General features: G+C 37.5%; 1 protein-coding gene and 1 non-coding gene across 7 annotated transcripts; both read right to left on the bottom strand.

Annotated features, from left to right (window-relative positions):
* Positions 1–4300: 4300 nt before the first annotated feature.
* Positions 4301–4374, bottom strand: TRNAV-AAC (transfer RNA valine (anticodon AAC)). The gene has a single exon. It is a non-coding gene; the product is annotated as a tRNA-Val (tRNA).
* Positions 4375–27196: 22822 nt separating this feature from the next.
* LOC149836090 (zinc finger CCCH domain-containing protein 17-like) lies at positions 27197–57300 on the bottom strand. 6 transcript variants are annotated; one of them, XM_090008968.1, is made up of 10 exons: positions 57090–57300; positions 56269–56990; positions 56096–56194; positions 55874–55963; positions 55605–55706; positions 55271–55411; positions 44411–44530; positions 44263–44322; positions 27961–28058; positions 27197–27513 (listed from the first exon to the last, which is right to left on the bottom strand). In XM_090008968.1, exons 2-10 carry the CDS (start codon positions 56737–56739, stop codon positions 27375–27377), a joined length of 1320 nt encoding a protein of 439 aa, XP_089865094.1. In that variant the 5' UTR covers positions 56740–56990; positions 57090–57300; the 3' UTR covers positions 27197–27374. The 6 variants fall into 6 exon arrangements, 4 of the variants coding, with proteins under 4 accessions (XP_089865094.1, XP_089865097.1, XP_089865095.1 ...); XM_090008971.1 differs by having other exon boundaries at positions 56096–56191; XM_090008969.1 differs by having other exon boundaries at positions 56269–56741.
* Between the last annotated feature and the right edge of the window lie 14789 nt (positions 57301–72089).

Here is a 72089-nt window from a genome sequence, read left to right as displayed (position 1 = left end):
AAGATAGAACTCGTCTTGAAGGAAACTTCAGATCCACGCGTCCAATCCCTAACACCTTTGCAGCCGTTGAATTGCCCATAGTCACGGATCCGCCTGCAGCAGCCTGGTATGAGACAAAGATAGACTTATCAGCACAAACGTGCACATTAGCCCCAGTGTCAACCAGCCACTCTGTTGTCTCATAGACGTGATAGATTTGCGGGTTAACAGAAACATACCCAGTACTGGTCCCAACGACCTCAGTCACCATGTTGACTTGAGGCGTTCCGTCTGTGGTCCCATGAGCTTTGGCCTTATTGGAAGGACATTCCTTAGCCCAGTGCCCAACCTGCCCACAGTTCCAGCACAGTTTGTTCTTTGCCTTTTTCTGGATTTTGACCTTAGGTTTAAACTGATTTTTTATTGCAGATTTGGGTTTTTGTCCTTTGCTCTTAAAAGCTCTGGTTATCATGTTCACCTTAGGCGGTTCAGTTGACATCACGATCTGTTTCTGGCTCCTATGCTCCTCTTCAATGGCAATGACTACCATAAGATCATCTAGGGAAATCTTCCCTCTACGGTGCTTGAGTGACATACCGAAGTCTACCCAAGACTTAGGAAATTTCTCTACGATGGTCATAACTTGAAACTTCTCAGGAAGTTTCATTTCAGCCTCAGCCAAACTATGGAGCAGTAGCAGAAACTCGTGTGCCTGCTCAGTGACCGACTTGCCTTCTACCATCTGATATTTCAGAAACTTGGCAACAGAGTACTTTTCAAGACCTTGGTCTTCGGTATTGTACTTCTTGTCAAGTTGATCCCATAAACCCTTAGCAGTGGTAGACGAAGAACAGTACACATCAAACAATGTGTTGGACAGAGCCAACAGTATGCAACCACGGCATATACTGTCCTTTTTTTTCCACTCTACAGCCGCAGTGACTGCAGAAGGGTCAGGGTTAGTATCAGACACTGAAGGGCAGTCGATTTCCAGAACATTCAACAGCCTTATCGTAGTGAACCAGATCTTCATGCGTTGCTGCCAACGCTTGAAGTTCTGACCGGCAAACTTTTTCGGCATACCAGACATGTCCACTTTTGGTACAAACGGAAAAGAAGCCGACATCTTAGAATCTTCTCTAAGACTGTTGGATCATTTTTCGGATCACACAGTTTGACAATCGTCATCACGATATATAACATGATATGAATCAGGAAATATAACAGTGTAAATAGCATGATAAACAGACGACAGAAACAATAACAGGGTGCAGGCATGTCGGTTTCCGCAAACAACCAAAATCCAGACGACAGCATAAGAGCAAACAGATGCAAAGAACATAAAGAAAACAACAGACACATGTTTAGATTATGTAACAGGCTAAGGCGTACGAAAGTACTCCCCTTAGAGAAGATTCGCCCCCACATACAGTGCAAATCAGGGTCCGGCATCCTTCTCCCAGGATACAATAGCCATGACGAACCGAACAGTGCACTCCGGCGGGTCGTCCTTCGAAAACAACCTCTACGAACCAAATGTTGCAGAACACCCTTTCGAGAAAACTCAGGAAAGAGATGAAGAGAGAGAGCAACAGAGGAGATAGGAAATCGCAGAACTCTTCTTCAGAACCTAGAGAGTCTGTCTCAGCATATGCGTAACCCCAGCCCTCACCACGCTTTTATAACCCACGAACAGTTATGAAACGTGGAAGGACCCGTTACGGATTCTGAGGAGACGTGATCCGTTAACGGTCTTCGAAAGATCGAGACCCGTTACGGAATCCGAAGAGCCATAACGGGCATGGAATCCGAGGAGTCGTGACCCGTTATCCATTCCCGTAACCCGTTACCGAATCCAAATGACCAAAGAAACTTTGGGTAAAAAGGTACTTTGTGTGGTGGTCATCCCACTCTCTTGTTCTCAAGAACAAGTGTATGAGTTCTCAAGTGGCTTATAAAGCCCTTAGAAAACTCAAGCACAAGCAATGTGGGACTATTCCACCTCATCAAGACCACCTTCTTCAAAACAACCGAGTTTCTCCTTTGAATTCTCTCTCCCTTCCTTCTTACACCTAACATTTTTTCCTTCCAAACTAGGATTTTCTGAAAGAGTAGGCTTCACGCTATGCAAGCCGTATAGGGTTTTGTCATGGATCATAAGACAATCCATCTTGCGTTGCCACATCCCGAAATTGGTGCCATTGAGTTTTTCTATCTTAGAAAGTTCAGCCATAATGACACAATTCACCATTTTTTCACCCAGATTGTGCTCCTGATTTGAGTGTAAGTGCAGTCACGATGAGAGCAGCACCCACGTGCAACAGCAATACACAGGAGTAGCCCAAGCTGGAGAAATACTGACACACGAGGTTGATGTCGAACGTGTGACACAGGTGCAACAATCACAAACACGAGCAGTGCTACGAGCATGAGCAACACCAATCATGTAGTGATAAGCAGGAAGGAGATACCAGAACTGAAAATAACCTCTGATACCAATGTAAGATTCGAAGGTGTTGGGTGGATGAGAGTAGGGGAACACACTGTTATGCTAATGATCTCCAAGTTCTGCATTTTCACAGCCTCTTCTTGGTTCACACATGTTTTCCTTTCTTTTCTCAATCGTGTCTGTGTAGCAAGAACAAATCGAAGGGGAGCACATTGTTATGCTGTTGATCTTCAAGTTTTGAATTTTCACAGCCTCTTCTCAGTTCACACAAGTTTTCTTTTTCTTCTCTCAATCGTATGTCTGTGTGTGACATGGAACCTGTATATCCATATATACAACTAAGGGTTGGAGTTCAAAGACATGGTGAAATGCCTCTCTTAGATTTTACAATCATTCAATCAATTATGCATGTTAATGGATTGATTCTTGTTATTATATTTGATATTCTTTTGTAATTGTTTTTGTATTTAAACTCATTCTGAACATTTGAGATCATGTGCATGAGAGGTGGGCCAACCATCTTGCTGGGCCATATGAATTCTAGGCTGTTGAGATGGCTCTCTCTCAACGGTCTTGAATTCTTACCATAGTTGATGTGACCCTTTTCGTAGACTGAAAATCACCTTGAGTATGAAAAATCTAGATAGTAGATAGTTAATGTTTTGTCTTTCAAAAAAGTTACAGTTGAATATGAATTGCTCGTATACAGGATTTCTTGTCTCTCTCTCTTCCCTAACAAAGACATAAATGACACTCACTTTTTGGCACCATTCTGTGTTTTGGCTGAGACCAAAAGAATATAACATGGCCAATTCACGACTCAAAATGTGACAAATATGTTCAATTGATTTTTTCATAGACCATTTTACTTTCTTGTCACCTGAAAATTTAAGCAGCTTGGTCAAACCACTTGTTTAAGTTGTCACCTGAAAAAATCAAGTGCCATGAAAGTTGTCACCTGAAAAAATCAAGCGCCATGATTTCGATCAAACAAAAAAAACAAAACTAACAGAAAAACAGAACAGTCAAGAAAACGGTAAATAGGCCATGTTTGTTATATTTTCCAGTTCACGGTCAGCTATGATATCATGCTAAAAATTAGTGTCATTTACGTTATTGTTCATTTTTTCCAACTTTTTTCTTTGGCAATGAGAGAGAGAGAGAGAGAGAGAGAGAGAGAGAGAGAGATGAAAACATAAGAGCATGGCCTGTTGTGGTGACTAAAGGGGGGCTCCACTTGTCTGGTAGGAGCAATTAGTATATGTTATCATGTGTTGAGACGTTGCAAGTTCGAACCACCATGATATTGTAAAATGAGGGAGCCTTAATTCCCTTACCTCTGTCATAAAAAAAAAGTTCCAACCCCTGAAGCCCTCACCGGTTGGTAACGTACGAATCAATGTTGTTAGATTCGTATCGGCTTTCCATTGGGCGAACGATTCGGGTGATTCGTCCGATTCAGATTCACCTCGGAATCGGTCAACTTTTAACCAGTGGTTGACAACGTGTCACAAAAAAATTTAAAACTATTTAAAAGCTTTTCATGATTTATTTGATAGAAATCTGAATTAGGTCATTTTGTATGAATTTTCTGCCGATCCTTATTAGCCGATTCAGGCCGATACTGAAAACACTAGATCCGAATGCTCTTCAGTCCTTTGAAGGCAAGCACATCATGTGAACTACCAAATCACGGATCTTTGGTGCTCTGAGATCGTCACCGTCTATTCAAGAGAAAGATCAACATCTGAAGCCTGATGATGATGTCATGTGGCTTACAGCGTAGCCGCGTGGATGGCTTTTTCCAGCTTTTCTTGGGTTTTTGGTAAACCGAAAAAAAAAACAGGAACAGGAAAACATCGCAATAAGGGTTGGCGTCGCCCGGACTTGAACCGGAGACCTTCAGTGTGTTAGACTGACGTGATAACCAACTACACCACGACACCCCTCATGACATCAGTTGGAATTAAATAAAGACATTTTTAGAAGCCAGTATATGACAGGGCATCAGGTGCAATCACATGGCTCACGAGTGTGCCGCTGAGATACAGCTTGTCAGCTGTGGGCCCAATAAAAGATGGACGACAGATCAGGTGCAGCGGCACAATATAGTGTGCAATTGCACCTGATCTGCCGCCAATACGTGGCACTTATGATTTGCTATGATATCGCCTGTACATTGGCTATACATAGCAAAATTATCGGTAATTTCATCATTTAATCGAAATGCATATAAAATTTATACTTGAAAAAATATGTACTTGTTGAAATAAAAAGGAATATGCAATTATTTTTAGCTACTTTTAATATTGTAATAAATAAAACATAGTTCCCTACTAAGATCTAGACTCGAATTAAATACATAAATGTGAACCAATATCCTAATAAAAATCCAGTATATATATCAAATGTTTAGAGCCATTATATCAAATACATATATGTCTATTTAATCATTAAATTAAGGCTTAATACCACTTAATAAAACAAACTAATAGGACCAAAAACTATATGTTTAAAATTAATACAAAAAAAGTTCAACAAAAAATTTAAGCAACTTAAAAGGTAAGAAAGAAAGAAAAAATCTAACCTCTACTTGTTTGGTAGGAGGTAGTTAGTGTTACACCCAAAATTTTTAAAAGTAAGGTATTAGACTCTAAATTGGATCTTATTGCGTGCATAAACAACGCTAACCACATATAATCATATATTCATATAATAACATGCAACACATGATAACAGGCATGTAACTGAATCTAATTATCATAACATGTCATCGTATCATCACAAGCATACTTTCAACATAAACAATAAATTTAACATAATTGCATAATATAAAGTAATCATAATCATCTAATTAATTAATTTTCTTGCTTAATCATATAAGTGCCCTAGGCATCTAATTAAATATGTAGGACTTTTAATAATTAAGTATTTAATTAATAAAATAAAAAAGTGTCACTTGACATCCACACATGAAATTCTATATGAAGTTTGGTGACAGGGTGACCTTTTGGAAGTCCTATAGACACGAATACTTAACTAAATTTGATGTTTAAATAGTCTATTAGATAACCCTTAAAATGTAGATAATCGTGGTGATCTTAAATTTAATCATACGTGCACGGATCAACCAAAAAATTTAGTCAATTTAAAAAATGTTAACTTTTGTTCTGTAATTTGGCATAAACTTTGATTGATGATAAAACATTCAAATCAACATCAAATTGAGTGTGTAGATAGTTAATTTCAATTCCCTTGAAATGAGAAATGTCAAGTTCAATTCTGATTTAATTGATGAGCTATCCATCGGCCAAAATTTCTGTCAGAACAATAATGGCGTTGTTTGGGGCATCTCACACTTGGGTCTTCACTATGTCCAAATACCATATTAGACCCAATTAAGTTTCAAATAAGTATTTAAATATAAATTAAAATTAAATATTAATTTAAATATCTAAAATAATTTTAAACCTTCATTAAGACCAAATTTTATTTTTATTTATTTAATAATCATGAAAAGTTTTATAAAAAAATCTCGAGTATTGCACGTTACCTTGTGTTGGGATGTTGCAAGTTCGAATCCCAATGGTATCGTTGTGTAACTGGTAGGTGTTTGCCTAACCGCAGATTGCCTATAAAAAAAATCTAGAAGAAATAAGAAAAAGTAAAACAAGTAGGGTTTTCTAAAAAAAATCCTAATCTTTTCAAATCATCCACGCAATCAAAATCCATAGAAACTAGTTAAGTTAATTTGATAGCTGAATCATACAAAGAAAGAGCAGACGATATAGAGCTTGATTTCGACAATGGGCAGCTGGAAAAGGGTACCTGATGGTCAATCCTCAAAAAAAAAAAAAAATAGCTCAATCTTACAAAGTGGAGATTTGCTTTAAATATCGTGATGTATCGTGGCAAAAAATTTTGTCTATATTTTTTTTTTTTTGTATTGGTTAGGTTTTCACCTGTATTGCTATATATCGAATTTTTTTCTATATATAGGGGATGTAATTAGTATATTTGCAACAACTTTTCCTTTTTATAATTCAAATTCATACGTATGTAAAAAGCTTACTAACTCAACAACATACTGCCGACTTGAAACTCTACAAAGTTTACTTTTGAAATTCTTGATAAGTAAGAATTCTACCCTTCCAGTTAACAATTTCCTTTGTGGTAATATTTTGATGGATTTAACATGGTCCAAATGCTAGGAATTGGCTCTTATATCATGTTTTTTTTTATGAATAAACATGATTTTATGAGCCAAAAAATACCAGTAAACTGTTGAATTTTCAAGTCTCGTAAAATCATGTGTCATAATTGGATCCAAGAGCCTATTCTTACAAACCAAATCATGTAGATCACATATGTAAGGTTAGTTTTATAAAAAAAGAAAAAAAGTTCATTCAGACACCATGGCAACCTGGCCAACTATTAGCCCGTTTTCTTTTGGGTTTATTTATACACTTGCAAACCCATGCCCCTTTTGCACAACCATTTATCCTTGCCCACTCCACTGCACCCGGGTTGGGCTCTTGGGCTCATCAAGATAAACAAGGCTGAGAGAGAGAGAGAGAGGGTAAAAACAAAAAAAATTAATGAGGGTAAATGGAGTAATTTTTAAATTAACTAATCATAAACCATGGTTAAGTGAAGGAAGGTAGGGTGGGCATGCATTTGGATTAAAGAGAACAAAACCAGTCATGCTTTTGAATTATTAACCTTCTTAGATAACAATTTGAATTATAGAAGCACTGAGTATTTTCTTGCAAATAACCCTGTTAAAGTTTGTGGGTTCTTGTCTAAGGTCCAATCCACTGAAGACAAAAGCAAAGATTGTTCTTAGATTGGTCCTTAGCCACAGACAGAGAAGATTAACACATTCTAAATCTGCATTGAGTATTACTTGGGGACTTGCTGTTTTTGCTTATTATCGATAAATTATTACCTCTTTTCCAAATACAAAATATAATACATGGTCACTTTATATCTACATTTCAATAGCATCTGGGTATGTTAGAATATCAGATCAAGATCCAGTTTCAGTAGAGGATCTGATGTGAAACTCTTAGAAACGTTTCAAACTGCCTAGGGATAAGAGCAAGAGTCCTAATATTGTTCAGAGTTATCTTTGCAAGCAGAATCCTATTGAAAATAAAGGTTGCATAAAGAAGACAAGTTTCTTATTGAAACTGCCAAAACTAAAAGGAATCAGTAGGTCATGTAATGAATCCTTTTATAAAAGAAACCCATCTCTTGTTTTATGCCCGGAAGATCAACTATGGAAGCTATACATCTTCTTAGACAACTTATTCAGAGATATAGAGAGGGGAACAAAGATTTGCATATGGTTTTTAATGATTTGGAGAAGGCATACGATAGAGTACCTAGGGATGTTCTCTGGTGGACAATGATGAAGAAAAATATCTCTCTCAAGTACATTAGTATAATTAAAGATATGTACGAAGGAGTAATAACCAATGTCCGCACTTGTGGAGGGGTGACAACCAATTTTTCTATAACGGTTGGGTTACATCAAGGATCTGCATTAAGCCCTTTCCTTTTTGCAATAGTGATAGATGAACTTACGAGATCAATTCAAGAAAATGTGTCGTGGTGTATGTTGTTTGATGATGATATTGTTTTGATTGATGAGTCTAGAGTTGGGGTTAATGCTAAGTTAGAATTATAGAGACAAACTTTGGAAGCAAGAGGTTTTACGTTGAGTAAGAGTAAGACAGAATATATGGAATGTCGGTTTAGTAAGCAACGAAGTAGTGATGAGAGTGTAGTGAAGCTTGGTGAGCAACAAATAGCGGTGGATGACTGTTTCAAATATTTGGGATCTATCATTCAAAAGAATGGAGAAATTGATGGTGATGTAAATCATAAGATTAAGGTTGGGTGGATGAAATGGAAAAGTGCAACTGGAGTGTTGTGCAATCATAGAATGTCATTGTGGTTGAAGGAAAAGTTTTATAGGATGACAATTAGACCCGCTTTACTATATGGTACGAAATGTTGGGCGGCCAAGAGACATCATTTGCAAAAAATGAGTGTAATTGAGATGTGTATGCTTCGATGGATGTGTGGAAATACACTAAAAGATAAGATTCGAAACGAGGAAATACGTAAGAAGGTAGGCGTTGCATCCATTGAAAATAAGATGAGTGAGAATCATTTACGATGGTTTGGGCATATTCGGCAAAGGCCTAATGATGCTTCGGTTAGAAGAATGGAGAAATGGGAAAATCTATTAGCTAAAAGAGGTCGGGGTAGGCCTAAGAAGACTTGGATGGAAATGATAAGAAAGGATATGAATGCTTTGAACCTCACCGTGGACATGACATTGGATAGAAATGATTGGAGGAGAATGATTCATGTGGAGGACCCAAAATGATTTCCTTTTTGGTTCATATCGCCGACCCCAATTGTTTGGGATGAAGGCGTTGTTGTTGTTGTTGTTGCATCTTTTGTTATTGTGTGAGAGAGATTGGGATATTGCAGACGTATGTAGCAGTTTACCGAACCACGTAAAAAAATTTGATGTGTTCTTTGCTTTGCTTCTTCATCATGTGTGAGTGAGAGAGATCTTGAATCTGTTGGGATAAGCCACCATGAGTGGCAGCACGTTGTGGATAACCTCCCGCAGAAGGTGTTCCTTTCTATATATATGCGCAGAATCAGGGAAAACGGTTGCGCAAAACGTTCCTTTTTTATTCCTTTAAAAGGGGGTATCACGGGCGACCCCAAGATATAGAGAAATACAGAAAATCAAAGGGAAAAATAGGAAAGAGAGAGGATTCAGAGAGAACGATGTTCTTGCTAATCGATTGCATTTAGTATCCTGCGCTCATGGAGGGCAGCAATCTAACTGAGGAGTGAAGCTTTTCCCTGCTCCAGCCACCACCTGCAGCTTCCCCTGCTCCAGCCACCGCCAGCCATCGATCCCAGCTCTCTGATGGCAGCCTCAGGTATACCCTGCAACTGCATGCTTGTTTTTGCATTTGTTGTTTGTTGTCTTTGTGTGCAGGCTGTCGATCCCAACATTGGGTTATGGGTTCACGCCTTAGCCGTTACGCCTATGCCCATCAGACAGAAAATTTTTCCGGCAATCCTTTTTTTCTTCCTTTTTTTTTTGTCGACCTTGATAGGGTTGATTTTTAAGGGCTGAAAGGAGGCAATGGCTTCAGATGGGTCCAAGTCGGCGATTTGTCACCTTTCTCTTCGGTGAAACCGGTTGTTCCTTCTTCCTTCTTTTCTTCGTCAGGGCACTGCAGAGATGTCGGGGCGGTCGCCAGCAACTGTCGAGTCGCCGAACCTCTGCAGCGGGACGGTCGCGGTTGCTGTCACCCCACCGTCAAAAGCAGGTGAACATTGGGCCACTGACGATGGTGGTTGCCACCTCCTTGCCGTCGGGGTCGTCGGTGACCATCTGATTGTCGAACCACCAGAGCGAGCGGCGACGATCTGCATCAGGGGAGAAAACGAGAAGAGGAGAAATAGGGTTTCTAAAAAGCCTATTTCGCTATTTGGGTTCTTTTAAACTGATTTGGGTCGGGTCCAAGTTTAGATCTGAACCCACCCACCCGAACCGATCCGTAAAGATATCTGGATTGGATCTAGGATTCAGGTAGAGGACCCAGTTTGTAAGAATCCATGACCCACAGTGATTTGGGTTCGAATCGAGTCCATAACTGGATCCGATGCATATTACTTGTTTCAATCCATAAAAGTCATTTTGGATCAGATTCAGCTCTCAGGTAATGGATCCAAAATTCTTATGACTCTGACCCGCTTTGTTTTTGGAATCGGGTCGGGTCTATGAAATCCCTTTTGGATTTCTGGAACCATACCCGATCCACTAAGTTCTTTTGGATCGGGTTACAGTTCAGACCCAGATTTGTTGACCTGTACCGACCCATGATATCGATCCGGGTTGGATCCGGATACAGGTCTTCGGGTCTTAGATTTTTAATCTGAATATCATTCTCTGCGAGTCGGACCCAGTTTCTTCAATGGCAAATCCAGATTTTGGTTAAAACTGGATTATACGGTTCTGGATCTGTCAGCCTGACAAAACCAGATCTAAATGGTCTGTAACATAGCCCGAACCGGCTCAGTCGGTTTGGCCTATTTCTGAACCAATCCGGGTCTCTCTAGAACCGGTTCTCAGACAACTAAGACCAGTTCAGAGTTTTACAGACCCGGTTCAGTGTATTCTGAACCGATTCAGAGCTTGTTTTGACTAGTTCATCCAGTTTTAGAACCGGTTTGGGGGTCATTTGACTGGTTCATTCAGTTTTGAGACTGGTTCGGGGGTCCTTTTGACCGGTTCTTTGTGTTTTGAGACCGGTTCAAGGAATTATGTCACCGGTTCAGATGTTTTATAGCGGGTTCATAAGGATTGAGAACTGATTCAATAAATTGGTGATTGGTTCAAGCTTTCATTTCATCGGTTTATTAATTTTTTGATATGGGTATTGTTTTTTTCTTCGGTCTATGGGCATAAGCATTAAGTTACAACATGTTTAAAGTGTTATTTCATTATTTTATGAGTATTCAATATTGGCATTAAGGATAGTTAGATGATTTAGTGTATTCACATCACCAAAGTGACTGAATACATGTATGTTGTAAAAAAAATTCTAGTACTATCATACAATTTTAGCCAATATAAATATTATACTTAGATTTATGAAACGATAAATAACTCAAAGAAATTTTTATTGTGATTAGAATTTAAGTAGGGTAAAATAAGGTAAATGTATCAAGATACATCACACATGTGTATCCAAAGGTACCTTGTGTTGATGGTCTAACTTTACAAGAATATTAGTTTTATCAAATATGGTCAGTAGGCGAAGTGGTTTCGCATGTTAGAACTCTTATCAAAGTAAGGCTTCAATGACCCCTACACTCGCCTGAAAATAAGCATATTAAGGGACTTTATTCATTTGCTTTTTTCATTGAGTTTTGTCTCGTTCGAATGCCTTTTGATACATGCTTTTTGTCATGCAATTTCTAGTTCTCTGATTTTAGATGGCTCTAGTTGTATTCCTTTTCTAGATGTATCAAACTTTAGTGATTGGAAAGAGACTGTTCTCTTTACATTAGGGTATATAGATTTAGATCTGACTTTGAGGATAGATGAACCCACTGCCTTGACTAATCAAAGCACTGCAGAACAAAAGAGTGCTTTTGAGAAGTGAGAGCGCTCAAATAGACTTAGCATGCTGCTTCTGCAATCTAAGATGACTAAGAATATTCACAGTGTTATCCCGCAATGCAGGACAGTGAGAGAATTCCTGACTGCTATTGAAGCATAATTCATGAGTTCAAACAAGGCCAGAGCCAATGCCCTGATGTCAAAGCTCATATCTATGAAATATAATGGAGGGAGAAATATTCGTCAGCACATTTTGGAAATGAAAAACATAGTGTCTCAGCTGAATGACATGAAGCTGACCATTTCTGATTCTTTCATAGTGCATTTAGTTCTAGTGTCCTTACCCTTAGAGTATAGGCCTTTCAAAATCTCTTATAACACACATAATAATGAATGAACGTTCAATGAACTTATGCCCAAGTGTGTTGAGGAAGAAGAGAGATTGAAAGAAGAGAATGTGCAAAGTGTACATATGGCTTTTTATGGACCCAAGATAGGACCGAAGAATAATGCATTCAAGAAAAATGTTATGAAGAAGCCAACAAGGGATAAGACATCCCAAGGCAAACAATCCGACTCTGCTTCCATAAAGTGTTTCTTTTGCAAGAAGAAGAGATACAGGAAGGCAAATTGCATAAAGTACAAGAAGTGGTTGGAAAAGAAAGGTAATTTGTCATTTGTTTCTCATGAATGTAATTTATTATAAATTCCAGAAAATAGCTGGTGGATTGATTCTAGTGCTATTGTTCATATTTTCAACTGTCAATAGTTATTCCTAAATAGAAAGGAACCAACAATGCATGAGAAGAGCATATATTCAAAAAATAAGATGCGTTCGCATGTGAAGGGTATTGGAACTTGCATGACCACTTTAGATACATACATAGATTTAGATCTTCATGATGTCTTTTATGTTCCATCATATAGTAGAAACTTAATTTCAATTTCAAAATTAGATAAATTTAGATATTGTTTTAAGTTTGAAAATTCCAAATTGTTCATTTACGGAAATTCAATTGAAATTGGTTCTGCATCAATTTATGATGATTTGTATAAATTGAACATAAAGATTCAAACTCAAGAGTCTCTGACTTCTGAATACACATTTGTTAAAAATAAATATAGCTTGATAAATGATAAATCCTACATGATTTGGCATCGAAGGTTGGGTCATATCTTTGAAAAGAGAATAAAGAGACTTGTAAATGAAGGGATCTTGAAATCTCTAAATTTTATCGACAATGATCCGTGTGTTGATTGCATAAAGGCTAAGCAAACAAACATATATAAAAAGGGTGCCAAGCGTAGTAGTGAGATATTGAAGATAGTCCATACGAATGTATGTGGACCTTTTACCCCCTATTACATAGGTAAAAAATATTGTCACCTTTATTGATGACTATTCACGGTATATGTATCTCTACCTGATCTTTGAAAAATCTGATATTTTTTAGATGTTCAAGGAATTTAAAAAAGAAGTAGAGAAACAAACTGATAAAGTTATTAAAATAATCAGGTCTGATAGAGGTGACAAATATTATGGTAGGTTTACTGAGATGGGGCAAAGGGAAGAACCATTAGCGCAATTTCTAAAAGAAGAAGGCATTGTACCTCAGTATATCATGTCTGGTAGTGCCTATCAGAATGGTGTAGCTGAAAGGAGAAATCGTACGCTTAAAGAAATGGTTAGGGCCATGTTGAATTATTCAACACTTCCCATGAAGTTGTGGGGTGAAGCCTTAAGGACTGTTGTGCATATTTTGAATAAGGTTCATACAAAATTTTTGCCTAAAACTCTTTACGAGTTTTAGACAGGTAGAAAACCATCACTTTCTTATATGCACATATAGGGATGTCCTACAGAGGTTAAGTTGTATAACCCCCACATTAAAGCTTTTGATCCAATAACAACCAGTGGATATTTCATTCGTTATCTAGAAAGATCAAAATGATACAAGTTTTATTGTCCATCTCGTTCAACACAGATTGTTGAAACATATAAGGCAAAATTCCTTGAAGACGCTTTAGTAGGATTAAGTGCACTTCAAAACCTTGATTTTGAAGTACATGATCCGGTTTCACCACCTGTTAAAGAAAACACCGAACGAAACCACATTATTATTCATAATAATAATGTGGTTGATCACCCGGTTGTTGATGCACAAATACAAAATGAACCTATTGTGGACAATGCAGAAGAGCACGAACAGGATGATCAGATTCAATCTGAGCTTGAAGAACGATCTGTTTAGATATCCACAAGAATTAGGAGATCTGTCATACATCTTGATTATGTGATGTACCTTTAAGAGCCTGACGATTTCATAGATATAGATGATGACCCGTTGACCTTTATAGAAGTTGTGGAAAGCAAACAATCTTCACACTGAATAGAAGTCATGAAAGAAGAGTTAGACTCTATGACTAAGAATCAAGTGTGAGATCTTATCGAGTTACCTAAGGGAGTAAAACCCGTAGGGTGTAAATGGGTCTTTAGACAAAAAAAGACTCCAAAGGTAACATAGAGAGACATAAGACAAGATTGATTGCTAAAGGGTTCACCCAGATGAAGGACACTGACTATAATGAGACATTTTCTCCTGTCTCAACTAAAGAGTCAATGAGAATAATTTTGGCCCTCGTAGCTCATTATGACTTGGAGCTACATCTGATGGATGTGAAAACAACGTTCCTCAACGGGGATCTGAATGAAGAGGGATACATGGATCAACCTCTTGTTTTTTCTGAAAATGATTGTCTGGTTTGCAAGCTCAACAAATCTATATATGGACTTAAACAGGCCTCCCGACAGTGATATATTAAATTTTCCAAAGTCATTGTGATTTTTGGGTTTACGAAAAACATTATTGATCTATGTATATACCTTAAGGCAAGTGAGAGCAAGTTTATTATATTGATGTTATATATGGATGACATTTTGCTTGCAACCAACGATATAAAGTTACTTTTAGAGACAATAATTTCTTACATCACATTTTGATATGAAAGATATGGGTGAGGTTGCTTATGTACTTGACATAGAGATCCGTCGAGACAGAGCAAAAGATTTTCTAGGCTTCTCCCAAAGATCCTATATAAATAAGGTGTTAAAGCGATATGGGATGAAGAATTATTCTTCTAGTTCAACACCCATATCAAAAGGAGACAAGCTGAGCCTAAAGAATTGTCCACAGGACGATATTGACAAAGCACAAATGAGTGTTTATCTATATGCATCAGTTGTTGGTAGCTTGCAATACGCGCAGACTTGTTCTCGTTCATATATCTCTTTAGTAATAGGGGTGCTTGGTGGATTTCAGTCTAACCCAGACATACCCCATTGGAAGGTTGTCAAGAAAGTCTTACGGTATTTGCAAGGGACAAAAGACTATATGTTGACGTATCATAAAGTTGATCACCTCGAGGTCATTGGCTACTCAGATGCGGACTTAGGAGAATGCCTTGATAGTAGAAAGTCTATTTCTGGGTACGTCTTCTTACTTGCTGGGGGTGCGATCTCTTAGAAGAGTGAGAAACAGACGACCACTGCTTTTCATACCATGGAGGCAAAATTCATAGCATTGTACGAGACTACCTCGTAGGCCATATGATTCAAGAACTTCATATCATAATTAAAGGTGGTTGATTCCATTGAGAAGCCACTGAAGGTCTACTGTGATAATGAAGCTGCGGTGTCCTTTTCAAACAACGAAAAAAGTATTATGTCATGCAAGCATATGGAGCTAAAGTATTTTGTTGTTAAATAAAAAACACAGAATCATCTACTGTATATTGTTAATATTGGTACCAAAGAGATGATTGTTGATGCTCTTACTAAAGGGCTAGCACCGGGATTATATTCCGAACATGTATTGAGGATGAGCTTGTTAAACTCTTTTTGACATATGCATATAAAGATAAAGTGATCACATTCAGTTCATTGATTCCCGTTATTACTTATTTGTTGTTAATCTTATAAGGATTAGAGATTCAACTAAGGATCTATAGAATACATTATAAAGGCCAATCTATTCATCAAGTCATTCACATAAAGTTTTTTGGTTAAGGGTTTATCGTCGAAACAAGTAGAAGAATATTGGGATAAGCCACCATGAGTGGCAGTTACCCACGTTGTGGATAACCTCCCGCAGAAGGTGTTCCTTCTGATATACATACGCAGAATCAGAGGGAACGGTTACACAAAATGTTCCTTTTCTGTGCCTTTAAAAGGGGGTATCATGGGCGACCCCAAGATATAGAGAAATACAGAAAATCAAAGGGAAAATAGGAAAGAGAGAGGATTGTGATCCTTACCTTTCCATCCAACATTTTTTCCATTCAGAGGGAACAATGATCTTGTTCACCGACTGCGTTTAGTAGCCTGCGCTCGTGGAGGGCAGCAGTTCGGCTGAGGAGTGAAGCTTTCCCCTGCTCCAACCACCACCTGCAGCCATCGCCAGCCATCGATCCCAACTCTCCGATGGCGGCCTCAGGTATACCCTGCAACTGCATGCTTGTTTTTGCATTTGCTGTTTGTTGTCTTTGTGTGCAAGCTGCAGATCGCAACAGAATCATGTTTTTCATTATTATGGTACCAGAGCCAAGGGCTCTTTGCAAGTGATCACTGCGTTATTTTCGACTTTGTTGAGTCACGATTCTCATCTGTGTGATGGCTGATTCATCATCGCCTAGTATCTCTACTTTGATTGAAGTTATTCCACATGTTGTCCAGTGAATGCCTTTTCGAGTCTAGTTTTGATAAAACTAGATAGAAAGAACTATCTGCTATGGCGCTCACAGATAGAATATGTCATGTTCAGACAAGATTTGATTAAGTTCGTAAACGGTTCTCATTCGCCACCTATTCAATACACCAAAGAAAATGACCCCACCAGCGTGAATCCTGAATACCTGTCATGAAAAAGATGATGCTTGAATTAAGCTAGATTAAAGCTACTGTTATTGAACCCGTATTGAGCTAAATTATTCGTGTTCAATCTGCTCATAAAGCCTGGATCAGGCTTGAGAAATCATATGCTTCACAATAAGTCTGAGGACCCTTCAACTTAAGAAGGATCTACAGGATGTGAAGGAGGAAGACAAGCCCGTGCTAGAATATCTAAACAATATCAAATTCATAGCCGATTATTTATGTGTCGTTGGAGCGCAAGTTGCCGATAGTGACCTTAATGGACTCACTGGTGAGTACAGAAACTTTATCACCACCGTCACAACTCTTAACAAGCTGCCTTCATTTGTGGAGATTTATGATTTGCTATTAAATCAAGAAAAGTGTTTGCATATGTGAACACAAAATTGACTAGTCAAGTTGAGTCAACGGAGATTGCTTTCTACTCTCATAGAGCCAGAGGCCAGGGAAGGAAATCTTATGGGTTCCAAAATAATTTTCAGAATCTCAAAGATGGTCCTTAACAAGGGCAATCGACCTAAGCAAAACTTAGGTCAGCCTGGTAGGTCTTATCAAGATATATAATCATGTGGCATGCCAGTTTTGTGGGAGGAAAAACTACACAAGGCACTGCTTAGACATACCAAAGGCATTTGTGGCGATGGCCATGAACTATGTGCACGACCCGAATTGGTACCTTGACACGAGCTACCCATCACATGACATTGGACGAGCAGAATATGACCAACAAATTGGAGTATCATGGATCCGATTCTATCATGGTAGGGAATGGTCCAACGTACCTATTGCTAAGAAAGGTAAGATATCTTTACTTGATAATGGGTATTCGTTTATGTTGAATAATGTGCTTCATGTTTCCCTTATCAAGAAAAATCTACTATCGATTGCAAAATTCTAAAGGGATAACAAGTATTATTTTGAATTTTATCCTCATAAATTTTATGTTAAGGATATGTAAAACAAGGAAATAATCAAAAGAGGACCGAGTAAGGATAGGCTATATGTTTGGTTGGTGCACAAGGCTGAAAGGATAAAGGAGGTAAACATTGCCTATCAACAAGAGGGTGCTAGCATCGAGACCTGGCATTGCTGATTAGGTCATCTTAGTCGTAGGATTTTTTATTGGCTTAGAGAAGGCAAATTTAAAGTTTGTAGTGATGGAAAAATAATTAATTTTTGTTCTTCCTATGTTTCGAGTAAGATGCATAGATTTCCTTTTGATTGATAAAAAAACTCTACTAAAGCTCCCTTGGAAATTATACATGTTGAAGTTTGGTGTCCAACTACATGTTTATCTAGAGAAGGGTTCAGATATTTTTTTGATCTTTCCATTGATGAGAAAATAAGACGTGTTCCAATGTTTCGAGAATTTCAAAAATATAGTTGAGAAACAATTGGATAAACACATCAAGATATTTCATAGTGACAATGGTGGTGAGTTCCTGAGTTATGACTTTTCTAATTTCTTTGATCAAAATGGTATAAAATGGTGGCTGACCTGTCCTCACACTTCTCAGCAAAATGTAGTTGTAGTTGAAACGGGTTTCAGCAATAGTCTGTTTTGGGTGGATGCTTTTATAAATAGTATATATGTTATAAATCGACTTTCTAGTCCCAATCTCATGAAGAAATCTCCTTATGAGATCTTGTTAAATAATCCTCTTGAATATGACCACTTTTAGGTTTTTGGCTGCACTTGTTATCCCTATTGGGGTTCTATATAGAAAGTCTAAACTCGAACCCAAGTCAAAGGTTGTTGGATATGGTAGGGATCAACTCTTGAAGTGTTATATTCTGACACATGGGTGGGTTTTTATAAGGTTTGAAAAATCAACAGTCCAAAATCTTTGTAAAATTTTGAGGCTCCAAACATCATTTTTTTCATTGAAAACACATGATCCAGGTATGTATTCTTAGTAATCGACCATGCTCAACACATTTATAGGGCCAGAACCGCATAAAAAGCACTGGAGAATCCAAAAAACCCATTGAGCACGTTCATTGAGCACCTAACGTTTGAGTAGCTACCAATTTCTCTCTGATAGCAATACGAGAAATTGGTTGCAAAAGCATGAAGTTTTTGGCCAGCCTCAAAATATCTTACCTATCACCGTTATAGACATGTCCATAATGGTGACATTTGTTCGAGGCCAAGATATTTATGGGGATATCTAAAATCATCGTTATTGCTTAGTCAATAGCGGCAACTTTTTATGACATTGTTAAAGAGTCACTGATATTGACCCTCATCCTTGTAGTGCTAAGTTCTTCCCTATGATGAATCTGAATCAGCAGCGTACACAATCCAATTCAAGTGTCAATAATGATAGTGATGGCACTAGTGCTGAAGAGAATGTTGACATTGAACCAGAGTTGTCCCAGTTCAGCCCTGAACCGATTGTCAATAATGAACCAAAAGTACCAATTGTTGAGAATCAATCAGGAGTTGATCTTGTCATTGACATCTCTGACCAGTTTCCTATCAGGATGCACCACATAGTCACCGGGTCTCAGGATAGGACTCTAAAATCTAGGTTGTTCTCTACCGTTAAACACCTTGTTATTTTGGGTATGTTAAGTAAAATATTTGAAGAAGAGGAATTGCGTTAATTTAACTAGGCTAACACCGAGCACAAATGGGTTCAAGCTATGCACACTACAAGAATTTTGTGGATTAGCGACGGATGTTATCCGTCGCTAAAATTGTTAGCGACGGATAGCATCCATCGTAATTTCTTGGTCGCTAATTAGTGACAGAAAAGATCTGTCGCTAACTTCGTCGCTAAATTGTGGGGGATTAGCAAATTCCACAATTCGTTGCTAAATAACAGCTGATTTTGTGTTTGTGACAGATATAAATCCATAGCTAAAATTTATCGATGAATAATATCCATCGCTAAATTGCATCACTATTTTGTGCTTGAATTTTTGCTGAATTTTAGCGATGGATACATATCCGCTAATCCATGGCAAAATTTAAAAAAAAAAATATAAAAAAAAATTGTGATCGACTGGGGTATGTGTTTGTCAATGAAATGTGTTTGGACCAACAGGAGAAAATGTGTTTGTCAATGAAATGCATTCTTAGAATAGCTTTTAACTGAAAATAGAACCACTAATGACAAAAAGAATAGTGATCGACTGGGGTAACTTTATTGATAACACCACCTCACAAAAAACAAAGTAACTAGCATAAAGAAGTGATTTTACTTGTTCTTATGTTTTAAGGCATCATTACAAGGTTTTGTTAAGCCCTTAGATGCTGCTTGAATATTGTCCTGACTTTCAACTTTAATCCGACATTTTTCCCATGAAACATTTCTTTTGTGAATCTTAAAATGAAAGGCATCTTCTCTCTCGCATGCAGTTCTATCAAATACCCGAACACTAAACTGCATGTCACCATCATATCTGAAAACTAGAAAATCACCAAGTTCTAAACAATGATCAATACAAAACCATTTCCAGCCCTTCCGAAATGTCATGCCATGATTATTATTTTTTACTTTTACACGCCAAGTATTATTACTAGGCCCCTTCAATATGGCATATCTAGAAGAGTCTTCAATATGTTTTAAAAAATATTTCTCAACTAGTTGAGAATCAGAAATTAACTGTTTATTAAAAAAAATTGCATCATAACTTCAAAGTCCAATATGAAATCTCAAAGAGCAGTAGACACTTGCTAAGGTAAAATACTTTTGGTCTTTGGTTGAGAAATTGAAGTTTTAAATATCTTGTAAGGAGGTTGAGTAAATACTCTGGACACCATTTCAACATCCAATGTTATCAGTGAAAATCCACTAAAAGTTTAAACAAATGAAAAACCTCCACTAGAAGAGATACACAGAGAATAATTGTAGATGAAAGTACGCCATATGTGATAAGCACAAACTAAGTTGGGTAACAAATTCCATAAGTTCACACAAATGCCAGACAGCAACAACCCATTTTATCCATGCTAACCGCTACCATATTGATCAAAACCAAAATAACAACAACTCAGCTTTTTCAAAATAACAACAACCCATTTCACCAACTTGATGCTGTTCAAAATAACATAGACCAAATTCTCAACCTTCTTGATCTAGAATGCATCCTAAAATATCCACAAATTTCTTTTAGACATTCATAGTTCAGCATCCTGACAGAGCAAGAAATTAACTACAAAAGTATTTTGGAGGTACCCAAAGTAGAACTTCACATGGAATGCCCAAAGCATATAAAGTATGCAAGATACCAGAGAGAGATAGATCTTCCAAAAGTACAAGTTTCCAACAAAAATTATCCAATAGAAACCTATGTGTATTTGTTACTTGTCCTTATATTTTAATTTTTAGTCATACATCTAATGAAAAAAATAAACCATTTTTTTTTCACCATCCATCATCTTATGTAAAATTTCTTTCAAAGTTGCTAGGAAACCATAAAGTTTACTTACAGCCATATCTCCCAAAGATTTGCAGCAAATCAGACACGTATAATGAGAGAAAGTGTAAGCCTAAACAGAAGAAAACAAAGACGTTCTTGTTTATCAATCAAATTAACGAAACAAAAGGGTCATGAGTGGCAAAAGTTAACATATCAGTGCTTGGTAGTTATTCCAGAATAAAAATCAACCCAATAGCCTAATACCTGAAAGCATGTTGAATGCATGAAATGACCACAAGGAAGAGCCTTCACTGATGCACTTGAGGTGAAGAGGAAATCGCAGCAAATTGGACAATTTGCCTCCAGACCTTTTTCCAGGCATTTGTGCTCTACCAATTGCATTCTCAGGCAACAATTGCAAGTCATGCAATGGAAGAAGTCAATACCTAGCCCCTTACCGACACGACATAGATTACAAAACGGGCAATGATACATTGTTCTGCAGCAAGTAAAAAACTGTTTTAGACCATCCAAATAGAGTTCAGCAGCATAGTTAATCCTTTACATATTCTCCCTGTACAAATGCTTCAACATCTATATCTTGTTACAGGAAACCTAAAGAAGCCTACTCAGGAGAGGTCAAAACTTGCATTTAGGATGCATCAGAATCCCTTCAAGGAGAAGAAGAAAGGCCATAACCCTAACCCTAACCCTAACTGAGAAGAGAAAGGGGGATCGGGGGACAATCCTCCTCTGCGTCTCAGATGCCGGTGAGCCAGGGCTTGGGCTCGGGGACGGCGATGACCATACCTTGGAGGCCGTGGTCGAGGAGGACCTGGCAGCCGAGCCTGGCGTGCTTGCTGAGGATGCTGCGGTGGGCATTCTTGCGGAGGGTGTAGCTCTCGTTGTAGCTGGGCTGTGGCAGCCGATCGAACCACTCCTGGGCGACATGCACCTCACACTCGTCGGAGCACTCCAGGTCAATGAGGTCGAAGTTGGAGAGCGCCTTCAGAAGGCTCTGCCCCGACAGCCCCATCACCTCGTGCTTTCGCCCCTCCGGATCGATCACGAAGATCTTCACGATCTGATCGGCCACCTTCCGCTACGACGATGGGGACGACGAAGGCAACGACGAGAAGGATTTGAAGAGGAGAAAGGAGGGGGAGGAGGAAAGATTAACGATGGATTATCGTTAATTAGCGACAGATTAGAGGCAGAAAATTTTTATCGCTAATTTATGATAGATTAGTAAAAGATTTTTTTTATCGCTAATATGTGCCTAATTTGAAACAGATTTTGAGACAGAAAATTTCTGTTGCGAATCCGTCACTAAGTAGCGATGGATTTTAAGATAAAAAAAATTCGTCACTAATTCCGTAACCAATTTCAATTTTACGAACAACTAGTTTTCTCTAGGTAATTCATCGCAAATTTACGACAGAAATTTCTGTCGCTAATTAGCATTTTTCTTGTACTGGCAAGTTTGCACAAAAATAAGACATGAAAACTTATTCCCTATAATCTAAGTCAAAACATAGTAAGTTGTAAATATATTTATGGTAATAAGAGACATGTATATGAGTCAATTGCTAGGTATAAGGCTTATCTTGTAGCTAAGGGCTATAGTCAACAATAAAATACTGATTATTTTGAGACTTATAGTCCAATTGTTAAGCATACCACTCTCATAACTATTATGTAAATAATTATCAACTCAGAATAATATATTTATAAACTTGATGTGAATAATGCATTCCTTCGTGGTCATTTAAAAGAGAAAGTTTACATGTCTCAACCATCGGGGTTTAAAAGTGCTAAGTTTTCAAATCATGTGTGTAAGCTAAACGAGCTCTTTGCGTGTTGAAACAAGAACCCCAGATTGAAAAATTATTTAGAAAGACTGAGATTTTTAAACTCAAAGGCAGACACATCATTGATAAGGTTATATTCATGTTGATATATGGTGATGACATAATTATTATTGAAAACCCTCAACTTGAAGTTCATAACCTATGTAATACGAACTCTTCTAACATAGCACCGCATCATACCCGCACCCAGGCGGGTGCAACACTTGGACACAACTTCTTTTGTGTTAGGTGAAATCAACCATAAAAAGGTCCATTTCTATCCAAAAGAAAATTCAGTATTTTTGTCTATATTATATATATAAATACATAAATGTATACACATACACACAGTGTTAACTTAAAACTGTTTAAAATATATATATATATACCCTCTCTGCACCCTAAACCTAGGGATGGCAGTGGAATGGGGGAAAGCGGGGCCTCGCCCCACCCCGCCTCGCCCTGTTTGGACCAGGGATGAAGGGTATGAAACGGGGATGGAGGTGGGGACGAAGGTTAAAATTCATCCCCACCGAGGATGGAGGCGGGGATGGAGGTTCTAATCTTGAGGCGGGGCGGGGGTGGAGACCTTGTCCCCCTTCCCTCCCTGCCCCACTGCCATCCCTACCTGAACCCAAGTTTTTTTAAAGTATCACATTGCCGCACCCGCACCTATGTGACATAGTTCATAACTCGATTGACAAGTTCGGCCAAGAGTTTTCTATCAAAGATCTTGATTCTCTACACTATTTTCTAGGTGTAGAAGTTGCCAAAACTGGAAGCGGGACAATTTTTTTCCAAAGGAAATATGTTTTTGACTTGTCCAAACAAATATGATTGATTCAAAGGCATGTTTTACGCCAGCTGCTGCAAATATAAATTTGTCAAAATTCAGTGATGCCGAATTAGAAGATGCCACTTTGTATCAAATTGTTGTAGGAGCGGTACAATATGCCATATTCACTCGTCCTCACATTGCATATTCTGTGGATAAAGTCTGTCAATTTGTGCATCAACCTACACCTTCACAATGGGCTCATGTTAAGAAGATTCTCAGATATTTGAAGGAAACAATAAACTTTGGTTTACATATACAAAAGACTAATTTTGTTTTGGCAGCCTTCTCAGATTGGATGGGGTGCCTTGATGATAGAAGGTCCATAAGTGGCTATCTAACTTATTTAAGTTCAAACCTATTATCATGGAGCCATTTGAAAGAGCACAATGCAGCCCATTCAAACACTGAAGCTATCTATTGCAGGAGTTGTCTCTCAATTAGTGTGGACCAAACAGCTCTCAAGGAGTTAGGTGTGCATTAAACTTCACTTCCAAAGTTGTAGTGTGACAATCTTGGAGCAACAAACTTGACTGAGTGTTCCACGCAAGGACAAAGCATATCAAAATAGACTTCCACTTTATGCAGAAAAACGTTGCTTTAAAGGTGATTCAAGTCAAATCATCAAGTGGCAGATATCCTAACTAAAGCTTTACCGGGATCCGGATATTGACATTTTTGAGAGAAGCTTAATCTCATAGCCGTGATTGGCTTGAGGGGGTGACCTATATGACAAGGATACCGGGAAATGACCTAGCAAAGGGTCCAAGTAAAATTTAAAATTAAAATATATTAATGTTGGTTCTACCTTGACCAACCCGCCACCTGACTAGAGAGTCACTGGGGCAGCCAAGTAGGGGTTCGTCCACACTCATCCCACACACGATTAGGGAATCAAAATGGGTTCCTAATGTGTTGTTTTTCTATGGTCAAATCAATATTTGTAAACAGCAAATAAGCAGTCAAACACCCTATCCACTATCCAAGGTTGCAAACTACAATTTCATCTCATTGGGGCATTTCATAGAACAGTCACCAATACTATCATCTCCAACTTTCATATCGTAATTGTTGATCTTCCGGGTGAAGGGTTGAGATGCCCTAACACAAACATGAGTTTTGGCATATCACTTGATCCAAAGAGAGGATCAGGTCACGGCCTCGAAAAAATCAACTACACCCACCAATCAGTGAATAGGGCTCACTGTGAGCCGTTCCATTCAGATGATGTCCATCCGAAACGCGAATTACACCGGGGGAAAACATGGGAATCATCCAAGTGATGGGCATCTCATTCGTACAGGTTTGGATGCTGTTCATCGTGAGATCAACTGCATCCAAAGGAGATTTGATGGTATTTAGGGGTGGCAATTTCTGACACGACCCGCCAACCCGCCTCTTAGGCGGGTTCGGGTTGGGCTTAAGCCAACCCGTTTAATAAACGGGTCGACCCGCGTAACCCGTTTATTAAACAGGTTGGGTTTGGGTTGGGGGTATGCCAACCCGCCAACCCGGCTGACCCGTTTAATAAACGGGTTAGGGGGGTGGGTCAACCCGCCAACCCGTCTGCCCGACCCGTCAACCCGCCAACCCGACCCGTCAACCCGACCCGTCAACCCGCCAACCTGACCCGCGAACCTGAAAACCCGTTTACCCGACCCAACCCATTTATTAAATGGGTTGGCGGGTCGTGTCGGGTTACCCGTTTATTAAACGGGTCGGGTTCGTGTTTGCCACAGCCGACCCGTTTAATAAACGGGTCGGGTTCGGGTTGAGGTATGCTGACACGCCAACCCGACCCGCCAACCCGACCCGATTGCCACCCCTAATGGTATTATCGTCAGCCCTCCCTCCAAACTGATCCCATCTCCTTGATCCATCCTCCCCCTTCCCCGTGTAACTCAGTGGAACTTTAAGATGTTCATCTCAAGCCAAACAACATTCAAACCACCGTGGGTGAGATCAATGTTGTCAGTATCAGTGAGTATCGGTCTGTATTGAATGCTACATATCGTATCGGCAGAAAATTGATATGCTTCACCCCTGGATCGGCTATTTTTTAATAAATATAAAAAATACTTAAATTTATTATTTTAATGGCTTTAACATGTTCTGATTGATGCATAATATTTTTTAATTATTTTTTGACTGATTCAGAACGATTCGCTTGAGTATCGGTATCGGCGATTCACCTGAACGTTGGCCAAACTATACAGGCAACATTGGGTGAGATGACCATCTCTTGATGCAAGATACCTTAGCCCTCCCTTTTTTTTCGTTATAGGCAATGTAGGGAATAACCACCATTGGATTGGAATCTAAGACTCTTAGGTCATGATATTGCCATCGCACGGTCCAGTTATCCCATTCAACTCCTTTTAACCCCATCGCCTATAACAACTGAGAAGTCTGAATACCTTTCCAATGTTTGACAATTATTTTATGCCATAATAACTCGCAAAGCGTGAGCTGCACTCATATTTAGCGGTGTGAATGAGTCTGGTTTGACCTAGACCCGACCTGTACCAAACCCTATAGGATCAGAGTTTGGTGATAAATAAGAAAGCCCGATAAGAATCCAGGTCAGACTCAAAGGGTTCCTTAATATATGGAGCTGGGTATGTTTGTAAAATTTCACACCAGACCCGGACCCAACCTGAGTTCCGATTAAGATCCATAGATTTTCAATGTAAAAATGATAAAAAAACATTATTTTACAGGGTATGGTCTGGGTCTGATTCATATTATCCTTATAGGATTCTGGTATGGTTTCTCTTATGGTGGGTTTGATTAGACCCGGGTCAAGACCTGGTACCATAATCTCAAATGAGATTTGGGTCTGATTCTACCTCGAATCAAACCTGACCCGTTGACGCCCCTACGCATATTAGAGAGGGAGTTCAACATGATTATGATACGAAACATCGTACAGTTTCCAGAAGGTGAGTGGGGTACAAAGGCGTAGCACATTGCCTTTAGGTCTGGCATTTGTACGCATCGGGAGTTGAAGAAACAAAGGGCATTGAGCCACTGGGTGAATACAAAAGGAGAAAACCCTCGACTAAACCTCCCAAGACCTATCTCACGACAGCCAAACGAGAGTTTAGGAGCTGGTGTTAAAGAGGAGATGAGAGGGACGACAGGAGTGGAAAAGAAAATGGGAGATGAGGCTAGACTTGTGAACTACATCCATGTGAGTATGCAGTTGAAATTGGCCCATCCCCATCCCCATACCCTTTTCCACTCAAACGCCATTCTCATTTCCCAAAACAGAGTTCCAAAGAAAACCTGTCGGGGTTGGTATTAATCAAACCCTCAATATATACCGGCTCTCCTCCCATCTCCAGGTTGCAAACAGACCGAGAAGCAACGGTAACTTTATCCCTCGCCTGTGCTTTCTCACCAAGTTTTCCTGTGGTTTCTCATCCAAAGTTTTCTATTTGGCAAGACCATAAACGAACTTCACACCCTCCCGTCGATGTCAAAAGATTGTATACGCAAAACTGCAAATAGTCTTTATCCATATTCATTGGGTAAATTTTACATTAACATACCTATTGGAAAAATATATATATATTAACAGACGAAACGTTGAGTGAGAGAGAGATTGCCCTTTGAGAACAAAAAATCACAGCCATTATAGAATACTTTTTATTCGTCCAAGGAAACAAAATCCCATAATCACTTCATGGACAAATGATAAATGTGATACATCTTTGCATTAAGCAAGATCACATCTCTCATAAATTTAAATACACAAAAACAGGATGGTACAAAGAACCGTGAGAATGCTATGCTTTGGTGGCCTGGGCTAACCACTTCCACACTCTAAGTTCGCCAGCTCCATCACCGGTAAAGAACAAGCCGCCTGGTCCAACTTGGATTGCTCTTACTTCCTCTTTGGAGTACAACTTACCCCTTTCACTGAACCTGAAACATCAAGAATCCACTTAATCTTCTGACGGCTGAGATTGGCATCCACATTTTCTTCAAAAAGAAAAGAAAGAACTTAAAACAAAATGAATCTAGAATGAGAATGCACGTGTTTACAAATAAAATATAAGATTGCGATACAAATTTTAAGGTAATGACGACTTATTAAAGGGATGGCACAATCTCAAAAGAAATAGAACTATAGGTTAAGGTGCACTAAATGACCCATAAATCTTGAAAATCTGAAGGTTATAACCTTATGGTTTGTTATGAGTCATGACCTACAGTGTGCCCTCATTCAAGGTAGACAAGGACTGAGCTATTCTCACTGTAGCTCCTTTTCTTGTTAAGGAAATAATAAAATATGGAAACTATCTTTATATCTGTTAAAAGATATACATAAATTAATTATAAATTCAAACTATTCAAGGGAGATGAACTTACGATGGTAACTCATAGAGACGAACACTGTTGTCGTTGCATGCACATATTAAAACTGGCTGCTCTTGAGCATCAAGGGAACCACACAAGGCAAGAACACCCTGTAGAAAGTGACATGATTAACTTCCACGCTGATGTAAGCAGGGACGAGGAAAAGAAACTAAAACTCCTACATCACAACATTAATACTCCAAAATGAGGAACCTGATACAACAAACATGAGAAAAGAATTATGAGCAATGCAATTATCAAAAGCATACAGCGTTTATCCTTGCAGATTTACTAAGGATAAAAAAGTCACTTGGCTTGTTAAAACCTGAAAGTGCCTTCTATCTAGTCACGTTTTACTCTGATACATCTTGTTTTGTCTGCTTTCTACAGCAGTAACTAGCATCTGTATCTGGCAACGAACTAAACCTCATTGCTTTTTTGTGTTCCATGGGCATATGGCTTAGCTGGAAAGACATAATTTAATGTTATAGCTGCATAATCCACAGCTGATATCAATGTCGGGCTTTAGAATGATGAGACAACCAACCTTCTGACAGTGTAATAGAAGGTTTGACACTAACATCCAGTCCATCACATACACCATGCTAAATTATGTTTCAGTTAATCTAATTACAGTCCTTAAATGTTCTAATTGAATGAATGTTTCATTTTTTGAAGTAGCTGTTACTGAGCAGCCAGAGTTCCAAAAGGGTAGGACCCAGTCACTGAGGTTAGTAAACTCAGGGTGCGTACTGTGTTTGCTCCTCTATCCATCCATGGATTGAGTGGAATTTTGTCTTTCAGGAGCTAAGGGGCACATGACATTGACCAGGGGGGCATGCCAATCAAGGAACACTTACATAGCTTACTATCTTTCCAGGGGCAAAACGGTGTTACCAGAATCACATAGGATTTTCTTCAATAAGAAAGGACTGCTGCTGCAGGTGATATGTATGAGAGAAGTAATGAGGCCCACAATATACCCAAACTTCATGACTAGGAAATCCATATTATTATTTCAGAAAATCATGATCCAAGGTTCGATTTTGGCAAACCATACTGAACACATCTATGTGATCAGATTGAATCGATACAACTTGCAGCTATGAGTTCTATCTCAATAGTTCCATACCTTCATTAGTACCAAATATATACTCACATAGGTACCTATCATGTGTGTGTGTGTGTGTGTGTGTTTACGTCTGTCTGATGTATCTATATACATATTGTTAAATTGTAATAAGTGTATAATATGGTTGTATATGCATATATAATACCCATTAGGGTATTGTTGTCATTTCACTGTGTAATAGGCTGCATCCATCAACTGCACTTTGGTATTTTTATTTTTACTTTTTTTTCTTCTTTTTTTTTTGTTTTCTTTATTTCTAGCTAAGGACATAATGGTCCTTGCCATTAGAGTTGTTGGAACCTCTACAACCACTATATTTATAGCTGTTGGACTATATGGCGCTTGCTTTAAGCATTCTTTGGAATACAAATACATATATTTTATGCTTGTGTTACCTATTAGTGACATTGTGCTTGTGTTTGTATCTTGAGCTCTTGACCCATAAATGGTCCTCGGTAGGGAAAGCCCCTAAGAGGCATTTATTTCTATTTTTTCTATTTCATTACATGGTACCAAAATCTTGGTGCTCTCTTGGTTTTTTAGTTTGAAAATTGCGTGAGGATCGCCGGTTCGTTGCTTTGGGAAGCATGCCATATATTTTCTTTAACCTCTTTTTTTCTTTCTCCCTCTCTTTATCTCTTTCTCTTTACCTCCACGGCCGACAAGGAAGTTGTTATTGTTATTCCCATCAAATTTGATGGGACCAACTACAACTTGTAGGCTATGTCACATGGGTGCGGGTGCGGGCGCGGGTGCGGGTGCGGGGATTCGGCACTTCCAAAAAACCCGGGTGCGGGGGTGCGGCAGGGGGCAAAAATGTAATATATATATATATATATATATATATATATATATATATATATATATATATATATATATATATATATATATATATATATATATATAAAAGGGGGTCAGCAGCTGACAGACAACGCTGTCAGCTGTCAGCATTACATTTTTTTAAAAAAAAATCGCAGCCCATTTGGGCAATTTTTTTAAAAAAAAAAAAAATCCAAAACAAGAATGGACTTAAATGATCCTGGGTGCGGTCAACGCACCCAGGATAGGGTTGACCGCACCCGGTGCCGCACACGCACCCGCGTCGAGTCGCGTCGACGCGGGTGCGGCACCCTGCTAGCCGAATCCCTGTGACATAGCTTGTAGGCCACCCCGGTAAAACAATCTTAATAAAGAAGGAGCTTTGGCACTTGGTTGATGATTCTACTCCGAAACCTCAACTCATTTTACTAAAATTGTCATGAGAGAGGATGGTGTGACTAAAGACGAGACTCTTAAGGAAAAGACAGGGAAAATGCTCTATTGGAGTACAAAAAAGCCAATAAAGCATGGGAAGTAGGTCGTGTTAAAGTTCTAGCTCTTTTCATGAAGAGCATATGCAACGAACCAAGTGAAAATATTTTGAAGTTTAAGAGAGTGAACAAAGCTTGGATTTTTATCAAGCAAACCTACACCCAAAGGGATGCTGCTCACAAATAGGAAATCCGTAACAAAATCAACAAATGTACTCAAGGTGACAAAAGCGTGCCAGAATATTATGGTGCTTTAAAGAGACTTTGGGACCAAATGGCCAAATTTGAGCCCATTTGGGATACCACTAATGATGCTCGACAAAGGAATAAGCAAGTCTTGAAAGAGCAATTCTTTCAATTTATGCAAAGACTTAGACCCGAATTCGAAAATGTAAGGGTCAACATTACCCATCGTGAGAAGGATGAACCTTCACCCCTTCATGAAGTACCAATCGAAGTTTGCACAGAATAAACTAGGTTGAAAGCTATGTCGAAGACTAAGAAACTCAAAGAGAATGTATTAGTTGTTTCAAGACTAGGAGCCAACACAACACCTACAAGCCTCCTTATTTTTCAAGTCTAATTAAGGGAATCAACGTAGTGATGGAGAAAAAATATTATTTGTCACAATTGTGGAATGTTGGGGCACTTAAAGCCTTATTGACTTGAATTCAAAGGAAAGGATGAACAAAGTGTGGCGAGTGTGGATGCTTCTCAAGGGGATAAGAATGAAACCAATGGGGATTCAAAATCCGTTGAAAACATGCCTTTAACCCAACTAGTAGAGGCCTTACAACCACTTCTCAAGGGTTAGTCTTCTTCCATCTCGGGGGTCATGATTTCCTCTTCTTTTCCCCCAGGTAAGGTTTTTTGGCTTTTGGCTTCCGATGCTTCATTTCACATGACTCTAAAAAAAAATTTGTTGTTCGAATATAAAAATAATTCAAGTGGGTCTAATGTCTTCCCTGTGGATGGTTCTTCCCTTGATATTAAAGGAATTGACAATTTGCAAAATTCTTCAAAGTTTTTTATACCCAAAATAGATTTATTCCAAAACTCAATTTACATCTTCTGTCTGTTTTTCAAAAAGTTGATCATGGTTGTAAAATCTTCTTCTCATTGAACCAATGTTTGATGCAAGATTTCCAATCTGGGTTGCAGATTGGGGAAGGCTATAGAGAATGAGATCTTTAATATATGGACCAGTTGATCATTCTTCAAAATACTTTTTGTTGTAATGTATAAGATTTGGATATTGTTTTGTGGCATCAAAGGCTAGGTCATCCTTGCATATCTAAATGATTCAATGTAGCACATTTAAAAAAAATTGTAATGAAAATTTTGATTGTACTTATTGTATTCTTGGTAAAATGAAGGTCATTCCCTTTCAAGAAGGAATCTTCTTCGCTTCTAAGCCACTTGAATTAATATTTAATACATTCTGATGTACGGGGTCCTGCTCCGATTGTCCCTAAGGGTGATTATGTTTACTATGTGATTTTTGTTAATGACTACTTTCATTATACTTGGATTCATTTTCTTAGACACATAATGAAGTATTCAAAAATTTTAAAAATTTTCACAAAGTCAAAATTTTATTTAAAACTAATATTTTTATTTTTCACTCTAATTAAGGGGGGGATTTATGCCAAATGATTTTTAAAAAATCAATGGTATTACATACCAAAGATCTTGTGCTTACACACCCTAGAGGTCGAAAGAAAACATAAGTATATTATAAAAACTACCATAACTCTTCTCATTTCAAAAAATGTTCTTAAGGAATTTTGGGTCGCTGCACTTACTAGTGTCTATCTTATAAATAGAATGTCATTTGGTTGCAAATGTTTTGTTCTAACAACCAAAAAAAGACAAATTATCTCTTAGAGTCATTTTGTGCATCTTCCTTGAATATGGTGAAACACAGAAAAGCTTTAGATGCTATGATCTAAAAAATGACAATCTTTATATCTCTAAACATGTGACTTTTTTAGAAAAATAAAGTTTCTTTGATCAAGTTGTGCCTAAGAAATCTAGTTATTATGCATGGTATTGTGAATGAAGAGCCTAAACTAAACACACTTGGTGATGAGAACTATACCATAGATAGTCGTGAAGCATCTGTTATATGGTATAAAAGAAGAGGCATTGATAATGGGCCTAGTGATTTAGAAAAATATTTTAACCACAAGTCTCAAGAATCTAGCTCCATTAGAAGATTCAGTAGGGACTCTAGACTTATCAATCATTTTCTTTTAATGCTTAGCAAAAATCTTCTTACTTTGAACCCAATACATACAAACAAGCCAAAGATCATCCTGAATAGATAGATGCAATGAATTTTGAGTTTGGAGCCTTAGACAAATCTAGTACATGGACAATAGAGGATTTACCTAAAGGGAAGAGTGATGGCTCCCTTGAGCAATATAAGACTAGGTTAGTAGCCAAAGGTTATTCTCAAGAATACGGTATAGACTATGATGAGACATTTTCTCCAGTAGCTAATATGACTTTTGTCAGAACCCTTATAGTTGATGTCATTAGGAATTGACACATCTATCAAATAGACGTCAAAAATATTTTTTTAAATGGTGAATTAAAGGAAGAAGTATATATGAATCCTCCACCAGGATATGAGATTCTGGTAGGAAAGGTTCTCCGTTTACATAAAGATCTATGTAGCCTTAAACAGACACCTAAGGCTAGGTATGACAGGTTCAGTTCTGTTATGATTAAACTTGGTTTTGCATCCTACTATACCAACATTGCTATGTTTGTTTAAAAAACTGTTGCAGGAATTGTTATTCTCTTTCTATATGTTGACGACATGATCATCACAAGAGGAGACAACCAGGGAGTTAATTTTATTAAAAATGTTTTAAAACAAAGTTTTGAAATGCCTGATTTAGGTTTTTTAAGATATTTTCTAGAGATTGAGGTTGCTTACTATGCACATGGCTATTTTCTAACTCAATCCCAGTTTGCTACTGATATTACCAACAAGTCTAGAATTACATATGCAAAGAGGGTGGACACCCCTAAAGTGGTCAATGTCAAAATGAAGATGGCACCCCTTTGGATAACCCCACTCCTTATCGACAGACAATTGGGGCCCATTAGTTAATCATCATCAGACCCTAGTCAAAAGCGCTAGGCGGTGCCTAGTCGGTAGACACCTAAAAAGACTACTCGAGGACTAGGCGGGACTAGTCGGTACCCCAATTAAAATACAAAAAGTATACAAAATATACATAAAAATATATTTAATTCTTTTACTAATAAGATGTGTTCATTACACAAGTACAAAATTATACTTGCTTTCACAAAATATATTAATATACATAACCAGAATATACATATACATATGCATACATATATATATATATCAATTATTCATTACATATTCAGTATAATCAACAAAATATGCTTTCAACCTTTAACAAAAGCACAATAAATTCATAATACTAAACAAGCTTTCAAGATTTTATAGAAAAAATCATCAAAAACACACATACATAGAAAACAAAATCAATTCAAATTAATTATGCATACTTTCAATGTTTCACAGAAAAAATCCCAAAAGCAAAGTAGCACACACACACACACACACACACACACACATATATATATATATATAATAACTAAGCATGCTTTCATGATTTCACAAAACAAATCACACAAACACACATAAGTATATATAATTATATATACAAAAATAACAATATATATAAGAATAATAAATGGCTAAACTGCCCTCGTGCCTAGGCAGAGGCAGCTTAGTCGTCGACGAGGTGCCTTAGTCGGTGCCTAGTCGGCAAAATTGGTACCTTTTAAGGTACCCACCTAGGAATTGCAAAGTCTAGGCATTTTACTTACGTCTAACTGACTAGTCGGGGCTTTTGACTACATAGATCAGACATGATATTTCACATGCATTGCACACAACCATTCAATCCAAGCATTGTCTTACTACCATGCACATGAGTGTTGTTATGCATATCATTAGATATTTACAGAATTCTGTGTCCAAAGGACTTTTACTATATTCTACATTCCCACTTGAATTAATTGCTTATACTGAACTTTGATTGGGGAGAAGATTCCAATGATAGACGCTCAACCACTCATTTTTGTGTCTTTATAGGTGACTCGTTGGTGTCTTGGAAGTGCAAGAAGCAGCAACAAGTTTCTTTATCATCAACTGAAGCTAAATATTGTGCCATGGCTATCATGATGTCCAAGATTGTATGTTTAAGACAATTATTAGAAGACATGGGAGTGTTGATGAAGTCACCTTCGCGGTTATGCTGTGATAACAAAAGTGTCATTTATATAGCTGACAACCACACATTTCATGAAATGACTAAGCATATCGGGATGGACTGCCACTATGTTCGTAAAGAATACCTTAAGACTATGTCATATGTAGCATCGAAATTTCAGTTAGCCAACTTCTTCACAAAGGTGCTGCCTTCTCCCTGGTTTCATTTATTACTTGACAAACTTTTTGTGATTACATTGTAAGTTTGAGGGGAAGTGTTAAATTGTACATTTATAGGTGTATAATATGGTTGTATATGCATATATAATACCCATTAGGGGTTTTGATGTCATTTCATTTTATGTAATAGGTTGTGCCCATTGAGGGCACCTTAGTATTTTTACTTTTTTCTTTTTCTGTCTATGTCTTTTTATTTCTAGCTAAGGACATAATGGTCCTTAGCCATTAGAGTTGTAGGGGTGGTTTCCAAGGGCTCTATATGGCCCCTTCTCTATACAAAGGAGAGCAATTTCTTTCTTGTGGTATGCCTGTTTCAAGCTCTCTTTGGAATACAAATACATATTTTTTTATGCTCGTGTTGCCCATTAGTGGCATTGTCACGCATTAATGGCATTGTGCTTGTGTTTGTATCTTGACCCATAAGAGGTCCTTGGTAGGTGTTCCTACTTGTGTATTTTGCAAGCCCTTAAGAGGAATTACTTTGTATTGCTTGTATTTCATTACAGGTGTATGTATGTGAAAGAACGGAAAAAATTCATTCAAATGGATGAATCATTGAAATGGTATAGGAAATGGACTATCTTGCCTGCCAATTTCACATGGGAAGCAAGAGCACAATATGAAAGCAAAACAACCATGAATGCAAGAACCAGTGACAAATCAATTTCGTAAGTTTGCCAGGGTATTGTTAATCCAACACATGATCAAGCAATAACCATTAAATGAGAACAGGTTCTCAGTTGAGTGTGGATTACCATGTGATAAATGATAATCATCTCATCAAGGCAATGGAATTATGCTCATTGTCTTGCTGTTGATGGTAAAAGCATAGTAACTGATATCACCGATATTTTGAAAAATATCACGATATTATTAGTATTTAAAAGGTCAACCGATATTTTCCGAGAATTTTAAAATATCATCAGAACCTAACATATCGCGATATTATAGTGCTATTTTCCAGATATAGACAAGAGATTTTGAAAAAAACATCCTTTTTATATTTTAAGTATTTTTTTATTTCCTTTATACTTAAAAATCCTTTCTAATTGTTTCTCTACATTTTTACAAGAAAAATACTATAAAACCTATTATTTCTTTTTGTTTTTATTATTCATAGCTTCAAAGATTTTCTTGAGAAAAAACACTTTTTGAAAATATCTCCGAGAAAAAAGCTCACCGAGAAATTACCTTGAATGACACACGTGACTATGGATAAAAGCAATCACGTTACACATGTTGGGTTGATATCCCCGATTGAAAATCTAGAATTGCTAATCTACTGAGGCTATCATAGTAAAATATGATCCTATTGCCACATACTGGGGATTCTGGCCTATCATGCCAATCTCTAGAGGCTATACCTGAAGATGTTATAAGACATTGTAGGTTGCTCAGATTAAAAGTAACTCATGCATTTCTCAATTTGATTTTCTGGCACTTGCTTCATCTTCTACATCCACAAAGGATCTTCACGGAAACAAAAAAGGGCGTTCATTGATGGAAAGCGTTGTGGAAATCTTTGCAGAGTAAGCAAAGCTTGGAAGATAGTCTAACCAAATTCCTCATCTTCCAGGTTGTTGCTCATCTCTAAGGCTGACATCTCAAATAAAGCTACTTAGGAACCATGAAACTTGATCACTGAATCCTTGCATGCTAAAAGTCACAGTTCCTTTTGTGGACAAATCCTTGAATGAGATTTTTGGTTTCTAATGGCTGTCTTCGTAAGAACCACAAACTTCTAATAAGGACAAGAATCCCAATAACATGTTTCTCCATCATCATTGTTGTGCTGACATCTTATTAGATAAATGGCATTTCTCTCAAATATTCTCATGTTCATGAAAACTTTTCTAAAAGATGCATACTTTAGTAACAATTAGGCTCTGTTTCGGAACAGGTGTTGGAGAGATTTGCAAGGAGTCCGAGGAAATACAAAAACTGCACTTCAAGGGAGATGGATTTCAGAGTTGTGCATTCCCCCTATCGTTTGGAAGCATAAGTAACTTTTTCAAGGATTCAGGCCTTCAACTTCTCCTGATTCCTTATCATATTTGGAAGACAATTTAGTGTAATGTGGAATTTCATTGGCAAAAGACGTGGACCAATGTCCAATCAGGTTTAATGCATAAAAAAAAATAGGTCTGGTGCAAATCTACTAGATTTTATTGATGCATTCACCTTTAATTTAAAAAATACCCAAAAAATAGTAGTAAATGCATAGGTGTGAGTTAAACTATCAATCTCAATCATGCTAAAATAATCAACGAAAAAAATCAGAATATAATAAAAATCTGCAAATGACTACCTAGGGTGCTATAGCCACCTTTATTTAGACCAGAGATAAAACCCTTCAAAATGTTGACAAAACAAGGAATACAAAAAGAATCCTGATTATATTGCAGGAAATGTGATGTCAAAATATCATGATAATATATAATATCTTCAGTAATAACAAGGGCATGATGTTCAAAATGGTCATAATTGAAAAGTCTTTATATATTTTACTTGTAATACCTTTTCTACCCTTCCACTTGCACAGTCCCATTTGGCTACATAAGGCTCCTCGGATCTATATTCATTTGTGACTTGTGTGCTCCATAATATTGACATTAGAAAAGCAGAGCATGAAACGTTAAAGCTTTTTTATTATTATTATTTTTTAAGTTAGGTTGTGCATGTTAAAATGTAAACAGCACATATATAATAATATTATTATTATATATTTTTGTATTTATACTTTTTAATTTTTTTGTAATTTTTCTTTTTGTTTTTGGTATCTAGTTATATTAGAACTAGATACATCTAGTTTGGTCAAGTTCCAGTTGGAACTTACCAACTTTCTAGCTGTTGGAAGTTCCAACAGCTAGAAAGGGAGAGCTCCTTATGAGCTCTCCTTAATACTCTTGTATAAATAGGGGTGCATCCCCTTGTGTAAATTAGTCCTCTAAATGTTTTTTAAGCATTTTGCTCTCATAAATAAAGTGTTATTTATTTTTATACTTTTCCATTTATACCCTTTTATGGGTCTTGTCTAAAGTATCTTTTAGATACTTCCTTTTGAGTAGATTCAAGTGCATCCGTGGAGCCTACCATTTCATTACATGGTATCAGAGCTACGGAACTCTTAGATCTTGAAAAACTTCTACCTCGATTTTCGTGCCTCTTGTATAAAGGTGTGTTATTACCTTGTTCTTACAAAAAGTGTTTTGTCACTTGCAAAGGATTGTTTCATCACTTGCCAAAAGAGTGTTTATCACTCTTCTATCGACTACAAGAGGATCTATTTGGAGAAAAGGACTTGAGCAACAACATTGTATTGTATCTCTTTCTCCCTTTTTCTCTATTTTCCTTTTTTTTTTCTTACTATCTTCTTCACACCCTTGTAAATGATAGATGACCATGATAAGGTCACCATCATACCCATGAAGTTGAATGATACTAATTATGTGATGTGGGCTTCAATTATGAAGCACCACATATGGAGACAAGGCTTATGGGGAATAGTGGGTGGTTCCGATTTGAAACCTAAACTATCTCTCACCAAAAAAGAGGGTGATAAGGAAGTCCCTCTAACAGAAGAGGAGAAGACTAAGGTTCTAGCCTCTTATGAAAATAAATGGAAAGAGTGGAGGATGGGGCATGCAAAGATAATGTCATGGCTTATTAATAGCATAGACATTAAAAAATGTTCTAGCCTCGCTAAATTTGAACATGCCGATAAGGCATGAGAATACCTCAAAAATATGTATTCCCTTAAAGATATTGCCCATGTGTGCAATCTTCAAGAAAAAGTTTGGACATTAACTCAAAATGACAACACTATTCGTGAATATTATAATGAGTTGGCCAAACTTTGTGAAGAGTTGGCTATTCTAGAGCCAAAATGACATTGTGCCAAAGATATCGAGCTTCGTAAAAAACAACTCGATATGGAACACTTTTACCAATTTGTGAATGGATTAAGACCGGAATTTGAATCCACCAAATCGGCTCTACTTCATCGTGGTAAAATTCCTACTATTGTGGATACTATTGAAGAACTAACTATGGAGGAAAATCGTCTTAGAAAGAGTACTCCAAAAGTTGATGATGATTCAGTTCTAGCTGTGTTTAGACCAGGGAATCATACTCGCACTTATAGACCACCTCATTTTGGGAGACAGAGTGTTGAGTTTGACAAAAGAAAAGTTATTTGTCACCACTGTCATGAACCGGGGCACTATAGGCCTCAATGTCCGAAGCTAAAAAGGAAAGACGAAAAGAGGGTTGCATTTGTTGAAACTGAGCCAAAAGATCAAGATGCACTTGTTTCCATGGCTCAACTGATGAAGATTATTCAACCTCTTCTCAAAGGGGCATCCACTTCGACTGAAGCCTCAGCTGGAGCGACAGTTGCATCTGTATCCGGTCTAGGTAACTTTCCTTGGCTCTTAGATTTTGGTGCTTCATTTCATATGACCCCAATGCTAAATGTTTATCTGAATGTCTTAAAAATAACTGAAGTATATTAAAAGTCTTTACAGCAGATGGAACATCTCTTGAAATAAAAAGAATAGGATGTTTTGAAAGTTTTCAAAAATCCAAAACTTTTTGTATTCCAAAAGTTAGATATATCCCAAAATTAAATTTGAACCTTTTATCTGTTTTACAAATTTCTGATTATGGATGTAATATATCATTCTCTTCTGATGGTTGCCGGATCGCTAGTCAGGGAAACTGATTGGGGAAGGCCATAGAGAAAGAGGACTATATTATATGGACTTTTTGGAACTACCAAAGAATGTATTTTGTTTAAATGTTCAGAAATTAGAAACAAAATTATGGCACAAAAGACTTGGTCATCCTCATATGTCAAAAATCTAATACTTCCCAAGTTCGGAAAAAAATTTGTAAATCTGAAAATTTTGCTTGTAAAGACTGCATTCTTGGTAAAATGAAAAGATTACGTTTTTCTAGTAGAACCTTTGTCTCTACAAAACCTCTTGAGTTAATACATTTGGAAGTTTGGGGACCCGCACTAGTTATCTCTAAAGGTGGTTATGTGTATTATGTCATCTTTGTTGATGACTTTTCTAGACACACTTGGATTTATTTTCTTAAACATAAATCCGAAGTTTTTGCTTACTTTCAAATATTTCATAAAATGATCACAAACAAATTTCAAAGTAATATTTCCATTTTTTGCATCGATTATGTCTGGAGAATTTAAAAATTATTTTAATCTATATGGCATTACTCATCAACGATCATGCCCACATACCCCTCAACAAAATGGTCTTGTGGAACGCAAGCATCGACACATTATAGAAAACACTCGGACTTTGCTAATTGCAAGTCAAGTTCCAAAAGGTTTTTGGGCTGAAGCCGCTCTAACTGCCACCTATCTCATCAATAGAATGTCATTTTCTTCATTAAAAAATATATCTCCAATTGAAAAACTTTATGATTTAGCTCCAGACTGCTCTAGATTAAGAGTTTTTGGTTGCAAATCTTTTGTATTTACAAACAAAAATGCTAAATTCTTCCCTCGTGCAATCCCATGTGCCTTTTTAGGATATGCTGAAAATAAAAAGGCTACAAGTGCTATGATCTTCAAAATGACAAATTATATGTATCAATCAAGAAATGTGTCTTCTAGAAAAAGAAAGTTCTTTTGAAAGTGAAAATCCAAAGATATTACTGAATATTCCTTTTTAATCGATTTAACTTCAAAATTCAATGAAGAAGATTTTGAATATAACTTTGATAATGATCAAAGTCCTATTATTTTTTTAAATGATAGTGAAGACCAAACCAGTAGGGATGTTGGTCTGCAATATTCAAGACGAAGAGTTGGGGAACAACACCCACCATGTGCATTAGAAAGGTTTTCTAAAGTTCTCCTTTGTAGGACTTCTAGAATTTTTCGACCTCCAAAAAAATTTGTCTCTTACGAATCTTTTTTACCCTCGTAAGGGCAGCCCTTGCATTAATCCAATCCTATGTTGAACTTCCTCCTATTCTGAAGCCAAAAACCATGAGAAATGGGTTGAAGCTATGAAAATAGAATTGGATGCATTAGAGAAGGCCAACACTTGGTCCATTCAAGACCTTCCTCTCGGAAAGAAATCTATAGACTGTAGATGGGTCTATAAAGTCAAAACCAAAAGTGATGGGACCCTAAAAAGATATAAGGCACGACTCGTAGCCAAAGGTTATGCTCAAGAGTATGACATTGACTACGAAGAAACCTTTGCCCATGTGGCCCGTATGACCACTGTTAGAACTTTAATTGCTTTGGCTTCTATCAAAAAATGACCTATATTTCAAATGGATGTCAAAAATGCTTTCTTAAATGTGAGTCTTGTTGAAAAAGTCTACATGAAAGCTCTGCCTGGTATTAGTATTCATAAGGGTAAAATACTTCGTCTTGAGAAGGCCCTTTATGGCCTCAAACAGGCACCAAAAGCCTAGTACGACAGATTTAGTCATGTTATGACTGATATTGGATTTCATTCTTGTTTGACTGACACTGTCTTGTTTATTAAGCAATCTGATGCAGGTATCATCATCCTTCTTTATGTGGATGATATGATCATCACTGGAGATGACAAACAAGGAGTTACCAATATTAAAACTCTTCTTAAAACTCATTTTGAAATGTCTGATTTAGGATTATTGAGATACTTTTTAGGAATAGAAGTTGCTTATTCCCCTCGTGGGTATTTGATATCTCAATCTAAATTTGCTTTTGATATTGTTTTCAGGTCTGGCATTACAGATGATATGAAGGTGGACACTCCAGAAGTGGTCAATGTTAAAATAAAAATTGATGATGGAGAATGTCTTGATGATCCCACTCCGTTCAGACTTGTTGGAGCACTTTTCTATCTCTCCATCACTCGGTCAGACATAGCACATGTTGTATACACAGCTAGCCAGTTTCAACATGCTCCCACTTCTGTTCACATGGGAGCGATTTTACGTATTATTAGATATTTAAAGAGTTCTCTCTCACGAGGACTCTTCTTGTCTTCATCATCATCATTAGATTTAATTGCTTATACTGATGCCGACTGGAGAGATGATCCTAATAATAGGCACTCAACTACTGATTTCTGTGTATTTTTAGGTAAATCTCTAATATCATGGAGGTGCAAGAAGCAACAGAAGGTTTTTCTTTCCTCCACTGAAGCAGAATATAGAGCCATGACAACCACCACAATGGAAGTTGGTCAGAGAGTACTTGCATGGAACCATTGATCTGCCATATGTGACGTCAGAATACCAATTAGCAGACTTCTTCACCAAGCCTCTCGCGGCTCCCAGATTTCACTTCCTCTTTGACAAACTTTCGCTCATTGTACCGTAAGTTTGAGGGGGAGTGTTAAAATGTAAACAACACATATATATAATAATAATATTATTATATATTTTTGTATTTATACTTTTAATTTTTTTGTAATTTTTCTTTTTGTTTTTAGTATCTAGTTCTATTAGAACTAGATACATCTAGTTTGGTCAAGTTCTAGTTGGAACTTGACCAACTTTCTAGCTGTTGGAACTAGTCCAACGGCTAGAATTCTAGCTGTTGGAAGTTTCAACAGCTAGAAAGGGAGAGCTCCTTATGAGCTCTCCTTAATACTCTTGTATAAATAGGGGTGCATCCCCTTGTGTAAATTATTTCTCTAAATGCTTTTTAAGCATTTTGCTCTCATAAATAAAGTGTTATTTATTTTTATGCTTTTCCATTTATACCCTTTTATGGGTCTTGTCTAAAGTATTTTTTAGATACTTCCTTTTGAGTAGATTCAAGTGCATTCGTGAAGCCTACCATTTCATTACAGTACACAAACTAGCCCAAGACATATCAGGCACCAGCCGGAATACAACCGCCGGAATCCTTCTTATTGAGGGAGTTGTAAATACCTCCTCTCTATGGAGGGAGTTGAAATTGAGGTTTTATGGGATTTGGAGTTGCCGGATCCTTAGTCGAGATTTATGCCTCACTCCATTTCCTTTTCCCAAACAGCTTTCAGCTTTCCTTGGAGTGGTCCACATCAGATAACCGGCTCTGACTCCTCAGATGCACTTCTCCCAAACACAGCCTTAAACTTGTATATATTTTTCCTACATTAAAATTTAGGAAAATTTTCAAAAAACGCACCTAAAGTTTAGGCATTAATCAAGAATGCACCTAAATTTTTGCACCATTAATCAAAAACAAACTTCCATCTATTTAAACCCACTAACCCAAGATGAGTTAAGAGAGTTAATTTACTAGTTGACCCTTCAAAGACTCCTTCCCTCTTTTATAGGTGCATTTTTTAAAATATGATGTTGAGGGTAAAATGGTAATTCCACATCATATCTAACAGCAAACTTGACAGCAGTAAACTCCTGGGCCTTTTTAATTAACCACAATATTTTTTAGGTGTGTTTTTAAAATTTTCAAAACCAAGGTGCCTCTTTGATCAAAGCCCAAACTTTAGGTGCCTTTTTGAAAGATTTCCTTAAAATTTATAATTATTCATCGAAAACAGTAATATCTAAGGTAAGACTTTTGCCACAATATCTCACTGCAGTAAACAATCTCCAACCGAATACAACCTGGGTATAGTTCCTCCAAAAAATAATTTGAAGTCCATATTTTTTTCTGGGTTCATGTGCAATATGGAGAAACTATACATAACATTTTTCTAAGTGCCTTTTCCAAGTATAAAAGTCTGTCCACTCGGTGCAACTATTTTTCCTAAAATAATTTCTCAGAACTTGCGGTGCCTACAATGGCAAAAAGGGTCTGCATCAGCATTTCTAGCACACGGCTTCCCCTGTGTATATATCTAAGAACTAAGTTCCCTAGAAAACAGAAACTTAAGAAACTCGAGTATTCAGTTGATTCAACCACTAGTGTATGCATTAAGCACTTCTCATAGCATAATGAGAATGTACATAATCCAATTCCAATAAGGTTCAGTATGGATTGAATAGCACTACGATGGAGTTGATTCCGTAATTATAAGTTCATATACCAAATAAGTGGTTCTATATTCCAAATTTGCTCTAAAAAATCCCCACAAAGATCTCTTCCTTGACCTCCCTATGAGGACCAATTCCCACTGAAACTAATTGACTGGCTTCCACTGGAACCTGTGGGAATTTCTATGATACTTTCACCTCCATAGAGGCGAAGAGCTTAGTTAAATTGCTGATAATGTACAATCAAATGCACCACTAGAGATAAAAAAATTCTAAGATTTCTAGAAGATCTAAACTCTGAAAAGATCAAACTCATATTACAGCAATTGTTCCAACTTCCAAGATGTCATTGGAGAATAAAGCATGTAAAAAGGGAAGACGCATGATCAGAAAGTAGACAAACAACTTACATGTTCTTCATTATGTGTATATGTCACTTCTAAGCTCCCACTTGCTGTAGCTACCCAGACCTGGAAAAGCCCAAAAAAAAGTTGTGATTAGGGTAAGTCAGCACTAGTATAAGCATACACAAAATTTACACAACAGGGAATAAATTACCTTTACAGTTTGGTCCAACGAACAAGATAACAAAAATTCTTTCCAACACAGAAGGGACATAACCACAGAGGTGTGATCCAATAGTGTCTGAATGCATTGAAATGTCTCAAGGTTCCACACCTGAACGAAAAAAGCTAAAAGATTATGGCGTGAAAATGAAGTAAATAAAACATGGAATGTGTTGCAGTTGTGAGCTAAAAAATGAAATTCTACAAGTAAAATATATGAATTGAAAAAGGAAACAAATAAGGGCACCACACTCTTGCCATGATATTGACATTACATTCCAGTGATATTGCCAGAACAAACCAAAAAAAGGCATATAATTATATATGCCATGAGATTTTGAAGTTTTTAAATAAAATCATAAAAGACTTTGGAGCTCACTTCATATGTTGAGAACAACCAAACAAGACTTTTCTTCTCTTTTATATCAGTGAATATGTAAAATACTACATATAACAGACATGAATAAATCTTCTAATATAAATGTTACCCTTAGAACCCACACTCAAATTAGACACAGATATTTGTCTGACAACAATTTCAGAAAGGATTTCTCTTCAGAGGATTTTGAATACATTTTTTCTTGATAAAATATTGGGAACCTAAAACAGGGAAATTTCTTTGGAAAAGTTCAAAACTAGAGGAGAAAGTAGGAAACTAACACTAAAGGCCAAATCGGCTAAGAAATAAGTTGCTACCATTTGTTTTATAATTTAAACTCCAGAAAAGAGTTTTCTAGAAGTTAAAAAAATTAGTTTGGCCACCTTTTCAGATGTGACATTATGGCAGTAATCCATTTCTTTTTTTTTTTAAATTCATCGTGATACTTTTGCAGTTCTTTTGCCTTTCAAAAAAAACTCTAAAAGGACAATAAAGAAAAAAGACTAACATTTCTTTAGCATGACCTGTACTAAGTGCCTTCAATAATAAGCTACGATGGAAAAAGGCCCTTTATACACTAAACAGTCTAAAGAATCCATAGAGATAGTCATTGACTGTCAGAACATGGGGTTTAGGCTTGAATTAGACCCAAAACAGATGAAGTGAACTTGGAGGCATGGCCCATTGATGGAATGTTTGGTGCTTTTAGCAAAGAAGTCCCAGAAAACCAGGTCACTGGATTTCCTATATGTATACTAATGTTTCCTACCCTCGTGGGTAAGGAACTCCTCCGTAAAAAAAAATGATGTTTTTTGTACATCTGACCCTCCAGATGTGATCTGCATGTTTGGGTTAGTAGAAATCAGAGCTTGGATCATGTTATTCCAATGTATATGTAAGATTTTGCAGGGGTTGAAAAATCAACGGTCTACAATGTACCAAATTTTCAACTCTCATAAAATCATATTTTTACATCGAAAAAATACATCCATGGGGTTAGATTTGGTCAAAACAAACATCCCACTATGAGTGTACCCTCGACCATGAGGGTACCAAATACTTTCATATATATATATATATATATATATATATATATATATATATATATATATGACACACACACAATGTTTACAGCTTAATTTTTTTTTACTCATTTTAATTTAGTGGTTTTAACTTTTTTTATTAGAACAACAAAGGACAGAACTTTTGCAAGCATAGTCACAAATGTCATTCTCAGCAAGGAAATATCTCAGGAGATTTTCAAAACCCTTGTTTTTTTTTTTTGAAAAATACTGGGTTTTAAAGAATAATATAAATAAATGTGTAATAAAAGTATCATGAAAAAATATAACTAAATACATATTCAAGGTAGGTTACGTTACCTTAAGGTATGTTTAATGGCGCATTGCACGGGACGAGAAGGTAAAAAAGACCATAGTTTGGAGCAAATGTTGAACGTGGCGGATGACCGGAACGCCGTCCACCGCGTCCCTAAAAGCGTGTTTAAATCGTTCGTTTCACCTCCCCCTGTTACGAAAATAATAGGTACGGGAGGAACATATTAAAAAAAAAAGTTTCTCAACGGGCGCACCCGACCCCCCCTCTCTCTCTCTCCTGTGCAACGAGTAGAGGGGCAGAAGAAAATGGTGGAGTCGGTGGTGCTGGTGAAGAGGGCCCTCCTCTGCCCCGACGACGCCTCCTCCTCCTCCGACTAGACCTCCATCAGCCGGACATGGATGTTGGAGATGGCACAAGATGGATAGTCATGGGTGTTGGAGATGGCACAAGATGGATAGTCATGGGTGTTGGAGATGGCACAAATCGAGGGTTAGTCATGGGTTTTGGTTTTCTTTTGGGGATCAAATCGAGGGTTAGTCATGGGTGTTGGAGATGGCACAAGATGGACAACCAGACAAAATGGGTGTGTATCGGTCGCTTTTAGTGTGCAAAATTTATCTTTTTGCATGGTTGATGTTGATTCATTGAGTTTGGGGAATTTGAGTTTTGTGACTGGTTTGGGAGCTCTAATTAAGTTGATCTTTTTTGTTTGAAGAGAAAGGTTTGGGTTGTGACGACTTTATGTTTGCAAAATTTACTAATCTATTTTTCATGGTTCACTATGTTTATTTAATGAGAATGAATGGTTGTAATCCATTGAGTTCGGGAAATTGAGTTTCTAGTTTGATTGGGGTGTCTGAATTGAATGTTGCTTGGATAGAAATTATAAAAAATTGTGTTTTCTTTACATTCCTTCGCCACCCACTAGTTTTTCTCTCTTTTAGCTTTTGGGGTTAATTGGAATCTTAGTATTGATGGCTCTAGTGTGGTGGGTGTTGTTGGATGGTTGATTATATTGAAATTGGCATTTTCTTTTTTCTTTTGTTTTGCATTCCTTGGCTTGAAATTTTATAGGTATTAATAGGTTACAGATTTTCATAGATTTCTAATTCAGAATGATACAAGGTCCGTATTGATTGTTTTCTGAGAGATGTTGTAATAGGTATGTTGAGGTTAAGCTAATCAACTGCATATTAGCAAACAGAGTAGCGAGGGGTATTTGGTAGATCATTGACCTATGTCACAGGGATTCAACTAACCAAGTGCCGCACCCGCATCAACGCGACGCGACGTGGGTGCGCGTGAGGGTGCAGCACTTGGTGCGGTCAACCCGATATGTAAAAAAAAAAAAACATCGAGGGAGGCTCACCTGAAGAAGAAGAAGAAGACAACGAGGAAAGAGAGAGGCGAGAGGGAGCTCACCAGAAAGGGGGCCAGAGGTCGCATCGCTGGCGCAGGAAGGACCAGCATCAGGTGGCCGAAAATCCAAGGTTCGCCGAACGTGGGGCTTGCCGGCGTCAGGTGGCCGAAAAACGAATGGGAGAGAGGGAGCCTGCGGCGGGGGGAGAAGGCGAGCGAGGAGAGAGAGTGAGCAGCGTGGGGAAGGGTTTCTCGAATAGAAACCCTACCCTGCATGCTTATTTAAAGCACGCAGCATATGTTTTATCGGGTTTGAATCCAGGTCGGAATCCGACCCGGGTCTGATTTTTTTTTTTTTGCCGCACCCCCGCACCCATGTTTTTTTAAAGTGTTGCATCCCCGCACCCGCACCCATGTGACATAGTCATTGACCTTAGGATAGGGAGTTGTTTGTGTAGAATTGTATTTTAGATCGAGCATCTTGCTTTAATTGCTCACAGCTTAATAAACATGTTAAAAGATGTAAAACTGTGGGTGAATAGAGTCATACCATCTAAAATGACATAATCTGGCCCATTATTGATATTTGTCCAAGTTGTATGCACATTGTTATCAAACAACGGACATTTGGAACACAACATCCAAGTACGGTCCAAACAAACGTCGAACTTGGTACAGTTGTTACGGAACGAACAGAACCAATGTTATGTTCCATCTTTTTTGTTCATTTCGTCCAACCCTGGACAAGCCATCAAACATACCCTTAACATCTATGTCACATGGGTGCGGGTGCGGGTGCGGGTGCGGGTGCGGGTGCGGGTGCGGGTGCGGGTGTGAGTGCGACACGGGTGCGGATCAATTTTAAAAATTTTGGACACGGGGACTCAACTATATATATATATATATATATATATATATATATATATATATATATATATATATATATATATATATATATATATATATATATATATATATATATATATATATATATATATATATATCCAGTGTGTGCATATATGTGGATATTGTCCTCTAAAGTTTGGCACCAGCATGGGCATTTTTACAAACTTTGCAAATTGTACTTTTGCCCTTGCAGAAAGGGGAGTCCGGGGGCTCCCCCCGGTGCGGGACTCGGGGCTTATGTTTGAGACTCATGCTATATATATATATATATATATATATATATATATTAAAAATATATATAAAAAGATCATTTTTTTGCCTTAAAAATGGGCATTTTTGGACTCAGTCAACATTAACCGAGTCCAAAACAAGGACGGACTCGGCCTCGACTCGTTGACCGAATCCGACTTGGCGTTGACCGAGTCCGGGCCGTGTCCGAAGCTGCACCCGTGTCGGGGCGTGTCGACTCGGGTGCGGCGCCTCCCTAGTCGAGTCCGTGTGACATAGCTTAACATACAAACATGCACACCGACATAATCCAATATCAGAGTAGAGGGAGAATGATTTATATCATTATATGGTATTCATATGATTAGTAAAAGAAAAGGATATGGTTTTTAATATTAAAGATTAAAAGTAAGGAACAAAAGTTAGTCCCATGTCGAGGAGGAAAGTGAATGACCTCCCCTTTCCACCTCTATTTAAGAAAGAAGCCTCTAACACCCATTGAAGCTTCATTCGATTTTCAAGCGGCTATTCACGTGGAGGTATGTGAAAAGCAGCCCTAATATATATATTTTTTAGGAGTGAACTGTTTAATGCCCTTTCTTTTTTAAGTAACTATTTTGTGTATGTTGGATGTTGTTGGGTATTCACATAGTTGTCAAAAACGCTAGCCGGAGTCTAGGCGGAAGACATCTAAAAGGACTAGTCGGGGCTTAGGCGGGACAAAAAAATTAAAACATCAAGAAAAGCAAAAATATTACAATAAACAATTAAATTTAGTAACAAACATATAAATGTAACTATGAATGAAGTGAAATTGCATAATATTGAACATACACCAAAACTTGGAGCACACCATCTGATTACTCTATATACATGCATACATACATATATATAGATAGAGAGAGAGAATGGGGATTATCCTGCCCTTGTTTCGTTAGGTTACTTTTAGGACCCTCCAAAAATCATAGTTTTCAGATGTACTTGCTTTAAACTGTTGGATCAGTTTATGATAAGTGTTGAACGAAGAACATTGATTAAGCATTTTTATGCTCAGATGTGTATTTTAAAGTAAAAAAAATCATCAGTTGATATCATACTAAAATTTTATGACAAAATGTTCACATTTTTATATCAAATCAATTTGAAACAAAGTTTGTTTCTCAATAAAAAAGTATTGATAAGCACATCTAATGGTTCAAAATGAAAATAAAACACCTACGACTTCCGATATTTGGAGGGTCTTAACAGTGATGTAAAGAAAAAGAGGATAAGATGAACTTCGTTCATATATATATATATATATATATATATATATATATATATATATATATATATATATATATATATATATATATATATATATATAGTTGGCAAACCCGGCGATCCGACTCAGGAATCGTCCGAGTCAGATCGGATCGTCCAACAATTGGGCCGTTGATCTAGCCCAAACCTATTTTAACCAGGTTCGGGCTGGAATCGTCCGACCCACCACTAACTCGAGAACTAGATGAGTCAACGTTGGATCGAGTTTCAAGACTGTTTTAAACATACTGGTTCAGACTTGATTCACCGAGCCGAACCGGTCTGTGTGTCGATTTGTTTCAAGACGAACCGGCTTTAATTTATATTTTGGGGCTCGAGTCTCTCGACTCTTCCCCTCCTTCCCCATTTTTCAGAACACAAAAATCCTCTTCCTCTGATACCTCCCCTCCATCTTCTGCCACCATCACCACTATCGACGGCCACTGACAAACGCCAGTGACAGTCTCTCTCTCTCTCTCTCTCTCTCTCTCTCTCTCTCTCTCTCTCTCTCTCTCTCTTTCTTGCACATTTTGGGTGTTTTTCACCTTATTGTGTATTGTGTTTGTGTATGCATTGTGTAATTTTTTATTTATTTATTTTTTTCATTTTGCTGTAAATAATATAAATCTACATAGTGATATTTGTGCAATTTTGTTCGTCTTATGCATGATTGTGAAGTTTTTCCTAATAGGTTTTACTTTCTCATTTTGAGGTATTGGGGTATTATGCATATTTTCATAAATGTTTTCATGAATGTTTAAAGTGATTAGTGATTTATGAGCATGCCTTCTTCCATAATATCAATACATTTTATGGTTCTTTGTTTGTGTGATATATATTTTTTCCTATAGTTGGGATATTTGGCTTGCTCTATTTACAGATTCTCAAGTATTAAAGAGCCGATTAGAGCAAATGATTGACAGAAATATTGGAGACTCTGTACCCCCTTCAATAGAAGGAACTAATGAAGAAACAAGATGAAGAATATGAAGACTTTTAAAGACATGGGATCTTGTGGATTTGCAAACTTACGGTTACATCACCATAACTTTGAGGGGGGGGTGTTAAGTTATATGTATAACTTCATATATAGTTATATATATTCAAGATATATGTAACTATAATGAATAATGTAATTTGGGTTGCCCACCAGGGGCATTTTGGTCATTTTGTATAAGTTAGAAAATAAGTCTTCTTTTATTCTTCTTTTTAATTTTTGCATTTTCTATTTCTTTATGTAAATGCATTGTTGTATATGCCTCTACACAGTCGTTGGGAACCTCCCAACGTTTATTTTGGAGGCTCCCTCTTGGCCTTCTCTTGTCTATAAATAAAGGCTTAAAGGCCCCTTTAATTAAAAGCTTCTTTGAAGTTCTTTGATGAATAAATTCATTATTTGTAAGTGTTCTCTCTTTTGATATTGTATGCACTCTTGTGCTTGTGTAAGCCTTAGTGCTTTTTGGATTGTCTCCTATGTCACATGGGTGCGGGTGCGGGTGCGGGTGCGGGTGCGGCACGGGTGTGGCGCAATTTTAAAAAATTTGGACACGGGGACTCGGCTATATATATAGTGTGTGTGTGTGTGTGCATATATCCATATAAATTTTGGACACGGGGACTTGGTTCGTGACTCTTCCGAGTTGTCTCCGATCCTGAACTAACCGAGTTAAAATAGTAGTATAACTGGGTTAGAACCAAACTCGGCTGAGTTTAGCATTGACTCGGCCGAGTCTTAGCTACCATGGGAATAAAACATCATCAAGGTATTAATTAAAATCATTAACTAAAAGCATGTTCTGGTAAATGCATTAAACATCTTTTGCAGTTTTGCTAAAATTCATAACATTAATTAAAAGCATTAAAAACTTTTAATTTTTTAAAGCTAGATTTGAAAAACGGAGAGAGAGAGAGATCTCGGTGGATGAGAAAGTGTTGCCTACTCGTGGATGAGAATTTATTAGCTTTTATAAGAGAGAGAAATGGGTGGATGAAAAGTGTTGGTACTCGTAGATGAGAATTAAATGATAATATTTAAGATTAATTTTTTTTTCTGGGGCTTATGTTTGAGACTCATGCTATATATATATATATATATATATATATATATATATATATATATATATAAAGATCATTTTTTTGTTTTTTGCCCTAAAAATAGACATTTTTGGATTCAGTCAACGTTGAGTGAGTCCAAAATAAGGACGGACTCGACCTCGACTCATTGACCGAATCCGACTCGGTGTTGACCATGTCCGGGCCGTGTCCGAGGCCGCACCCATGTCGGGGCGTGTCGACTCGGGTGCGGCGCCTCCCTAGTCGAGTCTGTGTGACATGGATTGTCTCATAGTGGACTTATGCATGTGCACTTTGTGATTGCGTTCTTCATAAACCCTTAGTGGTTTTTGTGTTTTGGACCATTTGTGGGTGTGATTTGTGTCTCTTGAGTGAGGTGCGTGAAGACACTTTGCTTCTTTACAAAAGACACTTTAATATGAAAAGAAAAGAAGAGGTGAAAAAATCATTGTTCTTTGGAAAAGTCCGATTTTGATGGATTTCATGCTACAAAATGATCAATAAGCTAAGAACATTCCCAATACCAATAGCAATGATAGTAAGAAAGATGATCCAAGAAGACACCTCAAAAGTCATTAAGATTTGTTTCATATTTTTAAACCACCCAAAAAAGTTCTGGAGGTTATTGAAATGTAATTAGCTTATGCCCCCTATCTTTCTCAATTATTATGACGCTAAAATATTTTTTTCAATTTATTGCGAGATTATGCAGATAGTTTTTTAAGCAAACTTCAAAACATAATGAAATATTAAAAAAGATGATGTTTGCAGGCCTGACCAAACTAAATTCCCTTAATCACAAGGTACTATAGAGCAAGACCCTTCCAACATAGGTTGAATGTGAAAGATGGAAATAGAATCAGTACGAGGATGGCCAAGCTTAGGCACGTTCAGCAAGGACTTGGAGGTTGCATGTGGCCACAACTCATATACAGAAAATTCGCATGAAGAAACCAGTAACACTTTGCCATCCAATGTCACATAAGACAAAAGATGACCAACAAAATTCAATCTTAAACAACAAAGCATTATCTTTGATTGGTAGTGGATGCCATTGATCATATTCTTTCAAGTCAACCAATTTGTCCTCCCTAATAGTAATGGCAACAAAATGTTCGAACATTCTCATTGAAAGCAGAGAAAGAGAGAGATTAAAGGGATGTTTGTTTGACCAAATATGGTGAGAAAATAGACCATATTCATATTGAAATACACATTGCCTTTTTTTTTGAACGGGAAAGTATGCATTATCTCACTTGGGTGAAAAAAGAAAAACTTAAAAGGTCGGCCTATAGTCAATGAGATCGACCATGAGTTTTGTATAGAAACTAGTTATTATATAAAAAGGTTTCAACTTTCCCATCAAAGGAACAAACAAGTTCTACGGAAATTTCTCAGAAATGCTCCAACGAGAAAACCTTTGGCAGAAGAGGTCTTGCACCAAGACTAGGGATGTAAACAGATTGAATTTGGTTTGTGTGTAGCTTGTACTGAATCCAACCCCATCGGATATTGGCTAGTCAGATTCAGGTTCAGAGGAAAATCGTAGAACCAAATCTGGAGTTTTAAACATATTTGGATTCGGATGTAAAACCTCAAATGGATATGAATCTGATTATTAATGATATTGTAGAACCAATATGACTAATTCAAGTCAGATTCAGTTGGATATCGGATGAGAATCCAATCCATTGACATCCCTAACCAAGAGGTATCACAGTTGCATGGTTGATAATGCAGCATAAATAATTAAAAATCCAGAATTCAGCATAATCATTATTACTTGATTAAGGCTCTTCCATAACCAAACACCACAACTATTTAGTGATTACAGCAAATAAAGGTGATCATACAATCTCTTTCTAGACTTGCAAAGACAAGTCGTGTACTATGGTAACCCTAAAGCAGCTCAAAAAGTTGCTAAAATCTAGATCCGGAAAACGAAAATGAGATTGCTCAAAGAAAAATTTTCTACTACTCTACTGTCAATCAGAGTTACCGGAAGCTTCTTAGATAGGTGGGAAGCTTGCCTCCCGAAAACTCACTTCAAAAGTGCGATACTCCTCGCTTCCGAAACTTGATGAGAACCTCAATCTCCCACGCTTCTCCTATGCTTTCCACACGCTTCATCTATTCTTCTTATATATTCTCTTACTCAACTTTTCATGTTTTTTATGTGTTTTCTATCACTCTTCTCACTCACTTCCATGTGCTTTCTCTAAATTGGTAGTCATCATTTTTTAGATTTTGTTAAAAATTTAATTATAAAACTAAAAAATCATGAAAGTCAATATTAGTCACTTTTATTTTAGTTTTTATTTGTGTTTCATTTTTATTCCCATTCAATTCTTATATTTCTTTTTTTTTATTCCTCGCTTCCTGCTTCCTATACATTTTAAAATGTACCGCTTCTTGCTTCTGCTTCCCGTATCGTTTTCCGCTTCCTAGTTTGACAACCTTTCTGTCAACTCACAAGAAGGAATGGATATGGCATTGGTATCTCAATTTTAGTTTTCATCCTAAGACATATTCATAAAGATACATACGCGAACTGAGGCTCGATAGGAGTACGAGAAATGAATTTGAAAATTTTGCAAAAGATAGGACATGCTCATAAGGCTACAACATTTGAATTGATGTGATAAATGGTCAAGATTCAATTTTCCACAAATTCATGTGGTTCACATGGTAAACGGATAAAATCCAATCATTTGTAAATTCATGTGTGTATTGCATTTAATAAAAGGAGAGAGATGTCTCAGTCAATACTAATTCTTCCCTTTTTTCTTTTGGGGGGTTGTGTAGGGGAGCGGTGTATTAGTGACTTACTTTAGCACACCATCAATGAAGAATGAGAGAGAGAGAGAGAGGATGCATATGACAGTGAGTTTTTCCATGTCTGAGATTTGGAAACAAAAAAACAACACTTTGACCAAGTTGGACATGGATTTGACCACGTCCCCACTGTGTCATGTCACCTATGACAGCAAAAAATGGTTATCCCTGTGACATATCCTGACCATATGAAATAGTCCAGTTTGTCCAAATTCACAAGTCCAGAATCCAGCCGTAAATTTTTTTAAACACCAACAGTATTTCTGACTTGATTTTAATTTGCACAGAAGAAACTGATTGAAAATAGCTACTCATACACAGAATAATGTGCACACTCCGAAAATTGGAAACAGAAATATACTGCCCATTTCTGACAGTGCAGACTACATACCCAAGCTACTCCAGATGTAGAAAATTTAAAATCCAACTAACCTTTATTGTCTTGTCCATAGAACCAGAAAACAGTCTGTTGGCACCAAAAACTAATGAAACAACAGAAAGTGTGTGCCCTAAAAGTGAAGCAGCTGGCTCAAAAGAGTTGCCAGTAAATTTCCATGCCAATATGCAACCATCCTGCAGTATAGACAACATATACAATCTTATTCTATATCCAAGTAAAGAACTAATAGGCCCAGATCTCAAATAACTGAAACTTCAAACTAACTAAACATTGAATAAAGCTAAACAAATAACTCAATCTATCAATCATGCTTTAGAATGCCAAGTTACAAGGTTGCCATCTTCTTGCTCTCTACAAATTAATCACCTGCACTCCCGCAAAAAGCATCTCATTACCGACAGCAAGGGCATGCACCTGCCCGTTTGGCCCGTTAAGGGTAATCTCTGCGGCAGTTTGAATGTTCCACACCTACAATGGCAACATTGTATAAAGAAGTGTTTACTTTATGAAATTAACTGACACGTGAAAACAATTAATTTGCTTAAATCCACAAACAAGAAATAGGAGCATCTGAGATTTGCCAACAAAAAATTATAACTTTCTTCTCCATCACTTTGACCAGAAATGACAATTACCTTCACAAAATTAGGTGTCCCAGCAAAAAGCCATGGGCCTTCATTAATCATGCATCCCACTTCGCCAGGCAATTTTATGGCACCAACACACTAACCAAAAAGGAAACAAAATAAAAACATGATATGATAACATTATCATGAATAATTAATATCTAACAGCTGAGAACTCCAACACGATAATCAAAGAGTGTGAAGAAAAAAATGCTCAGTTGCTCTAAATACCTGGCCAGACTGGCAATCCCAAACTCTAACCGATTCATCTACACTGCCTGAATAGAGTTTGTCTGAACCTGAAGGAAGTGCAATCCCGCGCACAGCCTGCTACAAAAACCTTTTCAATCCACAACAAGATGCAAATGCCCCAAAAATCCAATGAGAAGTCCAAGATAGAACACCTTTTCATGCCCACTGAGCAAAGTCACAAACGTAAACCCTTCGCCCACAAAGGAAGAGTGCAGAAACTTGCAGCCATTGCCATACTTGCAGTGCCCCGCTATCCAGTAGGTACATACTCTGTCTTGAATCTTCCTATGGTTATCCACGGTGGCACTACCACCACCACCGCCGCCACCGCTGCCTGCACCCGTACCCCTTCCCCACTTGGGATTTAAAGGCCTTCTCTGAACCAGAGCCCCACCACCATTCTGAAAATCCGTCATCTGATTGGGCCGCTTCGTGGTATTAACACCATTGTTAGTGCCCACTCTATCAATCCCACCAGTGACATCCCCGTGCAAAAAACTACAAGGATTTCTGTTGCACCTACCTTCCTGCCAATAATAACAAATCTTTGGTGTCTTGCCTGTCGGCCCAAGCCGGTGAAACGTCCTCTTATTCCCTCCTTTGTCCACAAATTCCACATCCATAACTATACAAAATTAAACATGAAACATCCACAAACAACAACAGCAATACACAGTTCAGGCAAAATCAACCTCGCCTCCTTCACAAAGCAACCACTCTCTCATCCACCAGGAACAACTCCAACGCAAAGACACCCTAGCACCCGTCCTACTCAAACCCCTAGAATCCGATAAACTAAACGAAATACATGGCGACCGCAAAATGATCAGCAGGCCAAAAACCCTAGCTCAGAGAGGCAGGCGCCAGACGAATACTATCAGAAGCAAGAGAAACCTCAATGGATGGTGACGAAGACGACGAAGATACCCTAGAAATCGCAAACCTGATCGAAAGGGAAAGATTAGCGCCAAACCTGAGAAGGCGAACGAATTCTTGATGACTACGATCGAGGAGCAGATCGACGAAACCGTCGGCGAAACAACAACGGGATGAAAGTCTCTCTGGTCGAGACGATCGATCGAAGATGAAGGGGAGGCCTGAGAATTCTGAAACCCTATCGCAGAAAGGCGCCCTTTCCCCCTGAGCCGCTCTCTCAAAAAGAGCAGAGATGAGAGAACTCGAACGAAAGGAAGACGCCGGGGGGGTGGTGTCTCCCTTATATAGCTGATCGAATTTACAAATTACCTAAAATGCCCCTAAAAAGTTCCGACTTGGACGTCTAAGATATTCGACCTGAATCGGAACGGTTTTAGCTTTCCCTATTCGATGCGGTTTGGCATCGATTCGGCATGGGAGGACTGAAGGGATTTCAGACCCATTTTATCAAAGCAGCTTCTTGCATCAAGCTTGCTTCGGAAGTGAGAGACTCCCTACTTCTCTGAAAGAAGGAGAAGCTTTAAGCTGGCTTCCACTTAGTTTGTCAAATTGATTCTCTTTTGCTTCTTTAAAGTTTTTCTCACTTTTTGCCGCTTTTCACTCATTTTTTTCTTTATTCCTATCATTTTTCCTTTATTCTTATATTTTTATATTAAAAAAATATAATTTGAAGGTTTCATGTTAGTTTTATATTTGTATTCACCTCATTTCTTATGTGCTTATAGCTTGTGCCTCATATTGCTTTCTACGTATTTCTTTTTCATTTTTCAATGTGCATGTTGGTTATTCAATTGCTCATTTATCTTCGGTCTTTCTCGCTTTTGACATCTAAGTTGGTGCCTTTATATAAGAATAAGGGTGATATACAAGATTGCACAAACTATCGTGGTATAAAACTCATGAGTCATACTATGAAACTTTGGGAGAGGATGATTGGGTCTAGGTTGAGGAAGGTTATCATGATATCGGAGAATCAATTTGGTTTTATGCCTGGAAGATCAACTATGGAAGCTATACATCTTCTTAGACAACTTATTGAGAGATATACAAAGAGGAACAAAGATTTGCATATGGTTTTTATTGATTTGGATAAGGCATACGATAGAGTACCTAGGGACGTTCTCTGGTGGACAATGATGAAGAAAGGTGTTTCTCTCAAGTACATTAGTATAATTAAGGATGTGTATGAAGGAGTAGTAACCAATGTTCGCACTTGCAGAGGGGTGACAATCAATTTTCCTATAACGGTTGGGTTACATCAAGGATCTGCTTTAAGCCCTTTCCTATTTGCTATAATGATGGATGAGCTTACGAGATCAATTCAAGAAAATGTGTTGTGGTGTATGTTGTTTGTTGATGATATTGTTTTGATTGATGAGTCTAGAGCTGGGGTTAATGCTAAGTTAGAATTATGGAGACAGACATTGAAAGCAAGATGTTTTAAGTTGAGTAAGAGTAAGACAGAATATATGAAATGTCAGTTTAGTAAGCAACGAAGTAGTGATGAGAGTGTAGTGAAGCTTAGTGAGCAAGAAATACCGGTGGATGATTGTTTCAAATATTTGGGATCTATCATTCAAAAGTATGGAGAAATTGATGGAGATGTAAATCATAGGATAAAGGTTGGGTGGATAAAATGGAAAAGTGCAACTCGAGTGTTGTGCGATCGTAGAATGTCATTGCGATTGAAGGGAAAGTTTTATAGGACGACTATTAAGCCCGCTTTATTATATGGTACGAAATGTTGGGCTGCCAAGAGACATCATATTCAAAAAACCAGTGTAGCTGAGATGCGTATGCTTAGATGGATGTGTGGAAATACAATAAAAGATAAGATTCAAAACGATAAGATACGTAAGAAGGTAGGCGTTGCACCCATTGAAAATAAGATAAGAGAGAATCGTTTACGGTGATTTGGACATATTAGGCGAAGGCCTAATGATGCTCCAGTTAGAAAGATGGAGAAATGAAAAAATATATTAGTTAAAAGAGGTCGGGGTAGGCCTAAGAAGACATGGATGGAGATGATAGAAAATGATATGAATGCTTTGAACCTCACCGAGGACATGGCATTGTATAAAAATGATTGGAGGAGAAGGATTCATGTGGAAGACCCAAAATGATTTTTTTTTTGGTTCATATCGCCGACCCCAATTGTTTTGGGATGAAGGCCTAGTTGTTGTTGTGGTTAGTTAAGTTAGTTATATGTTTTGTAGACTTGTTGAATATCATTATAGAGGGAATTGGATCAAGATGTGGGGTCCCCCTCTTGATCTCTGTGTCCCTGAATCTCTTTGGAGATCCTAGGTTAGAGGTGTAACCCACTCAGGTTTGGTTTGAGTTAGGGTTAGGTTTTGTCAGACTTGTTTTTTAATTGGATCTAAGAATTACACACTAAATCTGATCTAATTTGGTTAAGATCTAGGTTCGGTTTGAGTATGGCTAAAATTGAAGACTCATTTGTGTTGAGGTGCAAATCAGTTCACATCCAAATACTCTGGATTTTAGGTAGGCCTGTTTTTTAATCGGGTCTATTGATTCAAACCTAACCCAGTTTTTATTCGGGTTTGGGTATGGATTCGGGTACGACTGAAAATTGTGTACTCATGTGGGTTAAGGGGTTTAGGTAAAAAGGTCGATTCCAAATGAGTCAGGTATTAATTTGATTCATATATGGATTGGGTCTAGATAGTATTAAGATTGTAGACTTGTAGGTTGGTGTATAAATTAGGTCGATTTTAAATGAGCGAGTTGGTTTTTATGCAAAGTTTATTAGGTTTTTCAACATTTTAGAGTTAAAATAATTTGTTATCGTAAAAGAAACATATTGGATTAATGATTATTATATTTCTATTAATGATAATTATATTTAAATTTCTCATAATCCTTATACATTAAGTTTGGGTTAGGATTGGTTTGGGTGCTGAGCCCAAGATGGTTCAGGTCTGGATCAGTTTCAAGTACATATTTATAGAACCAACCATTAGGGTCATATGTAGAAATGAGTCAAGTATGACTCAGGTTCGGGTAGATTCAGGCATAAATTCAATAGAACCATTAGGGTTAGGTATAAAAATCTGATCAGTTCTAATCAGTTTTAGGTCTATATTTTTCATTCTCATGTCAGAATTTTAAACGTTCTAGATCTTAGAGCTGAACTAAACCCATGGTTCTATCAAAATCGGGTCAGTTCACTTTAATTGGACTGGGACATTGGTTTGGTTCGGATATGCCTGACCCAGTTACACCTCCATCTAGGGCATTAGGGGAGTTTGGGATTTTGGTATGGGGCCCATGTTAGATCCAACCTTTGCTATCTCCAAAACCTTATAGAAATCCAAGATTTGTATATAAGATAACTCAACTCAATACTGGTTACAAATTATCATAACTGATGGATCTTGGATCCAAACCCCATCAAGTACCAGTTCCCTACCTAGCACCTAGAACTAATAAACCAAATAAGCAGTTCATTAGGACTTGTAAAAGTGTGCTCAGCTCAGCTTGGTTTGTATAGGCTTTTTTAGTGCTACACAAAGCTCGGGTTCTTGCCTGGCCTGAGATTATAAACCAAACCTGGGCACTAAGGCCAAGGTTAACCATTTAAACAAGCATAGCTTGATCAAGCAAATCCGAGCTCGATTAAGCTTGTTAGCCTGATAAAGCTTGGTATATATGTACACAACTTTTTTTTTTTTGAAAGGCAAGCTAGGGTTAGGCAGACCCACCCCACTAGTTATTATTCAATGTACCACTGGGATTTGAACCTGCAACGTCCCATGACAAGGAGATATGCACTGACAGCTCCTACCAACCACGTTGATTATGTACACATACAACTGCTGAGCATCGGAAACAAAAATAAAATGGCTTACCTTGATGGATAGAAAGATTAGCTTTTAAGCAACAGGTGGTGAGTTCGAATCATGCCCCACTCAAAGCACATAATAAATTTTCTTTTAGAACCAACCAGCTCAAGCTTGATTCAAACAGAATTTAAAGCATAAGCTGAGCCTAAGCCTTACACTTTTCAGACAAGGTGAGCTCATCAAGCCCTTTGGCTCATGTGCAGCTCTAGTGTCAACCAACCATCGTACACCACTTTTCGTGATGTAAAATAACACACAGTGCCAGTAGACATGAGTCACTCAATCACACACACACACACACACACACACACACACATATATATATATATATATATATATATATATATATATATATATATATATATATATATATATATATATATATATATATATATTCTCCCTAATGAACTTAGGGCTGGTAAACAAGCTGAAGGAGCCGAGTTTGGTCCGTTTAAGCTCGTCTCCTTTTAGAGTGAACTCCGATTCGAGTTCGAGCTTGTGCCTATAAGGAGCTGAACCGAACCGAGATTGAGCTGAGAAAATATATATTTTTTAATTTTGATAATTGAAGGAATCAAGCATACAATTGAACAACCACCTCTTTCCAAGCCTGTCTCAGCCCCACCTGATTCACAGCCAAGATATGCTGTTAAGATCTTCTTATGTGTTGATTACAAAAATGCCATGAAAATATATGTCCTAGATACAGGAGATTATACTTGTTTATGTTTCAATAAAGTGGGTGAAAAGTTCATGTTATATAACCAAAGGGGGATCCGGGTGATTGGTAGGAGCTGTCAGTGCACGTCTTGTTGTGGTGGGACGTTGCCGGTTCAAAACCCAGTGGTACGTTAAATAATAATTGGTGTGGTATGCCTAACCCCAGCTTGCCTTGAAAAAAAGATCCATGTTATAGAAATTTGACACAAATACACCGTAAGTAAAGATAAGCCATTTTTTTGGACACTAGAAAAACACATATCAAAAGGGAAAGTGGAGCAAGAGGAGAGCTGCTTAGTTGATTTGCCAAATTCTTTAACATCCTCCACTGTCCATTGATCTAATCACACTATCCTCTCTACAATTTGTGGGGCTGACCAAAAAGGTGATGATTTTTAGAGTACTGGATCCAGTCATTGTATCCTTACCCATATCCAATGCTATGAAGATTCAAGATATATAGGACTCATGTGGTTGAAGATTTCAAGAAGCAACCAAAAATGCTGTCAACATCTGGTGCTCATCAAGAGTCCTTGAAAACCAACAATCCAACACAAGTGAGTCCTCATAAGGAATCCATTGTGACTCTATCTCAACTATCTCAAGTTGAGAAACCTCATAGGGACTCCTCTCAATTAACACCTAAGTTGTCCCATATGGACCCTTGTAATCCATTCAGCCTTGTGTGTGTTGAGGTGAGGGATACCGTGGACGTAGGATCAGATCTGAACCACGTCAAAATCTGTGTAGTTGTGTGCTTGTTTCATGTGTGTGTGCCTCCTGTAACTCGTTTTATGATATTAGAGCGAAGCCTGGGCACCACAACCATGTCGTCTTCATCAAGTACAAACTCTGAGCTAAGTTCCATCTTACCTGCTTTGACTACTTTACAATAGTTCTTGATTACCAAGTTATCCATGAATAATTATTTATTATGGAAATCACAATTTATCCTACTATATTGACCTCATATGATTTGTATGGGTTCATTGATGGATCAAAACCCAACCCAATAAGATTTATTACTCAAAACGAGAAACAAATCTCCAATTCAAAATTTATTAAGTGGCAACATCAAGATCAACTCCTTCTTAGTTGGCTCATATCCTCCCTAACTGAACCTATACATATACAGGTCATTGTATTGTCTACCTCATATGAGGTCTAGACAACACTGAGAAAAACCTATGTTGCTCACTCCAGATCTTGTGTCTTGCAATTAAAAGATCAACTACACTTTGAAAAAGGGAGAGAAAAGTGTTGATGAACTTTTCTAGAAAGCTAAATCCATCACCCATCAATTGACTATGGTAGGCAAGCCTGTTCTAGATGAAGATTTGGTATTGTTTATTTTACGTTCTCTTCCTCCTGAGTATGTGCATTTAGGGTCTCCATGTCTACTCCTTCAGACCATATCACTATAAGTCAACTTCATAGTATGCGTCTATCAGAAGAAGCCAGTATAGTCGACTTCTTCATGACAAATCATGACATCGCCCCTAAGGCCAATTTTAACCTACGGTCAAACAACGATTTTTACAACAATTATGGTTGAAGGTGTGGTAGAAACTTTCAGCAAGGGGGGCGGTTTAAAGGCTGAGGCCATGGATGCGAGGTTTGGTCGATTCAATAGCTAGAACAACATATTTGGTGTCACTTATCAGTACTGTGAGAAATTCTGAGTCACATTGCTTGTCAATGCCACACACTTCAGAGAGAGATGACCTCAGAACCATCACCCATGACTTATCAAGCATCAATATCAAATTACTCCAATGATGGTTGGTACCTTGATTTTGGCACCTCTTATCACATGACTCTATATCTCAACTAGCTTTCCCTGCATTCTGATTACCAAGGCAACGATACAATGAAAGTTGATAATGGAATAGGCTTGCCTATCTCTCATATTGGTGATTCTGTTTTATATAATTTTACTTTACGAGATATAAATGTTTCTCAAATTAGAAAACAATTATTATTTGTCCAACGATTTACTCAAGATAACAATGTTGTATTTGAATTTCACCCATAAATTTGTTGTATTAAGGATTCAATAATGGATAAAGAAATCCTACGAGGAACGACAATGAATGGATTATATGACGTACACCTCAGTTACAATAAGGAAGCTCATGTTAGAGAAAGGATGACAACCTCCCGGTTCTCAGTGTCATTTAGGACATCCACCTTTAAAAATTGTCCAACAAGTTATTTTTAAGTTTCGTTTACCATTTATTAGACATTGATTCCAAAGTTTGTGATGCTTGTCAAAAGGGAAAACATCATAATCTTACCTTCACCAGTAGTATACATGATATTTCTAAACCATTAGAGCTAATTTTTGCTTGTGTGGGGGCCTGCCCCAATTTATGGTACTCATGAGTTAAGATATTATGTTAACTTTATTGATGGTTATTCTAGATTTACTTGGATATTTTTTTTGAAAAATAAATCTGATGTGGCCATCATATTTCAAAATTTTAAAGCGCATGTTGAGAACGTTGTTGAGACAAAAATAATTTCTTTACAAAATGACTGTAGGGGAGAGTTTAAAGCACTAGATTAGTTCCTTAAAGATTTTGGGATTGGACATCAAATATCATGTTCACACACACAAGAGAAAAATGGGCCAGCTGAAAGTAAGCATCGACATATCTAGCTCATGCCCATGTCCCCATCCCATATTGGTCATACGCTTTCTCCACTGTTGTGTACCTAATAAACCGCCTACCTACCCCCAATCTTCATCACAAGTCACTCATTAAAGTCCTTTTCTATCAAACACCAAACTATAAGTTTAAAAAAGAAATTAGATGCTCTTGTTAGATGTACCTTAAACCCTACCTGTCACATAAATTAGATTACAAATCCTCTCAACATAGTTTCTTAGGTTATAGTCCTAATCACCATTGTTACCTTTGTCTCAATCCTACTGCCCACAAAGTCCTTGTGTCTCATCATGTTATATTTGACAAATAGACTTTTTCATTTCAAACTCCTCACCCTATGTCAACTCCTGACAAATCCACTATAACCTCTCATCCCTTTTTAGTTCTCATTCAACTTCCCTTCCTTCTTTACTGGAGTCCATGGACTCTCTCTCTCTCTCCCCTCATGAGTCCAGTTCTAACCCACCTACCCCTAGCTTGCCCATGCATTCTCCTTTCGGAGATGTAGGTCCCACAAACCAAACGCCCACCCCTGCCACTGCCTCTACTACCCCTCCCTTTGCAAACACTCACCGCATGATCTCTCATGCTCAGGATGAAACCCTTAAACCAAAATTATTTCAAGCCACCAAACACCCTCTCCCTATTGTTCTTCTCACTGAGCTCTTCAATAATACCAAACCTACTTCTTTCAAACAAGCTCAATCCCAAACCCATTGACATGATGCTATGAACACAGAGTTTGCAGACCTAATAAAAAATCACACATGGACCCTTGTTCATCCCGATCCTTCCCATAATCTTATTGGGTGTAAATAGATATATCAAATTAAAAGAAAAGTTGATGGATCACTTGAGTGGTATAAGGTTTGACTAGTAGCTAAGGGTTTTCATCAGGAAGAAGGTGTTCACTATTTTAAAACTTTCAATCATGTTGTCAAACCATCCACTATTCACATTGTTCTCTTTGTGGCCCTTGGAACTCAATGACCTATTCACCAATTGGATGTCCATAATGCCTTTCTTCATAGATCCATTACTGAAGATGTCTACATAAAGCAACTACTTGGTTTTTAGGATCCACGGTTCATGCACCATGTTTGCAAGCTTATTAGAGCCCTCTATGGCTTCAAACATTCCCCTCAAGCATGGTACCAACATCTAAGTAATGCACTTTTGGCCAACAGTTTTGTGGAATCCCAAAAAGATGCATCATTGTTTATTTTGAAGAAATCACATTTAACAACTTATATTCTTGTATATGTTGATGATATTATTGTTACAGGCAATTCAAATACCTATGTTCATCATCTAATTTATCGCCTTAATCAGATTTTTTTTTGAAGGATCTGGGCCCTCTCCATTATTTTTTTAGAAATAGAAGCAGCTCACACTTTTGATTGACCTCTTGTCTCTCAGTGCAAATATATACTTGACGTATTACACTGAACATCTATGCTTGGTGCCAAGCCCATCAGCACACCCATGGCTCCATTAGCTCACCTCACGTCTGAAGGTATATCCTTCCATGATTTGACCATGTATCACAGTGTGGTGGGTGAACTTCAGTATGTCACACTAACTCATCCTAATCTTGCCTTCCCTGTGAACAAAGTAGGTCAATACATACACAACCCCACAGTTGACCATTGGAATGTTGTCAAGTCAATCCTCCACTATCTTAAGGAAATGATCCACTATGGTCTCTTGATCAAACCATCCAAATCCATGTCTCTATCCATTTTCTCGTATGTCGACTGGGTTGGGTCTCCTGATGATTGCAAATCCACATCCGACTATGTTGTCTTTCTTGGGCCCAATATCCTATCTTGGAGCTCCAAGAAATAGCATGTCGTGTCCCACTCTAGCATCGAAGCCGAGTATCGGGCTGTTGCAAATGTTGTCGCAAAGATCTCTTGGGTTCATGCTCTGTTCCATAAAATTGGTGTACCTGTGCAATCATTACCGACCTTATGGTGCAACAATGTATTTGCCACGTTTATGGTGCAACAATGTCTTTGTCACGTACCTCGTTGCCAACCCTATCTTGCATAGTCACCATAAACACATTGAAATTGATTTTCACTTTGTTCATGATTATATATGTTGCCAAAGGCCGGCTCAACGTTTCACATATTCCTTCGTCTGATCAATTGACCAATGTTTTGACCAAAGCTCTCCTGGTTCCATGGTTTCAAGCCTTAAGGTTTAAACTCAACGTTCGACCCGACCCCTTGCATTTATGGGGGGTGTTAGAGTACTAGATTCGGTCATTGCATCCAAACTCAGATCCAATGCTAGGAATATTTAAGATAGGATTCATGTGGTTGAAGATTCCAAGATGCAACAAAAAATGTTGCCAACATTTGGTGCTCATCAAAAGTCCTTGAAGACCAACAATCCAACACACTAAATGAGTCTTTATAAGGAGTCCATTGTGCACAAGACTTCTTCAAAACCAATTCTATCTCAAGTTGAGAAACCTCATAGGGACTCCTCTCAATTAACACCTAAGTTGTCCCATATGGACTCTTGTAATCCATTAAGGTCATGTGACCAACCTTGTATTTAAAGTTTATAAATACCAATAAAGGCAACCCCTCACAGTGTGTTTTGAGGTGAGGGATACCGTGGATGTAGGACCACTCTGATCTAAACCATGTTAAAATCTGTGTAGTTGTGTGCTTGTTTCATGTGTGCGTACCTCCTGCAACTCGTTTTAATGATGACATCATCATTGGCAGTCATGACGGTTGTTGTTAATCACTGTAATAGATGATGGAGATGTCAGAGCATTTTTTTATCATGATTCGGCAAATCATTTGATCTATTTTAGAGTATGAGCATGACATGATACCCACACAAACCATTGAAGTAACTATAATTAATGAGGATAAGAGGCCATTTAGTTTTGATGAAGGACACATAAATAGCAAATGTAAAAATGTATATCCATAGGATGTAATCTTTAATTGATCATCAAACAAATTTACTAAGAATGATAAGCTTAAGAGGATTTGGGTTGTTAGACGTCAGAATTAAATCCTAGTAGAACCTAAAGTTGGATTATAGAGCTTGAACTACTTGTAAAGTTGACACCATGTAGTTATGCAAGACCCATATCACATGTTGTCTCATACAACAAGTGACATGGAACATGATGATGATAATGATGATAGAGTTTGAATTTCAAACTTTGACTTGAAACTAGGAATGTAAGTAGGTAAGATTTGGTTGGGATAGAAGCAGTGTTGAATCTAACCTAATCAGACTACTTAATCAGGTTTGGAGTTAGAATACATATTCAGATGTAAAAAGTTAACATAGAAACCATATTAGACCAACTTAAATAGCTATTCTGATATAGCATACACATGCGTTCAAATTCAGATATATGTGAAACTCGAACTTGGCTTGGATTTGAGTTTTAGGTTATAATGTAATACTATTTGATTCAGGTCCAATTATTAATTGGATATCGATTGTTCTTTTGAATCTCATGATTGCAAAGATTTGAATATTGTTGGATATTCGAGCTGAATATGAGTCATTGACATCCACACTTGGAACTATTTGACAATCTTAAGTCCATAGAGGTCTGAGATCCTGCACTTTTAGCAAGACTTAAGCCTATAACTCAAAGTTTATTAGCTCTTGCTGCATTTTTTGCAGTTTGATTGCTTTTAACAATAAGTTTATCTATGAAAATAAGGAAATCCTGAAAGGGATCGGTTGGTAAGGAAGATGGATAGCTAGTATCCTGCTGCTGCTTCCTATCGTGCAAGAACTAGCCTGAATCCTACTACTTCCCACTGATGCAGTGGAAGTTAGAATCCTATTGTTGCTCTCTTCATGTCGGAGCTCTTCTGAATCGTGCAACTCCTTTCCATTGGCACGATGGAAGCCAGAATCATGTTGCCCCATGTTGAAAGAAAGCAATAAAAAGATAACAAATGAGATTTACGTGGTTCGACTATATGCCTACATCCACGAGAGAACCAACACAAAGCTGTATATTATCATTAATCACAAACAACTTATAAAAAGCCAACAATTAACGTAAAACAAGGCTGATAACCACTTGCTATCAACAGTGGATCTTTACCCAGATTTAAGGGATATGAAGGAACCAAAAAAGGTAAGTTTGGGAGGCTGGAAGAGTAACCAAAAGACATGGGTGCAGATATCATTATCTCAACACTCCCCCTCAAGTGGGGTGTGGATATTGAAGCAACCCCACTTGTTGAGTGTATTTTGCAATTGTGATCGACTCATCCCTTTAGTGAGAGCATCAGCCAGCTAATCAACACTTCTTGTATAAGGCAAAATAATATCCCCTTTTTGAACTTTTTCTCTGATATAATGGCAGTCGATTTCTATATGTTTAGTCCTCTCATGAAAAATAAAATTTGAGGCTATATGAATGGCTGATTTGTTGTCACAGTTCATTTTCATAGGATTGTTCATAGCTATTCCTATCTCATTAAGAATAGACTTCGTCCAGATCATTTCGCAAGTCGTGGCAGCCATGGCTCTGTACTCTGCTTCAGCACTAGACCTTGAAATTGTGTTTTGCTTCTTGCTTTTCCATGAGACTAAAAATTACCTCTGACAAATATACAGAAGTCTGTAGTTGATTTTCTGTCTTCACTTCCAACCCAATCTGCATGTGAATACCCTTCAATCATATTATGCCCATTTCTTGCGTATACCAATCCTTGTCCTGAACTTTTCTTTATATACCTCAAGATGCGTTCAACAACTTTTACATGGCATGGACTTGGAGAGTGCATGTATTGACTTATAAAACTGACTGCATAAGAGATGTCTGGTCTAGTAACTGTGAGATATATGAGATGACCAACTAATCTCTGATATTGTTCAATATCCTTTTGCTAAATAACCTCTTCATTAAGATCGAATTTGGTATAGGCTTCTATAGGAGTGTCAACAGGTTTGACCCCAAGTTTGCCTGAATCCTTAAGGAGGTCTAGGGCATATTTTTTTTTGCTTAGAAAAACTCCCTTCTTAGAATGCGCTACTTCTATTCCTAAGAAGTATCGAAGTTGGCCAAGATCTTTGATATCAAATCTTTTATGTAGATGAGTTCTGACCTTTGATATTTCAAAAGTATCATCCCCTGTGATAATTATGTCATCTACATAAATTAACACGATGGTAGTTTTGCCATGAGAATGCAACACAAACAATGAATTATCAACAATGCATCTTTGAAAACTTCTTTCTTCTAGCACTTGACTTAGTTTCAAGTACCATGCTCTGGGTGATTGTTTTAAATCATAGAGAGATTTTCTGAGTCTGCAAACCAAGCCAGGGTTACCTTCTTGGGGGTGGTCAGAAGGTAAGTGCATGTAGACTTCTTCTTTAAGATCTCCTTGGAGAAATACATTTTTTACATCTAGTTGGAATAACTCCCAATTAAAATTGTTGGTCAGGGAGAGAAAAAATCTTATAGTGTTTATTTTGGTGGCAGGCGCAAAGGTCTCTTTGTAATCGATCCCATAGGTTTAAGTAAATCCTTTAGCTACGAGGAGAGCTTTAAAATGTTCAATAGTCCCATCACTTTTGTATTTTATTTTGTAGATCCAACGACATCCCACAACCTTTTTTCCTTTGGAAAGTTGGCAAATTTCCCGAGTTTTGTTTTTGTGTAAGGCATCAAGTTCTTCACCCATGGCTTGAACCCAAGTAGCCTAATCCTTGGCCTCGTGATAAGTTGTAGGTTCTCTGTGTTTGTCGATGGCATTAAGGCACACTAGAAATCCTTTGGATAGATGATCGTATCCAATGTGCTTTCTATGGGATGATTAGTAGAACTGTACATAACAAAGTCCTTGAGATGGCTAGGAGGTCTAGTCACTCTTTCAGAGCGTCTTACTGGAATGGAATCATGATGGGGTGAAATTCTATCCTCTTCATTTTGATGTGAAGAATCTTCAACAATGTTATCCATATTATGATTTAGACATTGCTTAGATAGAACCAAGTCTTTTTTCCAGTCCACACTGGGAAGGACAGTTTGATTCTCCCCCTGAAAGTCATCGTTAAGCATCTCAGTAGTATTAGAAAAATAGGGAACATTCTCATTAAACATAATATCACGAGAGATATAAAGGCATTTATTTTGAACATCATAGCACTTGTATCTTTTCTTTGAACTGGAATAGCCAAGAAATAAACATTTAATGGCACGAGAACGGATCTTATCACTCTTAGTAGAAATAAACATGGTGCACCCAAACGTCTGCAAGTGTGATAGCTCAATTTTACGTCCTTTTAAATTTTCCAAAGGTGACTTATTTTTCAGGCCCTTGCTAGGAAGTCTATTTATAAGATAACACACGGTGAGAACAACATCACTCCAAAATTTCTTGGGCATGTTCATCTAAAACAAAAGAGCTCTAGTCATCTCCAAAAGATGTCTATTTTTTCTTTCGACCACTCCATTTTGTTGAGGTGTGCCGACACAAGTGAATTGATAATCTAGACCAGTTCTTTTTTCAAAATCTTCAAAAAATTTATTTTTGAATTTTGAACCATTGTCGGTTCTAATAGCCTTTATTTTTTAACCATATTGAGTTTCTATGAACGCATAAAATTCTGTAAAGTGTTTAGGAACTTTATCCTTAGACTTTAGGAGATATAACTGACAATACTTTGAGTAATCATCAATAAAGGAAACATAATATCTATACTCCGAATATGTATCCACAGGGGCAGGTCCCCACACATCAGAATGAATTAATTCAAACATCTGAGTTGACGCACTCTTAGTTTGAGGAAAATGACAATGAGCTAATTTAGCAAATCTGCGAATATCACAACTGCTACAATCAAATTGAGTATCTAGAAATAAAGTTCTAAGAGCATAGTTTGAGGGATGCCCTAATCTGCAGTGCCACGATTTACTGAGATCCTTTCTTTTTGCCATTGATGCATAACTGCTAAGGTTTATTTTATAGAGTCCTCTTGACTTTTGTCCTTCACCAATCGCCTTCTCCGTCTTTCGGTCCTGAAAAATGACATTAGTTAGGGAAAAAATAACATTGTAGTTAATGCTTTTTGTTAGTTGTCCCACGGATAAAACATTAGAGGCAAGGTCTGAAATATATAAAGCCTTTGAGATATGTTGCTTAAAAGAAAAATCACCAATACCATAAACATGAATTAGATTTCCATCAGCAATAGTAACTAGTCCTTTATTATGAACTTGGCTCAGATTATTTAATAAGTCACGGGACTGCATCATGTGATCCAAAGCCCCACTGTCTACTATCCAAATGGAATCAGATGAAGGAATATAATTACCTGAATTGGTAGAATTGGACACTGTGTGAGTGCTAGGGACAAGAGCAATTCCAACCTTTCCATAAGAGTTGAAGAGTTTAGTCAACTTTTCCATAGTGATCGGAGTGCCGGTAGATCCATGTTGATCATGCTGGTGGACAACATTGGTTGAGTCTCTAGCTGCATTGACCGAATCCTTGTTCTTCAGTTTTTCTACCTTATTCATATTCGGCTTCCCACGAAGAATCCAACATCTATCCTGAATATTCCCTTCTTTTAGGCAATAGGTGCAATAAGGCCTCTTTCCTTTTGATCTTCCAACAGAAAAATCAGCGTCATCTCCTTTAGAGCTAATTTGAAGAGCCACACGATATGGATTTTCGGTGATGGGTGTGATAGAGTCCGCCGGGTTCATCACTTTTCTCCTGGCCTCCTCTCTCAATATTGTAGAACAGACAACATTAAGAG

Source organism: Nuphar pumila, chromosome 6, assembly GCF_984573655.1.
Source record: "Nuphar pumila chromosome 6, dmNupPumi1.hap1.1, whole genome shotgun sequence".
NCBI lineage: Eukaryota > Viridiplantae > Streptophyta > Magnoliopsida > Nymphaeales > Nymphaeaceae > Nuphar > Nuphar pumila.
The sequence above is the reverse complement of the archived record's forward strand: the minus strand, read 5'-3'. Positions and strand labels throughout refer to the sequence as shown.

What these genes read in the sequence shown, in the direction of transcription:
- LOC149836090 (XM_090008968.1), bottom strand. Translation starts at nt 56,739, where the DNA reads ATGGATGTGGAATTTGTGGACAAAGGAGGGAATAAGAGGACGTTTCAC. An exon ending in GGACACCTAATTTTGTGAAG is followed by an intron (nt 55,707 to 55,873) that starts GTAATTGTCATT and finishes TTGCCATTGTAG; the next exon opens with GTGTGGAACATTCAAACTGC. An exon ending in ATACACATAATGAAGAACAT is followed by an intron (nt 28,059 to 44,262) that starts GTAAGTTGTTTG and finishes CACTTTCTACAG; the next exon opens with GGTGTTCTTGCCTTGTGTGG.